The sequence below is a fragment of the Equus caballus genome, chromosome 20, assembly GCF_041296265.1.
Source record: "Equus caballus isolate H_3958 breed thoroughbred chromosome 20, TB-T2T, whole genome shotgun sequence".
NCBI classification, from domain to species: Eukaryota; Metazoa; Chordata; class Mammalia; order Perissodactyla; family Equidae; genus Equus; species Equus caballus.
In genome coordinates, this window is record NC_091703.1 from 46,650,567 (window position 1) to 46,722,655 (window position 72,089).

At 40.5% G+C, this 72,089-nt stretch overlaps 1 protein-coding gene across 1 annotated transcript; it reads left to right on the top strand.

The window, feature by feature from the left end:
* The first annotated feature begins 432 nt into the window (after window positions 1-432).
* On the top strand, window positions 433-50,591 carry CDC5L (cell division cycle 5 like). Its single transcript, NM_001301220.1, is given in 16 exon segments — window positions 433-618; window positions 2,955-3,058; window positions 4,478-4,639; window positions 5,229-5,356; window positions 6,738-6,837; window positions 11,793-12,011; window positions 13,455-13,599; window positions 15,023-15,211; window positions 26,625-26,773; window positions 28,415-28,577; window positions 30,210-30,374; window positions 31,902-31,982; window positions 32,280-32,522; window positions 35,277-35,474; window positions 47,183-47,395; window positions 48,354-50,591. Coding segments are annotated over 16 exon segments (2,409 nt in total). The 5' UTR covers window positions 433-573; the 3' UTR covers window positions 48,459-50,591.
* Window positions 50,592-72,089: the final 21,498 nt, after the last annotated feature.

The window sequence follows — 72,089 nt, forward strand, 5'->3', positions numbered from 1 at the left end:
ATTGTATTATTATCTATTTTACAGGGTAGGAAGATTAGGCTTAATAAGCTCTTGCCTTTTCCTGAGTATCCTATGAAGAAATTCCTATTAGTTAAATGCCTACTAAAGCGCTAAGTTAATAAACTAACAAAGCTCTTTTTAGATCAACTGGGCTGAAACTCTACCCGTGCGACGTTCCCATTCTCTGCCACGAGGTGACGTCACGACCAACTCCACCGCTACATTCTCCGCAGGGAGCCACGGTCGGTATCTCGCGAGAGCCGTGGTTTCCTCCAACCTCTTTTGGATATGCGCGGGGCGTAGGACGCTTCTATCAGGGTGGTCTGATGCCTTTTTGGCAGTCTTCCTAGACTAGCGCTTTAACAAGGCACTTACTGCCTTTCAGCCACCCGAGATCTCGCGAGACTTGCTACTCTGCTCCTCCCCCCTCCTCCCCCTTGCGCCTGCGCACATCCCTTCAAAGCAGAAGGTCGCGCCTGGAGGAAGTGGCCGCTTTGGGTTCCGCGGCCGCAGCGCCATTACTACTTCTCTGAAGCTCCCCTCGGCCGCTTGCCGTGACACCCCGCCGCCAAGATGCCTCGAATTATGATCAAGGGGGGCGTGTGGAGGAATACCGAGGTAAGTCCCCTTTTCCCGCCGTCCGCTGCCTTCCGCCCCTTCTGGCAGCTTGTGCGCAGGCGCGCGGAGGTCGGGGAGGCGTGGAGGATGTGCCCTTTGGGGGCTGCGTTGGGGGGCAGCGCGGGGCCGACCCTCTGGGCCCTTACCTTGTGCCAGGCCTGGCGTTATCTGATCGCCTCCAGGACCAGGACCGTGGTTTAACCCCTGACTACGTGCCAGGCACTTGTTAGTCACGCCGTGGACATTTGTTGAATTGGGGACGCGCCCCCCGCCCTGGAGGAACTCAGTGTGGAGGGGGAACTAGGACATCAGCGAGAGTTGGTCTTTTGGGACATCCGTGTCCCTCAGCCCGGGCGCCGTGCCAGTCTCTCATACTCAAAAATAAAGAAGTGCTGTGGCCACAACTTTGTTTCTTCATTGACTTTCTTGTAGAGGGGAAGCAGTTTCAGTTCCAGCTTCACCGAGCCCGTTTCTGCCCCCATCTCTCGGTTATCTGTTATCAAGGCATAATTTGTCTGCCTTCCTGACAGATCCCGGGGCCTGTCTCTTCCTGCCCCTCCGCCTCAGCCTGGTTAGAAGCCAGATAGGACAAACTGCTTACCGTAGTCTCTTTGCTTCCAGAAATGTAGTGGATAATGCCAGTCGTGAGCCAAAGGGCAGAAGAGAGGGGGCAAAATAGAAATAAGATTTTAGTGCCTTTTGTGTTCACAGTGTGCTGAATTTGTTGGTTTCCGGAGCACATCAGTATCTTTCCATGCTCTGTCTTTTTATATCTTGTGCTTTCTTGGAATATTCTCCTACTGCTTGGCATCTTTCTCACCATCCTTCAAAACCCAGTTCAGAAACACTATTTGGAATTTTTGCCCATTTGCCCTGTTGGAATTATTTGCACCCCCAGGGGTCCCATGGCACCTCTATCATCCATTTGTTATAGCTTACTTTGTCCTTTTGCAAGCATCACATCCTTCTCTGTGGTGCTGGTAAGTTTCTAATAACCTCTCAGAGCTTCAGTTTTCTTATTTTTCTAATGGGGATGATACTACCTACCTCTCTTGAGGATTAAATGAGTCAGTACATTTGGAACATTTAGAACAGAGTCTGGCATGTAGTAGTCTTTCAGTAAGTGCTAATTGCTGTTTCTTTCCCCCAGCAGACAGCATTGCAGTTGGTATCCTTAGAACCTAGGACAGTAACCAACATGAAGTAGGTTGCCTAGCAAATGTGTGCTGAATGAATCTAGCAGGGTAGATAACTGCTGTGTATGCTTAGTTGAAGACGTGTTTAAGTATAGCAGTACTGCCACAAAGTTACAAATAAAGTCCACGGCAGCCTTGCCTCGCAGTTTGCACAGAGGGAAACAGGCTATTTGAATTGGAGAAGAGATGACTTCTGGGGGAGAGACAGATGTACAAGAGCAAGTAACAGCAGGATTCCTATGCAGTGGCTGAAGCCTTGCAGTCTTTTTAAATCTCTGATGATGGGGACACGGGTGGTGGTGGAGTGGCCCATGTATGAATGAGCCATGTAGCACAAGTTCATTGTGGAAAAAAGCCTAAGAGTAAAATGCCCCCGGTGCATTCATCTATGGCTCTCTTATGCCTGGAGTCTGTTGCTTAGCTTGCCAGGCTTCCCTGGGAATGTTGAATTCTGTATCGGAATGGGTGCCCTGGTGAAATAGTATCTGGAGACTGGGGGAGACTGGAGGCAGAAGTGACTGGTGAGGTGGGGGAGACCTGAGATGCTGATTCTTGGGTCAGAGCAAGGGTTATAGGGCTAGAGAGAAAATGCCATTTGTAAACTGGAGACAGGAAACCTGGATTGGAGAATAGATTCACCATACTCTTGACTTGCTTCTTGAGGGCTGGCTGTGGCCTTTTCGATTCTCTTTCCCTAAGTACTCATGACCTGGTACAAGGTAGGTGTTTGGGAAATGTTTTCTGAATGAATGAGTAAATGAATGAGCTGTACCCTTTTCAAAAGAATGACGGCTATGCATTGGAGAATACTTTTTGTTAAGCCCTATCAAGTAGAGTTTCTCAGATTGGCCTGTACCCACTCCCAATTTATTGGGGGGGGGGTGTTGTGTGTAACGGAGGGTATGATGTCCTTCTAAGGGATTTCCTCTTAATTTCTTGTATTTTGCTGATTCTGGCTTGCTGTTTATTATTATAGTAAATGAAGTTTTTCTTCTTTTTTTTAACCTACAGTATGTGTGTGGGTGTTTATGTCTCTCTCTTTCTCCCTAGCAATCCTGTCAGAGTTAATTTAAATTTTGTCTTTTCTCAGTTGGAGTTTCGTGATTGAATATACTGTTTTTCTTTGACAATTTTTTTTAGGATGAAATTCTGAAAGCAGCGGTAATGAAATATGGGAAAAACCAGTGGTCTAGGATTGCCTCATTGCTGCATAGAAAATCAGCAAAGCAGTGCAAAGCCAGATGGTATGTACCAGTTAATGAGTGGAAAACAGTAAATGACCTTAATTATGATGAAGAAAATGTCAGTTCTTTGAACCTTAGCAAAGAAAGCAGGCGTTGTGATATAACAGAAAGTATGGAGTGGGAGGTGGGAATTTAGATTTAAGACTTAGCTGTCACTTGCTGCCTGTGTGATCTTAGGCAGGCCATTTTTCTATCCCCTCCATCCTGCCCCAGTTTTCTCCTAGTTAGAGATAATAGTGCTGGGTGCTGACTGATGGAGGTACGAGGCTCAAATGAGTTAATGTGTCTGAGAGTGCATTATCAAGCATAAAATAAATCTACTTTTAGGGATGGTGGGATCCCAGCTTATAAATGGATGTGTTCCAAAAGTTTATAAGTTGGTTGTTTTAGAATTTACTTTCCCAAAGAAATAGATGGTAAATAGTGGTTAATTTTCTAGGCCAGCTCCCAGTAGTTGAGTTTCCTCATTAATACAGTTGAAATATTTTATATTTGATACCTCACAATACAACGTAAGCCAACGCTACACCTGTTCTTTCCTCTTTTAAGTCACAGGATAGTGGACACGTTAAGCTCTTTACCTGTGTTTTTGCTGAGTGATCTGGCGCCAGCCCTGACCCATGTAGTACTAGAATCTTATTTTGGATTGAACAAGAGTGACCTAATTTCCTAGGCACCGGGGTAGGGGAGAGGATCGGAATGTAGGGATTGGACCCCAGAGAGGAAGATGGTCCTCGGCGTGAAGAAGTGGTTCTGATTTCTGCCTTTCTTAGTGGAGCTGAGCTCCTGCCCCAGTGTTCGGGAGTGCTTGAATCTTGTTTGCCAGCCTCATCCAGCTGAGTAGACTGGATGGAAAAGGTGGGTTGGGTGGGGCATTAGGAAAGACAGAGGATGACATAGTAGTTTTATTTAAATTTAAAAACACACCAAACAAAAGGATATGATACTGAAAAGCATTTAGTGAGTGTAAGTCGGATGCTTAAGGAAGTAAGCCAAGGTGTTGTGAGAATCAAATCAAAGTGGGAGAAAGTGCTGTGAAAACCAGAAACACTATAAAAATGTGAGGTGGTATTGTCTTATTTGCAGATAATTTCAAAACCTCCAGTAAAGTGTAAAATAAATGAAAACAACTGATATTTGGGAAAGAAGGCATATGATCATGTCTCAGTCAAGTTACCTTTTTAAGTATCACTAACCTTGCATGATTAAAATACATTAGAATTTGGTGGGATGGGGAATATTGAATGGGGTGAGTTTAACCAAGCAGTGAATATTCAGTTGTAAAAAATAGCAGCTTTTGTAATTGAAGGATGAGTTAGCTTGTATTTTTTAGACACTAGAAGTCAGTGTCTCTAATGTGTAAATGGGATATTCATGCTAGGTGATTGATTAATGTATAAAGTGGTATCTTTTTAATAGGTATGAGTGGCTGGATCCAAGCATTAAGAAAACAGAATGGTCCAGAGAAGAAGAGGAAAAACTATTGCACTTGGCCAAGTTGATGCCAACTCAGTGGAGGACCATTGCTCCAATCATTGGGAGAACAGCTGCTCAGTGCCTGGAACACTATGAATTTCTTCTGTAAGTGAATCTCCAAAAGCAGTATTAAAATGTGTGTATATCTTCTCAATGAGGCTGAATAAACTTTTAGCATTTTTTGTCTTTAAACATGTAGTTGCAGATCTGAGTAAAGCCAGAAGAGCCGAAGCTATTGGATTATATACTCCTAATTTCCTGTGGTTGATCAGAATTATGTCTTCTGTTATATACTTTTTAAGAGAATAATTTAGAAATGTTATAAAATTATACATGTCCATCATAGCACAGCTGAGAAAAAAATAATAAAAAAGCAAATAAAAATCACTCATAGTTGTCCTCCTGAAGTTGACCATCAGAAGATCTTGGTTCTTTACTAAAAGTTCTTTTATTTGTATGGCTCTACTGCATTTGTGATTAAGGAGCTGCTTGGATCCTGTTTCATGGTGAATGGAAACACTGAAATTAGAATTTTAATACCGTCTCTTTCAGGTGAAGCAGTAGTAGAAATGCAATATTTTGTTAATGCCCATCCATTGAGCTTGAAAGAAAAGAGTGCCAGCACTGGGAAACCTACTGTTTCTAAGACTAGCTGGTGTTTTTCTAAGACTAACTCCTCTGGGCTCTCCTCTAGAGATAAAGCTGCCCAAAGAGACAATGAAGAGGAAACAACGGATGATCCACGAAAACTAAAACCTGGAGAAATAGATCCAAATCCAGAAACAAAACCAGCACGGCCTGATCCAATTGATATGGACGAGGGTAGGTGTATGCTTGTGAGAAATTTATTTCTTTGGTAATCATAGACTCCTCAAGCCTCTTTGAACGCTTTCAGTTCCTTTCTCAACTCCTCTGGCTTTTTAGAACCCCAGTTCTGTCTGCAGTTGCTGTTCTTAGGCTCTTTCTAAACGTGTCCAGTCTTCTGTTATAGAGGAATTGGTCTTTTTGGACGGTGTCCCTTCATCTTCTGATTTTTCAATTCCTTTAATAAATTAAGCAGTGTAAAACTACCGGGTAGATTTCCTAGAGGCTAGAGGTAAACCCTTGAGGATTCTGTATTCTTGTTCCTGTTCTTCAGAGAGAGACAACAAGTCGGGATTTTGCGCTCCAGTCCTCCTGTTAACTACTACTTTGACTTTAGGCAGGTAATTTAATCTTTGTGAAGAGGCAGCACCACAGTACTGTGATGGAGACTTACGATGCCTCTTTGAGACGCTGAATCAGGAATCAGAGGAACTGGATTTTAGACCCTCTCTGCCACTTACTGGCTATCTCGCCTTAGGCAAGTCATATAAATCTCTCTGAGCTTTGATTCTCTTTCCTACCAGATGGAGAATAATAATATTTATCTTACCTCACGGGGTTGTTGTGAAGCATTCAGTGAATATTTTTTGAGTTTTTAAAATTTAAAAGTTTGAACATAGTGGTTCCCAAGGGTAGACTGTGGCTAGGCTGCATCATTGTCACATGGTAAACATTTGAAAATACAGGTACCAGAGCCTCCCTAGGAAATCTGAGTCCGTCAGTTGGGGAGTGGGGAGGTAATCCTGGAATCTGAGTTTTTTAGAAAGTTCCCTTTTGATTCCGTTGGACAGCCTTGTATAGGAACAGGCATCAGAGATGAAATTTATTCTACTCTGGCGAGTCATGGAAAATATATTAGAGGGAGAGAAATAGTTTTGAGGAAAAAAAGTGTATTTACTGAAGATTATCAATTCCCTTATAATTATATAGTAGTTTTTATATTATTTCACAATTTGTGCTGTGCCAGTTAGTTGATGAAAATGAAGGATATGGTGATTATAGCCACTGTTTAATGAATACCTGCTAGATGTTTTACTTATTTCGTTTTACTTAGCTCTTCTCAACATCCCTATAAAGTAGGAGTTGTTATTCCCATTTTATAGATGATGAAAAATACTCGGGGAGGGTAAAATAAGTTATCCAGGGTCACATAGCTAGCAAGTGGTGGACCTGGCTTTTACCTTAGGTTGCTCTGACTTCAAAATGCAAGCTGTTTCCTTTATGCTACACCATATAATTGTATTTATGGTTTTTCTCATCTTAAGCACTAGGGGATGTGTCTCATATACCTTGCTTCTGCTGGAGGAGAACTTAGTTTTTCTTCTCTTTATTTTTGCAGATGAACTTGAGATGCTTTCTGAAGCTAGAGCCCGCCTGGCTAATACTCAGGGAAAGAAAGCCAAGAGGAAAGCAAGAGAGAAACAGTTGGAAGAAGCAAGGTATGCTTGTTTCCGTCCATAGGTGAGTGATTAGTCTCTGCATCCTCAGGCCCAGTAGAACTGCATGATTTATCAACCCTGTTGGGTGAGTAATAATTAGAATTGCGTAACTCCAATTTTGCTGATATTCTTAATTTCTTTATTACTTTGGAAAAGTCTTAGATATTTTTCTCCCTAACCATTTCAGAATAGTTACGGAAAAAAAATATATATTTCAAAAAATTTTGTAAGACATGGCAGAAGTAATACCTAGATGTTTCACGTGGTATGTTGGATTTGTTCTGTTAGCATGAGAGCTTCATCTGTTTTAGCCGTCTTAGAGTCAGATGGCTACAGGACACACAAGGCCGTGTGACTTTTATGTGACTGCCGATTACTCACTCTCCTTGATTAGTCTTGGGCAGGCGCGGGCTGTGAAACAGGAAACTCAGCTGAACGTAGAGGGGGTTAATAATGAGCCTTGAACCAAATTTTAGGCTCTCATAGAAATTTTCATTTAAAAAGTGAGTGGACTTCAGTATTGCCTTCTGCTCAAGGTTTTCTTCACTTTCCTCTTCTTTTTCCCTTTTGGTTGGATTCATGATTGATGACATTCCTAATGGCCCAGAAACCAAGATGAAGCGGATAAAAGTGAAAACCTGAACTGTATAAGAGCTTATTAGCTTTTGGAATTCAGGCATTTTGGAATAACTTCTCTAGCCACGCAGCTGCCATTTCTGGTCCCAGAGTTGGGAAGTGCTTCCTGACCTGATGACTAGCATTGTGTTGATGGTTTCCCCAGTAATAGCTTTGGAGTGCCAGATCCTGGGACGGAGGATTCTTTCATGCCTGAGGATGCTTGTTGGCATAGCTGGCCAATCGCTAGCCCAGAATAGTTACTTATGATGGGAATATGACTGGCCTGAGACAGTAAACAAACCAAAAGGAGGTACTAAATTTTCTTTCCAGTCTCAGTCACCTTTCTATTCTCTACACTATTTATGGTTAAGTAATGTGAGTAAGGTTGAAAAAAATTCACTTTTCCATTTTCATCCGTGGTGGTTTCGGGACCAAATTTTTTTACCTTTTTAGCCATGTGGATTGGGCCATGGATGTAGCAAGTGTGTATATGAAAAATCTCCAAGTGTGGCTGATGTTGCTTGCTTTAAATAAATTTTTGCAGATTTAAATTTACCCTGCACTTTGTTTTAGATTTTCTTGTAGAATCTATACATCTCTATAACTTGTGTTGTACACGTGTCTTGTAATAGACTAGATTGGTCTGTATGTAAAATGCAATGCAGGCCTATTTACTTTGAATGCTAAATTACAGATCCGTTTTATAACAAAGCTAGTACACTTTTCCTTTGGTGGTGTACTATTTTTTTCTGGGAGCATGGTTGATATAATGCTATATGTAGCTTGGTTATACTCATTTAGCATTGTATTGTAAAGGTTTTCTAATGTCGTTTGAAGTCGTCATTTCCTTTATTTGAAGAATGAAATTACTTTACTTTTGAAATATCTTCCTAAACCTTCCTCTCTCTCAGTGTAGATGTACATTTTTGTGTGTGTACACACACAGTCACATTTGTCTAAAATTGGATCATACTGTATATACTGTTTTGATGAGAAGTTAGCTGTTAATCTTATTGGGGTTCCCTTGTAAGTGATGAGTCATTTTTCTCTTGCTGCTTTCAAGATTTTCTCCTTGTCTTTGGCTTTCAGCATCTTTAATATGATATTTCTGGTTGTCAACTTCTTTATGTTTATCTTACTTGGAGTTCGTTGAACTTCCTGGATGTGTAGGTTAATGGTTTTCGATAAATTTGAGAAATTTCAACCATTATTTCTTCAAATATTTTATTCTCCTTTGCTTTTGCTATTCCTGTTGTGCATATGTTCACTTAATGACATTCCACGTTCTGTGAGGCTATGTTCATATTCATTCTTTTTTTCTCTTTGGATTCCGTAATCTTTATCCATCTGTCCTCAACTTTGGTAATTCTTCTGTCAGTTTGAATCTCTTGTTGGGCCCCTCTAGTGAAGTTTTCGTTCCAGGTTTCTACTTTTCAACTCCAGAATTTCTATTTGGTTCTTTTTAATCATTTCCATCTCTTTATTGATTGTCTCTATTTGATGCACATTTCCATCATGATTTCTTTTGTTCTTTGAACATGTTTATAATGGCTCCTTTGAAGTCTGTTAAATCTGACATCTGGTTGCTCACAGGCATTTTCTGTTTTTTTTTTTTTCTGGTGTGTAGGTCCTGCTTTCTTGTTTGCTTGCATGTCTCAGAGTTTTTTTGGGAACTGGACACTTTAGGTGGTATATTCTAGCAGTTCTGGGTGTTATTGTTATTGTTACTTGCTTGTTTACTTGTTTAGTGACTGGCTGGATTATTTTAGTGGTCTATTCCCCCTTTCCCTCCCCCCCAGAAATGCGAAGCCTCTGATGTTGCTCCTCGTGGGGGCTCAGTCTTCGGTATGCCCAGTCACCCCGGGATGCTGTGGTTTTGACAGGACTTTTTTTGACATCTTTTTCCCTGGCTGCACCCAGCTGTTAAACTACTAATTGCCAGCTGATTGCTGTATTGTTTTCAACGCTGTCTTGGGGCGTAAATTGCTCCACAAGCTGATCCAGTCAAATTGGGGCTCCTTTGAAGGGGTAGTTCTGAGATCCGTGTTTGATACCCCAGGAGGGCTCCTCTCACTTTTCTCTTCATTTGTTTCTCTCTGGCAACAGTTTAGCCTATATCTCCAATGAATCTATCGGTTTCTTCCCATTTTCCTTTCACCACAACTTCCATTGTTTTTGAGAGTGCCCTTAGGCTTGAACTTCTCCATACTCTTTTGCAAATGAAGGCAGTTTCTTTGGGGCGAGATTTGGAGTTTTCTCTTGTACCCCTAGGCTCTGATGTGCTTGTCTCTAAGTGACACCCCTACTTTAGGAGCTGAGTGCTTGGTCGGGGAGGTGGTGGTGTGGGCAGCAGCCCCACGTCTCCTTGGCTTGCCTCACCTGCATGGAACCCTCATCCCACAAGCTGGGGCAAATGATTTTGGGGCTCCAGTATGCTCAGCAGCACTGTGCCCGAGACAGAGCCTCTGTCTGGGCAGAAGAAAGGCCCTCCTTGTGGGCCACTCTTCACCTGTGCAGCAGGTGTCTGGAGATAGGCTGAGAAATGCTGACGTCCTGCCTCTCCTGGCTGAAAGCCCTCCTGGGAGCTGGAGGCAGAGAGAGCCCTGTGTTCTTGGCTGCACCAGGGGGAGTGGAATTTCTGACTCTGAGCAGGGAGGGGGAAGAGGAGAGGGAATGGGTCTTGATTCAAATATCGCAGGCTATCACTTGTCTCACCGAATTTTAGTAGATTTTCTTGAATAAATGTTTCTTCATTTGCTGTATCTCCTTAGGGTCCTTTCTAGAGACTTAATTTTTTTAACTAATTTTCAGGAGTTTCATTGAGGAGTGGGTCTGCAGAGCCTCATGCTGGAAGTTGCTCCTTTATACTGTTTTTTAACTTGGTTTTCCCTCCTTTAATATTGTGAATAACTTTTCTCATCATTAAATCTTTAAGATTATGGCATCATGGGATGGTACAAAGAAAAAAGTAAAAACTAAATGAAATTCCCACCTCCAGTGATGATCCCTGTTCGTATTTTGGTGGTTGTCCTTTATGTCTCCCCATGCATGTCTTCACTGGTAGATATGCATGTAATTTTTACATGTTGCTCTGTAACATGTAAACTTTGTAATATTTTTTACGTAGCAGCATGTTTTGAGTATTTCTCCACATCAGAGCAGATTTACAGGTTTTTGAAGGTTACGTGGATGGCTGTATAGCGTCCTACCTTGTAGCTGTGTTGTAAATTCTCTTAACTGATTTCTTTTTGGATGGTTAGGTTGTGTTCAGTTATCCGCTCTTAGGACAGTGCTCCGTGAACAGTCTTGTAGCTAAGGCCTTATTCACGTTCCTTTTTATCTCCTCAGGCTGAGGGCTGAGGAGTGAAATCACTGGGTTAAAAATGTGAAAAACTTTATATTTTCAAATTCTCTTTGGGGAAAGCTGTAGTAGTTTACTTTCTCATTACTGTTGTGGGAGACTGTCCACTTTTTGTACCCTTGCCATTGAAACAAACTGAACACTGTTAATTAGATATGCAGAATTGTACCTGATTTAATTTGTGATTCTTTAGTTATTACGTCCACCTTTTGTTATTTTAGTTTTTTGCATTTTTTTTCCTTAGTGGATGTTTCTTTCCTTTTGTTCCTTTTTTTCCTTGGGATTCATTTTTTAAAAACTTGCATAGATTCTTTTTATCTAGCTGTTCCTAATATTAATTTCAATTGTTTTTTCTGTTACTTGCCTTTTAATTTTGTCTTATGATTCTTTAAAAAATAGTGCTACAGAGATATAAAATTTAAAATTCAAAGCTGTTGGGCTGGCCCTGTGGCTGAGTGGTTAAGTTCATGTGCTCCACTTCAGCAGCCTAGGGTTTTGCCAGTTTGGATCCTGGGTGTGGACCTAGCACCGCTCATCAAGTCATGCTGAGGCAGCGTCCTACATAGCACAACCAGAGGGACCTGCAACTAGAATATACAACTATGTACTGGGGGGCTTTGGGGAGAAGAAGAAGAAAAAAAAAAGATTGGCAACAGATGTTAGCTCAGGTGCCAATCTTGAAAAAAAATGCAAAGCTGTTTATCTTTTCCTTTGCCTTTAGTTTGTATTAAGTATGGTCCCATCCAGAGATAAGATACATAATTACTTAGAGCTCCTTCTAGTTTTTCTTTTTGCTTTATTGAGTGTGTATCTTTAAATCAAAACTAGAATTTATTTTAGTGAATGGTGTGAAGTGGGAATTTAAGTAAATATTTCTTCCCCAAATAACCACATAGTTTTCTTAACTCAGTTGGATGATCCATCCCTTCCCCATGGTGTGTGATTTTCAAGGTGACCCTGTGTTCTTTTTCTTTAGGCGTCTTGCTGCCCTCCAGAAGAGACGGGAACTGCGAGCAGCTGGCATAGAAATTCAGAAGAAGAGAAAAAAGAAGAGAGGAGTTGATTATAATGCTGAAATCCCATTTGAAAAAAAGCCTGCTCTTGGTTTCTATGATACTTCTGAGGAAAACTACCAGGCTCTTGATGCAGATTTCAGAAAACTAAGACAACAGGATCTTGATGGAGAGCTGAGATCGTAAGTTGCCTCTCTGATTTTGGAAATGGGAAAGTATAGTAGGAATTTTATGGAGGGCCAGGTATTATCCTTGTCCGAGCCAGATTTGTACGAAGCACAATGTGGCCTACATGACACTTGTTTTTATTTAATGGATTCACCTTTCTGAGAAAACTAGTGACCCTGGCTGTCATGTTGTTAGCACAGAATGCTCTTTGCATCTCTTGAAATGTTGGCACTTGGTTCTTAGTGAACTGCCTACTCACTTGAGTCACAGTTTAATATTTATGTACATTTGTGAATAGATTAGTTGTTTTACTAATGGCCTGAAGGAATTTGTCAAAATCTGGTTTGGTTTGTTTAGTCTTTTCTGGTGAAAATTTTATCTTGTTTTTCTTAAAATGAAATTCAAAGAAAAAAATTACTGATGCATTCTTAAATCTTTTTTACTTAATGGGGATAAGTAGGTATATTTATAAAATGTTTGTGTTAGGGTACAGAGGATTTTGCCTAATTTTAGGGATTTTTAGACTTTCTTTAGTTTTCATATTGGGATATTATGGGGAGAACCATTTATGATTGTCAGATTTTTAGTTTTCTTCTCCCTGATTGACCTTCCATTTCTGTTGACATGAATTGTCACTGAACAACAGATGTCAGCCTCTGAACAGGATTTTCTTGGATGTACTACATTGTATATATTTCTCAAATTAGGACTTTGCTTTAGGTAGCCTGTGCAAACAGAGATTGAAGATGAAGCCGAATCTTGTGGAAGGAGTCGGCTAGGTGGGGGAAGAGGATGACATGCGAGGGGGAGGAGGTGTTCCCGGAGCGTTAAAGGACAGCTTAGAGCTTGGCTTTAGACTTCCTAACAACTTTTTAGTGTCATTTGTCAGCACTTAAATATCCTTTTAAAAAAATTTGTGAATTAAAAACATAACAGATAGTGGAATAACAGCTTCCAAGGGAAATTAAAAAATTCGCAATGTTTTAATTCTGTCCCCTTCATGTATTTGTTTCCCATTTTGTATACTGTGTATTTGTATATTTGTTTTCCCTTTTGTATACTGGTCTTCATCATGTTCCTATGTGTGTACATATTTTTATATGAATATAAGCATGATATAGGAATAGTTTTTTGTTTTTATTTGACATTATATGTAACATTTTGCTTATCATCATACCCTTTATAGTTAGATAATCTTAACACTTAGTATTTCAATTGCTTAGTATATCCTATTTTCTTAATAATTCTATTGCTGTTCTGAGTCTGCGTTCCCCTTGAATATAGTGGGTAGGTAATGGCATAGGGAATAAGTTAATATATATAGTTGTTGTCTTTTTGTTAGTAATTTTATTAGGAATGGGATTATTTTGTTCAAGTGTATGAGTATGTATATTGCTTTTAATGTCATTGCTTGTATATAACTGCTAAAAATGTCTTCTCTACTTGACCCATGACAGTGAAAAAGAAGGAAGAGATAGAAAAAAAGACAAGCAGCATTTGAAAAGGAAAAAAGAATCTGATTTACCATCAGCTATTCTTCAAACTAGTGGTGTTTCTGAATTTACTAAAAAGAGAAGCAAACTAGTACTTCCTGCCCCTCAGGTAATCAGATAAAAGCAGTTTTTTCATTGTGTGAACTCATCTGCTTATCATTTATTTGGCAGTGTTTGCAGGCCTGCGTGCCAGGCTTTTGCTAGGTGCTGGGTGCCCTTAAGAAAGTAACAGCGTAATAGATGAGCCACATAAAAATAAGTCATGTGATGTAGTGTGATAAATAAGCAACAGCTTCTCTGTGTAAGTTATTATATCAGGCCTTAAACTGCTGATTGATGGTTTAGTGAGTGATTGTCAGCTCTTAGCAATTTGTCGGCAGGTTAGGGCTCGGGGCCACTTTTTTGTAGTGACCAGGAAAAAGGTGTTGTTTGGCTTGTGGACTTCAGGCTGCTTTCTTTTAGGGGATTCTTTGTTGTGGCATCCTTCTCTTTGAGACAATAGCTGTGAGAATCACCGTGGGAGTTGCAGAGAAGAGAGAGAGAAACATTCCCTCATTCAGCTTATCTTAGGCTCTGCTCCTTTGACTTAATTATAGTTGGTCAGAAACATGGAATTTTCGATAAGCTCTTGCTTTGTTTTGAGTAGTACGCTCTGTAGAACTAGACAGTTTAATGGAGCAGAAGGATGGGCTTAGGCCAGAGGAGCTTCTTTCCCCGTAGAGAACACTGGCTGTGTCAACTCTTGGGTACAACAAAATGATTGTGTCAGATGCTGCCATTCCTAGTAGTGATATTTCTTTTTTTTTTACGATTTTATTTTTCCTTTTTCTCCCAAAGCCCCCCAGTACATAGTTGTGTATTTTTAGTTGTGTGTCCTTTTAGTTGTGGCATGTGGGATGCTGCCTCAGCGTGGCTTGATGAGCGATGCCTTGTCTGTACCCAGGATTCCAACCAGCGAAACACTGGGCCTCTGAAGCAGAGCGCGAGAACTTAACCACTTGGCCACGGGGCCGGCCCCCAGTAGTGATATTTCTTAAATTGAGATTTTGCCTGTAATTTTTTTTCTTAGTACTCCTTAGGATATTTATTTTAGTAAAATTACTAAGACAACATCTTTTGGTTTTCTTCAGAATCTTGTGGCCTAGGAGACCCTCTCTGTGTGATATTTTAATTGGTTTTCAATCATCCCCTCTACCCCTCATTGATAGGTAGTTTTGTACAAACACTGTTATTTCATGTCTTGCTATATTGATATATTGGTTGATTTGAAAGAATTTCAGTATAGGAATACAAGACTTCACAGCTTGATACTATATCATATGTGGAATTTCCCCCTTACATTATATAGGGAAGACTTTTAAAAACTTTATTGTGGATATTTTCAAACCTGCAAGAAGTAAAGAGAGTAGTACAATGAACCCCTTTGTACTTATCATACAGCTCCAGTGGTTCATTTTCTGCAATATGGAAGTCTTAAGCTGTGTTGTTCTCTGGTTAAAATATTGCTTACTGAGATAATTGTGTCTTTCTAGATTTCAGATGCAGAACTTCAGGAAGTTGTAAAAGTAGGCCAAGCAAGTGAAATTGCACGTCAAACTGCCGAGGAATCTGGCATAACAAACTCTGCTTCGAGTACTCTTTTGTCTGAGTACAACGTCACCAACAACAGCATTGCTCTTAGAACGCCACGAACACCAGCTTCCCAGGACAGAATTCTGCAGGTAAGCTGTCATAGTGGAATGAGCCTTTCACTTTATTGTCCTTAAAAGTATTACGAAAGAGAGCACGAAGTGGTTTGGTTTTGTTTCTTTTAGTGTAGACAGTTTGAAACTGAGTCCCCAGCGCATAGGTCCTAGAGATTTCTGTAGTAGGGAAGCTAAATCAGCAGATTCAGTAATTAGGTGGTTTCTTTTCTACACTTATTAATTCATAGTTTTTTTTGAAGCCAGCCCTTCTGCTTTCATTAGTCTTTAGTACCTGTCAGTAAAGCATAGCGTTTAAAAATTTCACGTTGCCTAGCAATCCTGGAAAGAAATCAGACATGTAGTCAGTAATTTTTAAAACTTCCTTGCATTTCCGTACGTAGCTCGGCATAGGCTGTCATCAGTCCTGCTTCCCACCTTCTCCTTTACACTCGGGGGGTACACTCTGTTCCTAGTGTGTCTGCATGCCGGAGGATAGCCAAACCTAAGAAAATGCTGTTGAGTCCCTTAGCAGCCTCACGTCTCGTTTCCTCTTCTCTGATAGTTAGGATATAATTTTAAGGTCTTGATTCAGGAGTCAAATAATCCTGTAAGGTTTAGTAAGAAAAATAATCGTGCCCCTCATCACTTGCTCTCTAGAAGCACCACTTACAGCTCTTTGTTTTTATCCTTATTGCTAAGATACTTGTTGCATGTTTGTTGATTTTTTTCAGTTGTAGGCATTATTCCACCTAGAATTTGAATATTTGGCTCTCTCGCACACTCTGCCTCTATCATGCATTATGCTCTTTCCATTTCCCCATCTTCCATTATAGTATATATATCAAACTTCCATTATAGTTTGGTTAGCTCCATATTCATGATTTACTTTATGACTGTAAACCGTATTCATTGCTGAGCCACAAAGTACCTTATAATTACTTGATTCTACAGTATTTTGTTTGTCTTTGAGTTAATACTTGTTTTATCCAGTTGCTAAATTTTCTGATTACTTAGCACTAATTCAACTCTAGACTTAGACTCACTATGTAAATCTCCTGAAATCTGGTCAAATTTTAGGTATTCTCATCTTTTTGAAGAAGTCTTTCCCAGAACTTCTGAATGTTCTAGTCTGGACTGATTACTCTTTAGATCTTGTTTATAGCAAGAAACTTGTTTACAGCAAGTAGTTGTTTACGTCTTTTGGTGTCTCTTCACTGTCACCCTGGAAAGTCCCTTGGATCACCTCTTTCTTTGTTTACTTCCTTGTTAGTGAAGCGGGTCTTTCAGTAGCTTTCTAAGGAAGGGTTCATGGGAGATGGTATTTTTAAGACATTGTATATCTGTAAATTACTGTCTACCCTCTTATTTGATTAATAGTATAACTGGGTATAGAATTCCAAGTTGAAATTGTTTTTGTTCAGTTTTTTTTTTAATTTTTATTATTATTTTTTGTTAAGATTATGATAGATTACAACCTTGTGAGATTTCAGTTGTACATTATGTTATGGGTACACCACTTCACCCTTTGTGCCCTCCCCCCACTCCCCCTTTTCCGTGGTAACCACTGATCAGTTCTCCTTGTCTATATGTTAACTTCCACCTATAAGTGGAGTCATATAGAGTTCGTCTTTCTCTGTCTGGCTTATTTCGCTTAACATAATACCCTCAAGGTCCATCCATGTTGATGCGAATGGAACAATTTGGTCGTTTTTTATGGCTGAGTAGTATTTCCATTGTGTATATATACCATATCTTCTTTATCCAGTCATCAGTTTCTGGGCATTTAGGTTGGTTCCACGTCTTGGCTATTGTAAATAATGCTGCGATGAACATAGGGGTGCATGGGACTCTTGGGATTGCTGATTTCAGGTTCTTAGGATAGATAGCCAGGAGTGGGATGGCTGGGTCATAGGGTATTTCTATTTTTAACTTTTTGAGATATCTCGATACTGTTTTCCATAGTGGCACTAGTTTGCATTCCCACCAACAGTGTATGAGGGTTCTTTTTTCTCCACAACCTCTCCAACATTTGTCACTCTTGGTTTTGGATATTTTTGCCAATCTAATGGGTGTAAGGTGGTATCTTAGTGTAGTTTTGATTTGCATTTCCCTGATGATTAGTGATGATGAGCATCTTTCATGTGTCTATTGGCCATACTTATATCTTCTTTGGAGAAATGTCTGTTCATGTCCTCTGCCCATTTTTTGATCGGATTGTTTGTTTTTTTGTTGTTAAGCTGTGTGAGTTCTTTGTATATTATGGAGATTAATCCTTTGTTGGATAAGTAGCTTGTAAATATTTTTTCCCAATTAGTGGGCTGTTTTTTTGTTTCAATGCTGTTTTCCCTTGCCTTGAAGAAACTCTTTAGTCTGATGAAGTCCCATTTGTTTATTCTTTCTATTGTTTCCCTCATCTGAGGAGTTATGGTGTCCAAAAAGATTCTTTTGAAACTGATGTCAAAGAGTGTACTGCCTATATTCTCCTCTAGAAGACTTATTGTTTCAGGCCTAATCTTTAGGTCTTTGATCCATTTTGAGTTTATTTTTGTGAATGGTGAAAAAGAATGGTCAATTTTCATTCTTTTACATGTGGCTGCCCAGTTTTCCCAGCACCATTTGTTGAAGAGACTTTCTTTTCTCCATTGTAGGCCTTCAACTCCTTTGTCAAAGATTAGCTGTCCATAGATGTGTGGTTTTATCTCTAGGCTTTCAATTCTGTTCCATTGATCTGTGCCCCTGTTTTTGTACCAGTACCATGCTGTTTTGATCACTGTAGCTTTGTAGTATGTTTTGAAATCGGGGATTGTGATGCCTCCGGCTTTGTTTTTCTTACTCAGAATTGCTTTAGCAATTCGCGGTCTTTTGTTGCCCCATATGAATTTTAGGATTCTTTGTTCAATTTCTGTAAAGAATGTCTTTGGGATTCTGATTGGGATAGTGTTGAACCTGTAGATTGCTTTAGGTAGTATGGACATTTTAACTATGTTTATTCTTCCAATCCATGTGCATGGAATGTCTTTCCATCTCTTTATGTCATCGTCAGTTTCTTTCAAGAAAGTCTTGTAGTTTTCATTGTATAAATCTTTCACTTCCTTGGTTAAATTTATCCCAAGATATTTTATTCTTTTTGTGGCGATTGTGAATGGGATTGAGTTCTTGAGTTCTTTTTCTGTTAGTTCATTGTTAGTGTATAGAAATGCTACTGATTTATGTATGTTCATTTTATACCCTGAAACTTTGCTGTAGCTGTTGATTGTTTCTAATAGTTTTCCTAAGGATTCTTTGGGGTTTTCTATATATAAGATCATGTTGTCTGCAAACAGCGAGAGTTTTACTTCTTCATTGCCTATTTGGATTCCTTTTATTTCTTTTTCCTGCCTAATTGCTCTGGCCAACACCTCCAGTACTATGTTGAATAGGAGTGTTGAAAGTGGGCACCCTTGTCTTGTTCCTGTCCTCAGAGGGATGGCTTTCAGTTTTTGTCCATTGAGTATGATGTTGGCTGTGGGTTTGTCATATATGGCCTTTATTATGTTGAGGTACTTTCCTTCTATACCCATTTTATTGAGAGTTTTTATCATAAATGGGTGTTGGATCTTGTTGAATGCTTTCTCTGCATCTATTGAGATGATCATGTGGTTTTTGTTTCTCATTTTGTTAATGTAGTGTATCATGTTGATTGACTTGCGGATGTTGAGCCATCCCTGTGTCCCTGGTATAAATCACACTTGATCATGGTGTATAATCTTTTTGATGTATTCCTGTATTCAGTTTGCCAGAATTTTGTTGAGGATTTTTGCATCTATGTTCATCAGTGATATCGGCCTGTAGTTCTCCTTCTTTGCGTTGTCCTTGTCAGGTTTGGGGATCAGAGTGATGTTGGCTTCATAGAATGTGTTAGGGAGTACTCCATCTTCCTCAATTTTCTGGAATAGTTTGAGAAGGATAGGTATTAAATCTTCTTTGAATGTTTGGTAGAATTCTCCAGAGAAGCCGTCTGGTCCTGGACTCTTATTTTTGGGGAGGTTTTTGATTACTGTTTCTATTTCTTTACTTGTGATTGGCCTATTCAGATTCTCCATTTCTTCCTGGTTCAGTTTGGGAAGGTTGTAAGAGTCTAGGAATTTGTCCATTTCTTCTAGGTTGTTCACTTTGTTGGCATATAGTTTTTCATAGTATTCTCTTATGATCCCTTGTATTTCTTTGGTATCTGTTGTGATTTCTCCTCTCTTGTTCCTAATTTTATTTATTTGAGATTTCTCTCTTCTTTTCTTGGTGAGTCTGGCTAAGGGTTTGTTGATTTTGTTAATTTTTTCGAAGAACCAACTCTTTGTTTCATTGATCCTTTCTACTGTCTTTTTTGTTTCAATATCGTTTGTTTCTGCTCTTATTTTTATTATTTCCCTCCTTCTACTGAGTCTGGGCTTTGTTTGTTCTTCTTTTTCTAATTCTGTTAGGTGTTGTTTGAGGTTGCTTATGTGAGCTTTTTCTTGTTTAGTGAGGTGAGACTGTATTGCAATGAATTTCCCTCTTAGGACTGCCTTTGCTGCATCCCAAATGATTTGGTATGATGTGTTCTCATTTTCATTTGTCTCCAGATAATATTTGATTTATTCTTTAATTTCTTCAGTAATCCATTGTTTGTTCAGTAGTGTGTTGTTTAGTCTCCACATTTTCCCACCTTTCTCTGCTTTATTCTTGTAGTTGATTTCTAGTTTCATAGCATTATGATCAGAAAAGATGCTTGATATTATTTCAACTCTCTTGTATTTATTGATGCTTGCTTTGTTTCCCAAAATATGGTCTATCCTTGAGAATGTTCCATGCGCACTTGAGAAGAATGTGCAACCTGCTGTTTTTGGATGAAGTGTTCTATATATATCTATTAAGTCCATCTGGTCTAACTTTTCATTTAATTCTATAATTTCCTTGTTGATTTTCTGTCTGGATGTTCTATCTGTTGGTGTTAATGGGGTGTTGAGGTCCCCTAATATTATTGTATTGTTGTTGATGTCTTCTTTTAGTTCTGTTAAGAGTTGCTTTACAAATTTTGGTGCTCCTGTGTTGGGTGCGTATATATTTACAAGTGTTATGTCTTCTTGGTGGAGAGTCCCTTTTATCATTATGTACTGTTCCTCTTTGTCTTTCTTTATCTGTTTTGCTTTGAAGATGACTTTGTCTGATATTAGTATAGCGACACCTGCTTTCTTTTGTTCATTATAAGCTTGGAGTATTGTCTTCCATCCCTTCACTCTGAGTCTGTGTTTGTCTTTGGGGCTGAGGTGTGTTTCCTGGAGGCAGCATATTGTTGGGTCTTGTTCTTTGATCCATCCTGCCACTCTGTGTCTTTTGATTGGAGAGTTCAGTCCATTTTCATTTAGAGTGATTATTGAAATGTGGGGGCCTACCGCTGCCATTTTATATCTTGTTTTCCGGTTTTCTTAAATTTCCTTTGTTTCTCGTCCCATGGTTTAGTCTGTTCTGATGGAGAGCTGCTACTCTCTGTTGTTGTCCTTCTACTTATCTCCTTTGCCCTTGGTTTTGTAGCCCCTTTCCTTTTTTTGATTTTTCAGGAATGAGGGTTTTCCTGAGCATTTCTTGAAGAGGAGGTTTTGTGGCAATGAATTCCCTTAATTTTTGTTTATCTGGGAAAGTTTTTATTTCTCCATCGTATTTGAAGGACATTTTCGCTGGGTGGAGAATTCTCGGCTGCAGGTTTTTGTCCTTCAGATTTTTGAATATATCATTCCACTCTCTTCTAGCCTGTAAGGTTTCTGCTGAGAATCTGCTGGTAGCCTGATGGGGGTTCCTTTGTAGGTTATTTCCTTCTGCCTGGCTGCCCTTAGTATTCTCTCCTTGTCATTGACTTTTGCTAGCTTCACTACTATATGCCTCAGAGTTGGTCTTCTTGCATTGATAAAGTTTGGAGATCTATTGGCTTCTGTCACATGAAGTTCAATCTCTCTCCCCAGCTTTGGGAAGTTCTCAGCCATTATTTCTTTGAATAGGCTTTCTGCCCCCTTCTCCCTCGCTTCTTCCTCTGGTATACCTATAGTCCTTATGTTGCATCTCCTAATTGAGTCAGATAATTCTCGGAGAGTTTCTTCATTTCTTTTTAGTCTTAGTTCTCTCTCCTCCTCTGCCTGCAGCATTTCTATATTCCTATCTTCCAAATTGCTCATTCTTTCCTCCATATTATCGGCCCTACTGTTCAGTGCGTCTAGATTCTTCTTAATCTCCTCTATTGTGTTCTTCATTTCCAGTATTTCTGTTTGGTTCTTCTTTATAGTATCGAAGTCTTCTGTGACCTAGCTCCTGAACTCGTTGAGTTGTCTATCTGAATTCTCTTTTAACTCATTGAGTTTTTTAATGATGGCTGTTTTGAAGTCATTATCATTTAGGTGATAGGTTTCATTGTCTTTGGGATTTTTTCTGTGTATTTGTCATTTTCCTTCTGTTCTGGAGGTTTAATATATTTTTTCATACTGCTTGATGGTGTAGATTTGTGCCTCCGCATAGAGATAGAGTTTAGTTACTGCTTCCACTTGTTTCTACTGGTGTGGTGGGGGGACAGTTGTTTATACTGCTCCAACCAGGAACCCTATCAGCTGTTGCTAACGGCCTGGGCCCCTCCTCGTGGTCACAGTGGTCCTGTGGGGTCCCTCTTCAGCTGTGGGGGCCGTCACAAGGGGGCTTCAGGCTGCTGGTGCCTACTGTTGCAGACCACCTAGACATGCTCCCTCCTTAGGGTCTGCAGCGGTGTTATGGGCTTTCCCAGCGGCCAGGGGCAGGATCACTTATATTTGCAGCTCTGTCACTGTCGGCGCCCGCAAAAATCTCACTTGTCCACTATGGGTCACAGCAGAGCTACGGGCAGCTTCTGCAGTCTGTGGTTAGCTCACCTAGCTATGCTACCTTTGTCCCAGGGTCTTCCAGCCTTGTGGTTGCTGGGTGGGTGCTCTCTACTAGTGCTGTGCACAGGCTATCACTGAGGCTGCTGTGAGACTGTAGAGTTTCCCCCTGGGCCGCGGAGCCGGCCACTGGAGCTCCACCTAGCCCCAGTCCTCTCCCAGGAGATCTCCGGGAGCCCCGAGCCCCGCCCAGGTGAAAGCCCGGTCAGTGGGGCTGGTGGCGGCAGCTGGCGGGGTGCCACCCCATTTGGGATTCTCTCTGGGAGCCTCCCGGCATTGTGGATGCTGGGTGGGGCCTCTCCACTAATGGCAGGTAGAGACTTCGCCTGCTGCCCGGACGGAACTCTGGAGTTCCCCCACTGGGCTGCGGATCCGGCCGTTGGAGCTCCATCCAGCCCCAGTCTTCTCCAGGAGATCTCTGGTAGTCCTGAGCCCCTCCCGGGCGATAGCCCGGTCAGTGGGGCCAGTGGCAGCAGCTGGTGGGCCGCCGCCCCGTTTGGGATTCTCTCTGGGAGCCTCCTGGCATTGTGGATACTGGGCGGAGCCTGTCCGCTAATGGTGGGTAGGGGTTTTCCCTGCCGCCTCAGGTGTGTAACTCTGGAGCTTCCCTCTGGGCTTAGGTGTAATTGCAGGAGGCTTAGGTAGGGCTCTGGTCACCTTTTTCCACTGTCGCTCCTCTGGTGTGCACTCCCTCCTGCCCTTGGTGTGTGGTGATGTTCTGGGGGCGTCCGCTGGAAGAAAGCTGCTTGCAGGTACTAGGCTGTTCGGGGGTTGGGGTTGGAGAGTTTTCACTTATCTCGACCTCCTCCTGGAGGGAAGTCCATCCGCCTTCCGATGTATAGCAGCGTGGGTCTCTCCGGCATCCTGAGATGCTATATGGATATCCTTTGTTAAGCGATGAATGTCCAATTAGTTGTAGATTCAAAGGGGGAGAGACAAAGAAGACTACTCACGCCATCATCTTGGATCTTCTCCTTTGTTCAGTTTTGAAGGCAGCACTCCAGTGTCTTCTGGCTTCCACTGTTGCTGTTGAGACCTGTGCCCTTCATATTGTTAATAGGAAACCTGGTTTTTTCTTTCTCTGGAAGCTTGTACAGTCTTCTCTTTTTGTCATGTGTGTTTCTTGGTGTTGGTCTGTTTTCAACCACTGTGCTAGGTGCTTCGTGAATCTTTTCATTCTGGAGACTCATGGACTTCAGTTCTGCTAAGTTATTTTGAAATTTTTAAAAACTTTCTCCTTTTCATTGATCTGTTTTCTTTATGAACTTTGAATTTTCTTAGTTATTCCTCTCTGGTTTTTTTGGCCTTAATTTACTTTTTGATTTATTGCTGGGAGATTTTCTGAATTTTATCTTTATTAAGTTTTTAAATTTCTAGTATCATATTTTTAGTTTTTCAGAGCCCTTTGTTAAATGTGTTCAATTTTTTAACATCTCATTCTTAATTAATATCTTCTCTTTTTTCTCTGAGGCTGTTATGATGGTTTGGTTTTGTTTTTATGTGTTTTCTTTCAGCATAGTCTTCAAGTTTCTCTTGTTTTGTTCTCTTTCGTATTGGGTGTTTTCTCAAATATCTTTTGATCTTTGGCTTTTGACTTTTGGCTATCTAGGGCCGGGGTAGGGCAACTAAAGCTGGCTAGAAGCTCCTTGGGTGTGGTGAGTCTCCTCGACTCCAGACTTTCCTGTAGGCTGAACTGCCTGGGCTGTTTCATTGGGGAATTGTTGATGTCAGTATTTCTAGATCTTTTCTCTTGGGTTTGTTAGATCCTCCAGAGAAGTAGCTTCTCATCTCTTGCCTGGAGTGTGTAAAGCTGGGCAGCCTTTTGGGAACCTAGCTGGGAAAAAGTGGTTTTGTATTTGGAATAGCAAAAAGAACACACATAGGATTTTGATAATGTGAAATTCAGGGTTCTGTCCACAAATAAAGACATACAGAATAATGGAATAAACCTTGTTCTGGTTAACTTCCTTGTGTCCCAAAACTGAGTGGCTTCAAACGTATTATTGTGCTCATGGTTTCTGTGGGTCAGGAATTCAGACAGGACATTGAAGGAATGGCTTATCTCTGCCCCATGATATCTAGGGCCTCAGCTAGGAACACTCAGCACTTGGGGGTGACTTGACAGATAGAGGCTGCTGTCATCATCTTTCCATGTTTGCTGTTTGATGCTGGCTGTGGGTTGAGTCCCCACCTGGGAAGGTGGGGTAATCTGTATGTGGCTTCTCCACGTGGCTTGGGCTTTCTCACAGCGTGGTGGCTTCAGAAGTTGAACTTCTCCTGTGATGTCTCAGGGTTCCAACATGAGTGTTGTACTGAGTGTGGTGGGAAGCTACATTTTTTCTAACCTTGCCTGAAGGTCAAGCAGTGCTGCATTCTGCTGGTTACAGGCAAGTCACAAGCCCATGTAGATTCAAGACAAGGGGACAAATACCCCATCCCTTGATGGAAGAATGTCACAGTTGAATTATAAGACGAGCATTTGAGATGAGAGATATGTTTGTGACTATTTTTGGAAAATAATGGTGTTTCAAAGGCCGTGAGTTGGGGATTGAGGGATTGCAGGTGCAGTGATAGTAATGAGTGCAGGGTTATAGTGGAGGGACTAAAGGGAGCACAGTCCGTCCTTCCCGAAGAGGGCAGGCAAGTGTTCAGAAAGCAACCTTCTGTTATGAGTTTTCTTGGACGTGGATAGGCCCGTTGGTAGTGTCTTAACTTCCTAGTGGAAGAAACTGAGTCTCCGAGAGGCTAATGAAGATTAGATAAAGATTAGTGATAAAGCTAGACCAAAGCATGGGTGTTGTGACGTTTAGCCTAAGCTCACATTGAGAAATTTGAGTTCTTAGTTATTTATAGTTTTTAGTTACTATATATATAATATATATATTCTCTTTTTTTTTTACTGAGTTCATAGTAGTTTACATCAATGTGAGATTTCAGTTGTATGTTACTTCTTGACTGTCACCACATAAGTGCTCCCCTTCACCTCGTGTGCCCACCTCACATCCCCCTTCCCCTGCTAACCACTGAACTGTTCTCCTTGTCCATGTGCTTGTTTGTATTCCACATATGAGTGAAATCATCTGGTGTTTGTCTTTCTCAGTCTGGCTCACTTTGCTTAGCACAGTTCCCTCTAGGTCCTTCCATGTTGTTGCAAATGGGATGATTTTGTCTTTTCTTATGGCTGAGTAGTATTCCATTGTGTGTGTGTCTTCTTTATCCCATCATCAGTCGATGGGCACTTGGGTTGTTTCCATGTCTTGGCTATTGTGAATAGTGCTGCAATGAACATAGGGGTGCATATGCTACTTTGGATTGTTGATTTCAAGTTGTTTGGGTAGATACCCAGTAGTGGGATAGCTGGGTCATATGATACTTCTATTTTTAGCTTTTTGAGGAATCTCCCTACTGTTTTTCATAGTGGCTGAACCAGTTTGCACTCCCACCAGCAGTGTATGAGGGTTCCCTTTTTTCCACACCCTCTCCAGCATTTGTTATTTTTAGTCTTAGTGATTACAGCCATTATAAACGGGTGTAAGGTGGTATCCTAGTGTAGTTTTGATTGCATTTCCCTGATGATTAGTGATGTTGAACATCTTTTCATGTGTTTATTGGCCATCTGTATATCTTCTTTGGAAAAATGTCTGCTCATATCCTCTGCCCGTTTTTTGATCGGGCTGTTTGTTTCTTTATTGTTCAGTTGTGTGAGTTCCTTATACATTATGAAGATTAACCCCTTGTCAGATATATGTAATGTGCAAATATTTTCTCCCAATTAGTGGGTTGTCTCTTTGTTTTTTTTCTTCTTCTCCCCAAAGCCCCCCAGTACATAGTTGTATATTCTAGTGGTTGGTCCTTCTGGTTGTACTATGTTGGACGCCGCCTCAGTGTGGCTTGATGAGCAGTGCCATGTCTGCACCCAGGATCCGAACCGGCAAAACCCTGGGCTGCCGAAGCAGGGCATGCAAACTTAACCACTTGGCCACAGGGCCGGCCCCTGTCTCTTTGTTTTGATCCCAGTTTCTTGTGCCTTGCAGAAGCTCTTTAGTCAGATGAAGTCCCACCTGTTTATTTTTTCTTTTGTTTCCCTTGTCTGAGAAGACATGATATTCGAAAAGATCCTTTTAAGTTCGAAGTCAAAGAGTGTATTACCTGTATTATCTTCTGGGAGTTTTATGGTTTCAGGACTTATCTTCAAGTCTTTGATCCATTTTGAGTTATATATATATATTCTTAGTTAATTCTTAGTTATTATGGGAGAAGCTTTCCTTTGGGTAATGGTAATTTCATATGTGAGGGCACAAAAGCATTTCCTGATATATAAAACTGTATTCTAAAACTCCTGACGTGCTGTTAGGTTGACAGAAGGAATGGAAATATTGAATTTGGCCATGGCCTAGTCATTTTCTTTCTTGATTTTCATTGTTAAAATGTCTAAGAATTCTGCCTGCTTCAAGGTTTGTACAGCAGTACCAGAAGAGAGGATTCTGCTGTACTGTCTGAACCATTAAAACACGCCTCTTTCCCTTCTTGTTAATCAGGAAGCGCAGAACCTCATGGCTCTGACCAATGTGGACACCCCATTAAAAGGTGGACTGAATACCCCTCTGCACGAGAGTGACTTCTCAGGTGTGACTCCACAGCGGCAGGTTGTACAGACTCCAAATACAGTTCTTTCTACCCCATTCAGGTATTATTAATAAACAAATGTTTTCTGTTTTAGAAAAACTTGAATCCGAGGATTTGGACAACATCCTTGCTTTAGTAATGTTGACAGAGAATGGAAATAAGTGATCAACTTGCGTTTTTGATTTCTCCTCACTCGTAGTAGTAAATAACATAATAGTGTCCAGGAAATGGTTAAATACTCTATGGAGCTTTCTTCCTTTTTCAGTTTCTGATGCTTATCACCTTGTTTCTGGATACTTTTTATCTGATTTAAAAGAGCAGGTCAATCCATTGTTATTGATCCTTTGGTGAATTTTATAAAAATTGTAATCCTTTTTATGCATGTGTGACTGTTGCTTTTCCCCCAACATTTTATTATGGAAATTTCTAACATTCAGAGAGTTTGAAAGAATGGTAAAGCAAACATCCGTATAGCCACCACCTAAATTCTACAGTTGTTAACATATTACTGTGTTTGCTTTATCGTGTATCTATCTGTCAATCCATCTTATTTTTTAATGCGTTTCAAAGTAAGTTGCAGGTATCAGTCCATTTCATCAGTAAACACTTCCTTCTGCATATCGTTACCTAGAGTTCAGAGTTCATTATTTGTTTACAATTCTTTTGTTTTAAGCTATTGCTTTTTGAAGAAGAATTTTTAAGATACAAACATTATAGTGGCAAGTTGTATTAAAATTGAATTTGAGTTTTTAAGGGTTGGAAATATTTGGGCTTTACTTTTAATTTTAAACGTTAGGATATGTCCTCCTGCTGGTTGTGTAGTATAGGAAGCATCTCAGACTGTTACAGCTGTACATGACAGCAGGATCAAGAAGCCTTGGCAGCCAAATCCTTACATTTCACACTTCTTGCAAGGCTTGTAAGAAAGCCTAGTCCCTTTTTTCCTGTGTGTGTCTTATCTCTCAACTAGACTGTAAGCTCCTTGTGGGCAGGGACCGTGTCTTGTAGGACAAAACCTCACCTCTTTGGAACAGCTCTCTGGCAGCACCATCTGTCTGAACACAGCCAAGATACAGGAAGTAAGCAAACAAAGGCTTTGAACAATTAAAATGTAAGTTGCAAAGTCTATGGACTTTATTCCTGGGAGAGTCTCTTAGTCCTCACTCCTAACTATTCATATTTAGATGTGATTCTAAAAGCCTAGTGTTTAGTTTCCAAACAGAATGTAAAGAGAGAAACTACTTAGAATATGCACACTGATGATAACGTGATAATGACATGATAGCCAACAGCTAGAGGCAGGGAGGAAACAAATGATAAGATGAAGATGCTGAACTCAGAGTTATTTTGGGTCTTTGAGCTTGGTGGCTCACCTCTCTGCCCACTCTGTGTTCTTTTCCTCCTTAGTGTGTCACAAAAAGGTTGAAATGATGTTTGGTGGACTTAATTTAGAAAGGCAAGAAAATGTCAAATGTAGTGACTTTATTTGAAGTCATTAAAGTGAAAATACTGTGTGTAAATACTAAGCTAGCTGGTAAACCTTTATTTTAACCTTATTAAAACCAGGTAGGGAAACAGAATTTCTGGAGTCTTTATTTCTTTATTTTCTGCATTCCTTGTTAAATAATTTATGGGAAAAACATTTGAAAGCACAATCTAGATAAAAATGGCACTTTTATTAGTTGGAGTTTCTGTCTTCCAGGACTCCTTCTCATGGATCCGAAGGGCTGACTCCTCGGAGTGGAACGACTCCCAAACCAGTTATTAACTCCACCCCGGGTAGAACTCCTCTTCGAGACAAGTTGAACATTAATCCTGAGGATGGAATGGCAGACTACAGTGATCCCTCTTATGTGAAGCAGATGGTACACGTCACTTCTCTTCTAAAACTTAAAAAAAAAAAAGTTTTGTACCTCACGGGTGCTGAATTAAGATCTTCCATCTTGTCAGTGCATATTATATATACCTTGGGAATCTGTATACCTGTGGACACCAGAAAAGGAAAATGATTTGCAGGACTTGAGAAGGGGAACCTTTTGGTCTCATAAGCCTACTTTTTTCTGATTTTTAATATTTTTGTGAATATTGATTATGCTGATGGTAATGCACCTTGTATCTCTTGGGATTTTAATTTTATCGTTTACTAATTAATACTTTCTTGAATTTTTTTTTTCTATTTCTGTGAAATAAATTTTGGGTTTCGAATGCCTCGTAAATTAGATTTTGAGCCTTGATTCCTCTTTGCTCTGTACTTTCAGGACAGTCTAGATCTCAAAGCCAAGTTAATTTGATGTTTATTGCTGACCTTAACAAAATTTTCTTTTGTATGTTTTGCAAGGTGATGCAGAAAGCTAATTATAAAAGTTGAGTTTTGCTTCTGCCCATGTTATTGCTTTTATTATGTTACTATTGGGCTTTATTATCTGATGCCACAGGAAATCATTGTGGGATTTGTTTCTTTTTAATGAGTTCCAATGATGTTGGCCTGTTTTCAGTTTACAAATTAATTCTAACTTCACATATAGATTTGATTAGTTTAGAATGTTTTTTTAATGCCCAAATTGCTACCAACTAATGCCAGCTCTGCATGGCTACATAAGAATTAAACAAAAGATCAAATGTGTGCAAAGCATGAATCTGGACACTTTAGGGGATCTAAAGTTGAGTAAAGATGTCTTTTGTCTTGAAGAAGTTTATGTTCTAGAGAAATTGGCAGTACTAGACCAAGTCCAAAAATAATTGTAAGATAAGATCAAAATAAGTCATGTGAGTAAAATCAACATGCTTAGGGTGGCCAAAGAAAGAAAATCCCATTTGTTGGGTGGATACTGGGAAAGCCTTCATTGAGGAGATATGCTCAGAAGAGGGTCAGGCTATCCCAGGTGGAGGCCATAATGTGAATGAGTGTGAGGCATGTTTTGGAGGTAGCAACTCCTCACCCCTGGCATACATGTAATGGAGCAATGGGGAATAAGACTAGAAAGGTGAGCTGAGGATGTATTGGGGAAAACTTCGGGTACTGGGCAGTTTCCTTTGGGAACTATGGACTGTTTTCTTTGTCTTGCCTATCATCTAGTATTTCCATTAAAAATAAACACACACACACATTCAGGCATCTTTACAGTTTAGGTTTTGTTAGTCCAAGGACAAATTGACTTTTGAACTTGTTTTTTTCATTTGCTGTTAAATGTCAGTGTCAAAAATGTTTTCCTTAAATGGGGATCCTGAAGAACTTTTTTCTGCCCCTCAGAGGTAATGCCAAAGCTGTTTATTAGAATATCCAGAGTAACTTCATTGATCACAAAACAGAGTTTTTGTTTGGTCTTAATGTAGGGAAGAAATAGAGATAGAAATTAAACAAAAAACTTGTCTCAGCTCTGAAGTTAGAGATCATTTTTCTAGAATTAAAATTAGGCTAAGTGTTTTTTGGAAACTCCTGTAGAATATTGGTTGAACTTAGTGTGTGTGAATTGAGAAGGACCAATTCTTTTCCACAGGAAAGAGAGTCTCGTGAACACCTCCGTTTAGGGTTGTTGGGCCTTCCTGCTCCTAAGAATGACTTTGAAATTGTTCTACCAGAAAATGCTGAGAAGGAGCTGGAAGATCGTGAAATAGATGATACTTACATTGAAGATGCTGCTGATGTAGATGCACGAAAGCAGGTGGGTATTGTGCTAGAAAGGGAGTGCGGGTTTGCCAAATGTGTCAGTCAGCTGAAAGAATGAAGAATGGCTGTTAAATATCTCAAGATCACTACTTAGAAGTTTTTGATATTTAAAAAAATTACCCTAAAATAAACTACTTATGCTGTAATAAATACTCATGTATTTAAAAATATATTCGGGATATCTTGATAAGCTGTTTTTTTTTTTGGTGAGGAAGATTTACTCCAAGCTAACATTTATTGCCAATCGTCCTTTTTTTGCTTGAGGAAGATTAACCCTGAGCTAACATCCATGCCAGTCTTCCTCTATTTGGTATGTGGGTCGCTGCCACGACATGGCTTGATGAGTGGTATAGGTCCATGCCTGAGATCCAAACCCTTGAACCTGGGCCACTGAAGCAGAGTGTGCCGGACTTAACCACTATGCCATGGGGCCGGCCCTTGATAGGCATTCTTAAAATCTATATGTATAAAGCAATTTAAATACCCTCTGTCAAATTTATTAAGCTTCTTTGAAGTATACATAAGTAGTCTTTTAGACATTGTGTTTCACCCTAGCCAGGAAAAGATGTTATTGATGAGTCTTGAAAACACATACATCTTGGATTGGTTGAGTAAATGGTTTTGGCTTAGTGTAAAGTAATAAAAAATGTATATTTGTAGATTTAGAGAGAGTTCGTCATAGTATCAGTAACACCTTGTACTAATATATCTTATAGTTAATTACTTTCTCATTTGCACATAACAAATGGGTGATGTAAACAGTATAGGTATTAGCTTCATTTTAGAAATGAGGAAACAGGCTTAGGTGAATTAAGTTAATTTTCCCAGGTCTCATGGCTGGAAGGTGGTGAATCTTGAACTAGAACTGAGATAGTATGACCCCTTTCAGTAATTCTTGCTGCAGTCTGTTTCAGGATCATTTTAGAAATGGAATAATTTCATGGGATTGGAGTGAGAATGGCATCAACGGCCATCATATTTTAGAGGGAAATCATGTGAATGTGCTTTTTGGTGGGGAATATAGGATAATACTTTTTGTGTTCTCTTAGCTACTTTGAGTTACACTTACTCTCAGCAGTGGTGTGAAATTCTAATCTGTTACCCCACATTATTCATAATTTAAGAATCAAGAAACACATTCATTGGCTGGCTTTTTAAATTAAAAATCAGTAGCTTTTGGGGTGGTAAGGTTGGTATTGCAGGAGGAATAATTAAGCGTTCCCTCTAGGTTTAGGATTCTGATTGAGACAGGAAGAGAATGATGATCTGATGGGTGGAGCCATGTAAATTTGGAGAACGCGCTAGTCGACATTGAAAGTTCTTAGTTTGTATTGTAATGAGAGAATGAATATACACTGATGAGTTTCTGTTGCCTTCTATTGCCTTACTGCAACCTTACACAGAGTTCTACAGCTTTAGCTCCTGAACATAGATGTTCTTGTAGACTAAAGTGTTTTCAGCTTTATTGAAATGTGTCAAATACTGTATAGCTGCAGTAATGGATATAAAAATAATTTTTTAGGCCATACGAGAAGCAGAACGTGTAAAGGAAATGAAACGAATGCACAAAGCTGTCCAGAAAGATCTGCCAAGACCATCAGAAGTAAGTGTTAGAATTTCTGGTTTAGGATGTTTTAAGTTTCTTTTTCTGCGATTGATACTTTTTATAATATTCGTACTGTCTGTAAAACAAAATTTCATCTACTTTCTAGAATATAGTAAAGCAATTCCCAGATCTAATCTTTTAAATATTTCACTGGTACAAATGAGAATTTAGAAGGAAAAAAAAGAATTCATTTTGAAAGTGTAAAACTGCTATTTAATTCATGCCTAGCACAAGTAATCACATGAGTATGTTGCAGTGATATGTTTGGTAATTGTTTTTGTTTTAAACTTTTAGGTAAATGAAACTATTCTAAGACCCTTAAATGTAGAACCACCTCTAACAGATTTACAGAAAAGTGAAGAACTAATCAAAAAAGAAATGATTACAATGCTTCATTATGACCTTCTGCATCACCCTTATGAACCATCTGGAAATAAAAAAGGAAAAACTGTAGGATTTGGTACAAATAATTCGGAGCACATTGCTTATCTGGAACATAACCCTTATGAAAAGTTCTCCAAAGAAGAACTGAAAAAGGTATGATTGAGCGGGAATGTTTCTGTCTTGAGATTTAATATTTCCGTGTGTCATAGGCAAGTGTTAGCTTACTTTCCCATATTGATATTCATAGGCAAGTGAAATACACAGTTAGGAGATAAATGTTCATATGAAGTGTTAGGACTCCACCTCCGTGCCCACGTTCAGTGATAGAGCTTTATCAGGTAAACACTAATGTGGGTGGCAAGATATTTTTGTTTCATAGATGTGTGCCTGATGGACAGTTGCTACACTTGTCATTTTCTGTGTTTAACTTTTGTATTTAGACTAATATGAAAAAACAAGTGTATTAAAAATGTTTATAGATTAAACTTTTCACCTGTTTAAAGAAAGGAAATAGTTTTACTGAATTTATTTTCCTCATATGATTTCCCTCTATCCTTTTGGATAAGGAAATAAAGAAACTGTTTCTTATGTAAAGTCTGTTCTACCTTTTCCTTCATATGCAGTTTGTTCTTTCTGCTTTGACGGAACAAACAGCTGTGATTGTGAATAGAAATCTGCACGTTGGTGTGAGAAAATACAGTTGGTTTTGTGGTTGGAAACAGAGTGTTATTAGCTTAAAAGTCTTTTTTCTTTAGTCTTTAGTCCTGAAGGGCAATGATGGATCCATTGATTGGAATGGGTTAATGCACACTTGGGAGAAAGCAAATAAAATTCTTTTTTCTCTTTTCTCTTCTGCTCTTTCCCTCTCTCCCTCTCTTTCTTACTTTCTGTTTTCCTTATTGCATAAGTAATGCACGTTTAATATATTTTTAGAAAATAGAGAAAGGAAGGAAGATTTAGATTTATATTTCAATAATTTGCCTCTGATTTCTGAGTGGCTTGAGTTACTCTTTTTCAGTAAGTGCTGTGGGAAACTGACGTCTGTCAAGTGCCTGTGCTGTGGCAGGCACATTTAATCATTGATCTGGGGTTGAGAATTAAGGCTACGAACTCAATACTTGAACAGTTTCCTCTTTTTAGAGTGAAAATATGAGGGGAAGATGGAATTCAGGAAACATTTTCCTAAATTTATTGTATTATGGAAACCTGAAATAGAGATCACATTGTTGCTTATAGATGTTCTGTAGGGGATAGAGTCTAATAAAACTTTGAAAATAATAATTGTAAGTATTACTTTGGAATTATTTGAAACTGTTAGAAAGTAGTTTAAATATTCTACTGTATTTTATCTGTTTATACTCTTCTTTGTTCCAAAAAGATTTTGAAGCAGCTGTTTACTTAGCAGATTCTTTATGGACAGTTTAAAGGTAACTTAGCTGTACTCTCTCCTAATAATTACACGAGCTGAATTTGTAAATTTTTGCTATGTACAGTTTCAGAATGAAATTTTGAAGCTATTTCTCTTACAATAAAGTATCAGATTTTCATTAACTATGTTAAATTCGTTTGGTTCCATTACTTCCTCTAAGAGGTATTGTTTAAAAGTATCCAATTTTTGGGGGCTGGCCCCGTGGCGTAGTGGTTAAGTTTGGCATGCTCCGCTTCAGCAGCCTGGGTTTGCGGCTGCAGATCCTGAGCATGGACCTACACCACTTGTCAGCCGTGCTGTGGTGGTGACCCACATATAAAGTAGAGGGAGATTGGCACAGATGTTAGCTCAGGGCTAATCTATCTCAGCAAAAAAAAAAGTATTCAATTTTTGTCTTCTATAGACAAGATTTTCTGTTTTTTTGTTTAGAGTTTTTGTATGCTGGTCATTTGTCTTGATATTATATATTTGGGTCTGTTTATTTTCTGATATTACTAGAACAATTGAAAGCTTTTTATAAAGCACAAAAAGTGGTTGTCACTTTTTCATGATCTGTGAAGCAAAGTTCTGGAAAAAGTTCATGTGGTATGCTAACAGAGTCTGTGTGGTCTGATGTTGGGTTAGGCTGTTTATGTATATTGTATCACTTAATCCTAGTAACAAATGTGTCAGGTAGGTATTATCCCCATTTTACGAATGAGAAACGGGCTCAGAGAAGTTAAGCAAGTTCAGACAGCCACATAAGTGGTAAAGCTGTGATTTGAACCCAGGCTCGTCCCACTCCATTCCCCTCATTCTGTCATCTTAGACTGTTTCTTTAGTAGTGAATGAGACTTGGTCTATGATCCATCATTATTTGCTTCGTGCCCCAAGTCTCATTCTCTGGCAGTGTCAGGGGCATTCCTTCAGATGAGGAAAAAAGGCATGAATCAAAAAAAATGCCTTGTTCCCCTTCATGATCCTGTGAAGTCTGAAGTGTAGGAAGGGAGGGTGGAGTGGAAGGAGCACACACAAGCATTGGTACCGTCTGGCCTGGGCGTGATCCTGTCTTGTCTGCTTACTAGTGATGTGGTCTGGAACCAGTTTAATTTCTCTGAGCCTTAGTTCCATCGCCTTTAAAATGAGGTTAACATTAGCTCCTTTCTAAGATGGTTATGATGTTTGGAGATAATTTAGGTAAAACTTATAAATCCAGTTCCTGGCACATAGTAGATACCTGAGAAATGGTGGCTGCTATTATAATGAGTGAAGGCAAAAAAGACTTTTATATTACTGGGGGGATATGTGGATGCTTGGCTTTTCAGATCAGTCTGCATTGCCTACATTTGCTTAGGTATTCTTCCCCCCTTCCAGAAAACAACCAGTGAACCAAAACTTGCTTTTGCCAAAAGGAGGAGGAAAAACTAGTCTTTTAAAGCTCTCTGTCGATGGCAAGTATTTGTAGTACTCAAACTTCCTGAAATTATTATTGTAAACAGGCCCAGGACATTCTGGTGCAGGAGATGGAAGTGGTAAAACAAGGAATGAGCCACGGAGAACTCTCAAGTGAAGCCTATAACCAGGTGTGGGAAGAATGCTACAGTCAAGTTTTGTATCTCCCTGGGCAGAGCCGCTACACACGGGCCAACCTCGCTAGCAAAAAGGACAGAATTGAGTCACTTGAAAAGAGGCTTGAGGTTGGTATTCTTTTAAAATTCTAATTGAAATATACTTTGATTGAAATAATGAACTAGAGTATAATACCATTGAAGACAACTTCAGAAAAACAGACCTGAGGTGATTATTGCCTTTGCAGTTCTTGAGGGAAAACTACACTGAAGTGTTTGATCTTCCTTGGCCTCTTCATTGGTTTTTCAGAATTGCTTGCCTTCCTGATAAAGAGTGCCCTCCAGGTTGACGCCGGGTCAGTCAGAATGTGGGAGCGGGAGCCAAGAAGTTAACACTGGTCACTCAGAACAGTGTAGATCAGTGCGAGAATAGCCTCTTTTCTCTAGGGAGGGATCTCAGTAGTACCAAGGAGCTTTCTTTCTGTAGCTAAGAGAGCACATTTACAGAACTTTGGTACCGTCTTATTCATCCTGTGATTCCTGTGAGTTCAAGTTACAGAGAGAGTGCCAAGCTGGATTATCTAGACAATGGCTTCCAAGATTTTTCACGTTTATGAAAATGTTGAAATGTACTAAATGTGAGTTTCATGGCATGTGGTTTCTTAATAGAGTCTGCATTTTTTGAATTCCAGAATCTGTGTAGGCATTTTGCCAGTGGCATGTAAATTGTGGTTCATGGGCCACTAGGCTGCCTTGTGGATTCTTAATGGTGGTCTTCAGGGCTGTTTCTGAGGCCAAGATGGGATGGGAAGGAGGAAGGGGTGCTTCAGGCAATCACATGCAGAAAGTGGCCTTAGTTTCCTCTTCTGTGATTACCGGTTTCTCTTTACAAAAAGCAGATTTGAAAATATTTCTATTTAGGGGAAAAAAAATAGTAAAATAACTTGGGATGATTGGGGCTGTGTGGAGCTAGGGAAATGAGCAGGAAAAAGCAGTATCTTTTAATTTAAAATTATTGTAAGTCTTAATTTTACCTTTAAGATTACATATATAGGCACCTAGTGGTTAATCTTTTGTCATTTAGGGGGAAATGAGCGTTTCTTTCTGAAGTAATTCTCATCTTGGGTGAAATCTCAGCAGTCCCGTGCTGCTGGTCACTCCAGTTGTATGACTCATCTCCAGCAGGGTGTGCTGTTGCTCTGTGTTTTAAATCACAGTTAGAGAAGGTAGGACATCAGTGGTTAAATTTTAAGTTACATTTTCTGTCGTGTAGGCTTCCTTTCTTATAACTGTAGTTAGCAGTGTGGTTCTGATCTAAGGTCAGCGCTGTAATTGATTGGAAAGCCATTTGGAAAGTTTCCTTGTAACATTTATATAGAAATACTTAGGTCTCTCACTTAGTTTGAAAATCTTCTCATTTGAGGTGAGTAAACTCTTTCTGCCTCAAATGGGAAGGACATTTTGTGCTGTTTGAAATATAAAAAAAAGTTTTTCCCTAAATCTCATTTACTTTGTCGAGGCACTAACTTTCATGACAGCAAATAAATGTGTCACAAAGTGAGTGGTGCCGTAAAGTACAGTAATTTTTATTTCTACGTTGAATTGGTCTTGTGAGTTTTGAAGGGAAAAATACAGAAAGAACCACTGCTGTTCTTTTGGAGATTTATTTGGGTCGTTTATGAGCAACCATTAAAAACATGTGGTTCTCTTTGTTCAGTTCAGTACCAGGAACTGAAATCTTCCGTTGAACTATTTTTGTTGAAGGATTGGTGATTTTGGAAGAATATTCATAAAACAGTCTGAAGTAATTTTTCTTTTCTTGACTCCTGGATAACTTACTTTTTTGTTTACCCAACTAGTTACTTTTAAAGAATACGTAATCAAATCCTTTAATTTAGTAAACTATGCTTATTTCAAATGAAAGTTCATTAAATCTTTAAAAAGAAGAAAAGAGACTCAAAAAACCAAATAAACAAATCCCTCATTTTATTTGTATTCATCCCTAATTCAGAACTAGGTTTGTCTTAGCTTATTTTAGTTTTTGAAGATACAATTCTACTGGTTTGAAATACATAAATATTTTATTTCAATTGTGGTAATTCTTTCATCATTTCAGTTGATTGCTAAATTATAAACATTATTCAAAGTTTGTTGTGGGGAAGGAACTCCAGTTGAATTATATAAACTAAATGCTGTACTTGAATTATCCTTTCCACTCTTAGTTTCAGGGAGATAGGCCTTTCTGTGCAAGCACAGTACACCACGGCTGCCAGTGTGTTTGATTTTTGCTGCCGTGAACTTGGGAACAGTGAATCTAAGTTATGGCCCTATCACAGTGTATCAAGCAAGATGAAATCCAGCTTTGTCGTGGTTGGTGTCTCCTAAATGGATTAAAAAAATGTGCCCTGAGGTTTATATTGGAGCTAGTCTTTGAGCCGGTACTCATGATTAATATTTGAAACTTAGAACTTAAATGAAAATCCTTAAGATACTCATTTAAAACTAATAGAACCATCTCAGATTTTATGTGGAATGTGGTAGGTGGTACAAGCAGTCTGTTAAATAAATAGAATCAGAACGTAGTCGCAGGTCGAAAGTAAGCGGGAAAGACTTGTGAATTATAACCAAGTCCATGTATTTTATTCTGCTTTGGAGGCAGAATTAATTTTAGAACCTTGCCAGACATTTGTGTGTAAAATAAGGCGGCAGCAGCAATCAGAAATGACAGCTAATATCAGAAAAGGAAAAGTTAGAAAGCGTAACATGTTGAGTCCATTTAAATACGGTGGCAGAAAGCCTTGTGCGTTTTAAGAGCTTCTGAGGGCATTATGGGTGTGTAGTAGGAGCTAGAGTGATCGCTGTTTATAGTGATCCCCAAATTAATAAGAAAAGCTTAATTTCTTAGTGTCATGTGTGGTTTTTTTTTTAAAGAGAGATGGCTATAATTGTAGAAAAATTTTCATCAAATGGTTAAAAGTAAAAGAGCTTTAGTACTTATTTAATCCCATGTTCAGTGAGTGTTGCTGAGCATCTGCTGCGTGCCAGCCCCTGCTCTAGGCCCGGGGGATGCAGCGGGGACGGGGCAGGCCAGCTCTGCTCCTGTGCCCGGGGGATGCAGCAGGAACGGGGCAGGCCAGCTCTGCTCTAGGCCCGGGGGATGCAGCGGGAACGGGGCAGACCAGCTCTGCTCCTGTGGACTTCACTTATCTGGAGAATGCTCAGTGTGGAGAACCTCATTTTCTGACGATGCCAGATAAATGAGTCATTACTGTATTTGGGAAGTGCAAATAGAATTTGAAGTGTTCTAATTTGTTTCCACTTTAAGTGGAAATAGGAAATCGTCTGAAGACATAATTATTTTGAGTGAAATAATTTCCAGTAGGTGCAAAAGTGAAATGAGAAGTCTGAATTTAGGCCTGCTATTAAATTTAATAGTATTTGAAATAGTATCTAAACTGCTGTGTTGAGGAAGTTTGGCTGAAAAGTAGATTTTGTCATGTTAGCTATAAAAATGGAAAGGCTTTCCTTAGAGGTGGAAACTAGGTCCAGAAGTAATACTTCTCCCTGTATTTTACTGGCACAGTCAACTTACTCAAGAAATATTATGTAACATTGACTTCTTGGAAATAAAGTAACTTAAAGAACACAGATAACACATTTAAAATCCTTCTCAGTGTATTTGTAGAACTCTTATGAGGACCCCTGCCTTTACTGAATGGTTATATTTCAGCAAAATTGGCTGCACAATGGATCCCATTTTCTCAGTGATTTTCATTACAAAGTCATATATTTTCACACAGGAAAACATTCCCTTAATGCTTTAAAGAGTGAAAACTTAGGGTAAGGATTAGATTGGTGGGCAGTTCTGGGTGGAGGACTGTATGTGGTAGTGTCTCAGCAAGTTCACGCTTATGTTCCCTTGTGGGCGTGTGTACGGAGAGAGGGTGGCACGGGGTGCAGGAGGGAAGTTGCTCCCAGTACTTTGGAATGCCGTCTTTCTCACATCCTGCTCTCTGCCATGGCCCTTAACGGCACTGACAGGTTTCTTGGTTCTTTCTAGCAAGAACTCTAGAGCTGGACCAGAGATCTCCTCGGTACCACCGTTGTGCTTCTGTCATGCCTCAGCATACTGTTGACTGTTTTCGTGCAGTTTCTGTGTTTCATTTCCTAACTTATGCCAATGTAAAGTGCTCTCGGTATGGCTTTATTGGTACGTTACTTTTCTGGGAGAGGTTTGTAGTAAGGTTTTGCCTTACTGCTTAGCTTCCTTTGCAGGGATGCAGTCTGATGTTTGCTAAGTCTGGTTAGATGCTGACAGTAATCACCTACTTCTACCTGCATCTCATCAGTATAGAGAAGGTTCACCAATAAAACTGAATGCTAGTGAGGAGTGTGGAGAGTACAGGAGAGTCACTCGTGGACTCTTGTTTGCAAACATTTTGGTGGTTGAACCACATCTGTACTAATATAGGATCTTATTGCTGAATGGTGGCCTAGGAAGTGGAGCTGCTGTCAACTCTCTGTTTATTTTGGGTGTCCTTAAACCTGTTTTTCCAGTGGTATAAGGTTATGTTCTGGGCCCCCAAGCAAGAGTTTCAGTGAGGGATGCTCTTAATGTTTCTGAACCTCACTGTAACAGACTTTAACTGAAGACAGTATTGGAGACCCAAGGATAATGTGTTTATTTTGGAATTACTTAAGCTTAGTAACCTTAACAAACTTAGTGAGTTTGAAAGTAACAATTACACTTTTATAAGTCCCATACAGCCCCCTTTTGTAATGACCCGAGGAAACACTTATGGTTCCACTGATTCATCTCCTGGGAACCATCAGTTTTCCATTGGTCTCTGGCCAGTCTTTTTTAGACAGTTTCTCTTCTATGCGTTTAAAAAATAACATTTGTAGGCGTTTTTCTAAAAATAATACCTGTACTTTGTAGAAAATTTTAAAAGAAATTAAAAAAATGAAGAAAAAAAGCCTACCCATCCAGACATAATCACCTAAAAATTTGGGGGGAGTGTGTGTGTGTGTGTGTGTGTGTGTGTGTGTGTGTGTGTGTATGTATGTATATATATATATATATATATAAAAATAAGATTAAATATAATAGAAAAAGATTAATGTATATATAAACATACATACCTCTGTGAATGAAAGGAGGAAGGTATTTAAAACTAAATTGGGATCATCATATACTACTTTGTTCATTTAATAGTATAAGAAGTATTATTTAAAAAAAAAGAAACTTGATCACTTGCTCTCGTTCAAAGTCTGTGGCAAAGATTAGCTTTGGTGAAATCTCCAAATAATTGCACTAGTTATATTCTGCTCAGCTTCTTTTTTTTTTTTTTAAAGGTTTTATTTTTCCTTTTTCTCCCAAAGCCCCCCAGTACAGAGTTGTGTATTTTTAGTTGTGGGTCCTTCTAGTTGTGGCATGTGGGACGCCGCCTCAGCATGCCCTGATGAGCGGTGCCATGTCCGTGTCCAGGATCCAAACCATCGAAACCCTGGGCCGCCGAAGTGGAGTGCACGAACTTAACCACTCGGCCACGGGGCCGGCCCCTGCTCAGCTTCTTAAAAAGTTGTTAAATAATCTTTTTTCCCTGTAAAATTTTTCTGAGATGTTTGTTTTCCCATAGTTTTATAGCTGGTTAAGAATAAAAGAATTAGGAATTTAAAATTAAAAGCTGGAGAAAGTAAAAGTTTTTCTTAAGTGTCAAATAAAATTCTTATAAGTGGGTACTTACAGGTTAATGTCCAAATCAGGGAAAGAATGATGGGCCCATCTGTTAATTAAGATCTTGTGTTTGCATGTGTCTGGAGTAATTTGTTTTTCAGGAAACTGTCTGGTGGCATTAAGCCATTTAGTGCCTCAGCTTGAATGTCTTCAGGCATGTTTGCGTTTCAGGGGCTGAGGCAGGCAGGACATTTGCTTTATTAGTGGTGTGGCCTAATGTTTTGGACTTTCACGTAGGACACAACTGCGTAGCCTCATCACTTAGTGGCTGGGTTGCCTAGGGCAAATTACTCAACTTCTTTGGGTCTCAAATTCCTTTACCTGTAAAATTTGGGTGGATGATACTTTTTATCTCATGGAAGTGAGAGTTTGACATAATGTAAGATTAAATGAGAGTACTGTGTGTCTAGAAAATACAGTCATGTACCACATAACAGCGTTTTGTCAGTGGTGAACCGGACTCCATAATAGGCAGTGGTCCCATAAGATTAGTACCATATAGTGTAGATGCGTAGTAGGCTGTACTATATGATGTTTGCACAACGACAGAATCGCTTAATGACGCCTTTCTCAGCATGTGTCCCCATCATTAAGGGACGCATGACTGTAGCAAGTTTTAGTGAAAGGGAATTCTCTCCCATGTGTCTTAGGTATCTATCACCCTTAGTGTTATCTAAATTGGATTAAACTTGGTTTGATACTAGGAGGTATCAAAAGTAACTTCACCTTAAACAACGAGGTGGCTAAACTTTTATTCTATAAATTTTGATGAATGTCTGAAATTTGAGACATGGATCTATTTTAGGAGAAGGAGTGAAACTTAAAGCTCAGATTTTGGTTAGTGTAAATGGATTTTATGTAATTGTGGATTTTAACTTAACATTTCTTATATATGTTTTGGTATATTTAAATAGTTGACATACTTGTAAATTATATTAAAATTTTAATGTCTCCATTATATTTCATTTTATTGATGTTTCATGGTTTGTGGTGTATGGTCTTAAAGTAATTAACCTGTAGAGTAGATACTAAATTTAAATTTTAGAAAATCTTTTATTATGGGAATTTTCAGATATACCCGAAAGCAGACTGGTGTAATGAGTTCTCATGTATCACCCAGCTATGACAGTCATCAACTCATAGCCACTCTTGTTTCATCTGTTATTCTCCTTTCCCCATTATTTTGAAGCAAATTCCAGACATCATAAAACAGAATTACGATGCATGAAATTTGTCACTTGCTCTCCCTACACATTTATATGTAGATGTATTCTCATTTATCTCCTCTTTTGAATTGAATTTTACTCTTTCATTTTGGATGTAGTCAGCTTTAATTATATCAAATATTGTCCTACTCTAAATACCTAATACTTAGGGTGAACTTTATTTAAGAATATTAGAAATTTTGTGCTGATGTGTAGTTGAAGCACAAACTTCCACTAGAACCACATTTGGGGGGCTTGTCTGCTGACAAGTGAGTGAGGTATTTAATTCCAGCTCTACTGCTGACTTTGTTAGGTGTTTTAAGATGACTTTCAGGTGTATCTCTAAGTGCAGGTAAGGATTTGAAAAAACATTTTTGAGAACTTTTGGTAAATCAGCTATGAATGCAAAGACTTGGAAAGCAGCTTTTGGGACAACTCTTGGTAAGTCAGCTATAAGATGCAGTGCAAGCTCTGTAAGCCAATACTGTTTAAAATAAGTTGTCCTTCAGGGCAGTTGCTAATGCTTAATTGTGTGTGTGTTTTTTAAGGGCTTAGGAATATGAGTCTGGTTAAATCAGAGTCTTCCTGATTCTTTGTATTTTAAACAATAAGGTTTTGTACTCTGTTGGACTTTAATGTTGTTTCCGTGTGTATATGAGTGTGGAGAAGGGTTGTTGGGGCTGATTTAAGATAATCCTGTCCCCTGTATGCATGTGTATTTCGTGCTTGAGATTTATTGGCTAGAAAAAGGCCAGACATTATGGGTTAGTTTTTTTCCTCCTAAAGTATATTCTGCAGTCATAGGTTGAGCATTTACAGCATATGCAGGTATCTTCCTTTCCATTTTAATGATCAGATGGCACATGGAAGATAACTAAGCTAAAATTGAATATTAAAAGCTGTATTCCATTTCTGCTCTATACTTTTATACTATCTTTATATATTTATTTGAATAATTTTTTCCTGGACTTAAATTTTTTTGTATAATTATCTCCATATTTGCTTGGAATTTTAGCACAATATTTGAGCCAGAAAACTTTTCTTTCTTTTTTTTGGTGAAAAAGATTAGCCGTGAGCTAACATCCATACCAGTCTTCCTCTATTTTGTATGTGGGATGCCTTCACAGCATGGCTAATGAGTGGAGTAGGTCCGCACCTGGGATCCGAACCAGCAAACCCCTGGCTGCTGAACTGCGGTGGAACTGTAACCACTTGGCCATGAGGCTGGCCCTGAGCCAGGAAACTTTTATAAAGCTTGAGCTAAATTAAATAAATTTGTTGACATTAAATGGAAGCTAGCAACTTTGCAGTTTTAAAATCTTTGGTGGTTTGGGAATAATAAATGACTCAACTGTGTGAGGTGAGGTAATTTCCAGATACAAGGTACTGGTCGTACTAAATGTACCTTGATGACTAATTAAACACTTACTGAGTGTAAGTACTATGGTGATGCACCAGAGTGGAAATTGAATATCCATGGAGTGCAGTGTATAGCTAATTGAATTATCTTAACCAATGCAAATGATAATTTGTATGACTAATTTAAAAAAAGCACTCTGTGTATTAATTTGAATTTCTGTGCTGTTAAGGTTTTTGGAATGTATATTTGAATTCACATGTGATTAAAGTATTTAATCTTGATATTCTTAGAACATGCTGAATTATAGTAAGGGAACTTGATGCAATTCATGGATTTAGTTGTTCACTTATTGGGAATGAAGGCTTTTGGTATTGGTCTAGTTAAGAGAGAACACCTGACATCTAGCTTCTGTAACAAGGGTGGCTGAAGCAGGATTCTCTATCCTGATTGCCTGTTAGAATCATCTGGAGGCTTTAAAATAAAAAGATCTGAGACCATTTAAATAAGGGTCTCTGCGGCTGGCCCCAAGGCTGAGTGGTTCAAGTTCCATGCGCTCTGTTTCCGTGGCTTGGGGTTCCTGGGTTCGGATCCCGGGTATGGACCTGCTCCACTCATGAGCCATGCTGTGGAGGCATCCCACAAACAAAGTAGAGGAAGACTGGCACAGATATTAGCTCAGGGCCAATCTTCCTCACAAGTAAGTAAATAAATAAATAAATAAATAAGAGTCTCTGGGTTTAGGGTGCTGGCACTGGTAGATTTTAAAAACTCTACAGGGGGGCTGGCCCCGTGGCCGAGTGGTTAAGTTCGCGCGCTCCGCTGCAGGCGGCCCAGTGTTTCGTCGGTTCGAATCCTGGGCGCGGACATGGCACTGCTCATCAAACCACGCTGAGGCAGCGTCCCACATGCCACAACTAGGACCCACAACGAAGAATATACAACTATGTACTGGGGGGCTTTGGGGAGAAAAAGGAAAAATAAAATCTTTTAAAAAAAAAAAACTCTACAGGTAATCCTAAAGTTTAGCTGAGGTTGAAAACCACTGGCTTGAAAGACATGCTCCAGGACATGTTACTTGATGTGGTGACTGTCAGGGGTGACCGCTTGCTTCAAAGAAGGGACAGCAACTTTTCCTTGCTTTATTTCCAGGGAGGGGGTCTGCACCATTTTTTATTAAAGTTGGGATTTTTTTTTTCCTTTTCTAAAGATTGTCACCTGAGCTAACAACTGTTGCCAATCTTTTTTTTTTTCCCTTCTTCTCCCCAAAGCCCCCCAGTGCATAGTTGTATATTCTAGTTGTAGGTCCTTCTGGTTGTGCTTTGTGGGACACTGCCTCAGCATGGCCTTATGAGCGGCACTATGTCCATGCCTGGGATCTGAACCGGTGAAACCCTGGGACACCCAAACAGAGTGCATGAACTTAACCACTCCGCCATGGGTCCGGCCCCATGAAGTTGGGATTTTAAAGAAGGTTTTAAAGCCTTGTCCTTAGTGTCTTGGCCTATTAGGAGAGCAAAATGGTTAAACTCTTACTACCTATAAAATAATTGTAGTCAGAGCTAACATTTGTCGACTGCTTACTCTATGCCAGTCACTGGGCAGCTAAGGGTTTTACGTACATTATCTTATTTGAGCTTCATAATGACTTTTTGCAGTGACTGCCATTTTATTGATGGAGAAATGGAGACACAGAGGTTAAATAACTTGTGTCAACTCAGAACACCTGGGTGGCAGAGCTGGGTAGAAAGAGTGACTCACTCCGCACTATACTGTGCGGACTTCCCCCTCGTACTTCCTGACGGTTAGAGGAAATATGGCTGCCATGGAACTTACCTTGATTTGTTATCTGTTAGAGGAAAAGGGCTCCTTTATAAAGGACATTATTTATTCATACATTTATTTAAATGAATTGGAGAGGAATAAGAAAACTTTTACAAAATGCTGAAGATATGAATGGTTTTAAAAGAGCTTTATTTAAATTAATTTTAGATCTGTGTCACTTTTAATAAACTAAGCTGGAGATGGATAGGTATGAAGTACTACTTTTCCGGTAGAAGTATACTTTATATTTTGAGGAGCACTTTCTTTTTTGAGGAACACCTTCTTTTTTGATGTTCTTATATATTCCAGTCATAAAATATTGAGATTGACATGTTTGTTTTTGAATCAGATGTTATATATTGAAGTGGATGTTTGAAAGTTATATATTTGTTTTGGTGATTATATGCTTCTAAGTATTTTAAAACACTCTATGTACAGTTTTTATATCACTATTTCGTATTTGACAATGTTTTCCTGTGGTACTGTTTCTGCTTATTTATCCCCACTCCTACATTTAGTATCTGAGAAAAAAAGTATTTACCTATTGTCATACTGTCTCCCTTGTTACACAGTGTCCTCAGTTGCATTATTCTGAATTAGAGAGTATCCTTTGGGCATACATTATCATGAAACTACTTAGTTTTGATTGCTTATAGAAGTCACTTGATAGAATCCATTTGGGGGAGGGAAGGAGGAAGAGAGAAGGAGTTGAAGGAAGGCAGAAAGGAAGAACAGACAGACGCAAAGAAATTAACACAGATGTACTAATTATTCCTAAGGCTTTGACCTCACAATTGTAGTGTTGTATGTTGAAAACAAGCATTTGCAGATCACTGTGAAGTGATTATATTGTAGGCTGTAGGATGTACACCTGCAGAAGGTGTTATGCTAATAGGGTTCTGCATTACACACCTGCTTCCTTCTCATCTGCCTCTCTTTGGACCCTCTAAGCTGGGGCTTTCTCTGCCTTGCCACATCAGAATTTTGTTGAAATCTTTCTTCTGTTAATTGTCCCTCTCCTGTTCTTTTGTGAGTTTATGCATTTTTAATTATTTTCCCTGATTGTAGAATGATCTGAGAAGGCAGCCCAGCTGTGCTCTATATATGTATTTAATAGGAAAACTGTCATTTCCTTTAATTTTATATTGTCTCTTTACTCCTCAAAATTAAAAATTTTTTTTGTTGCCAAATGTGATCTTCTCTTTTCTTTATGGGATTTATGCCAAATTTTGGATTATAACGTTATAAAAATAATCTCGTAATTTTATAGTTTGAGGGGGGTTATGTTTTGTACACAACTGTGGTACATTAATTGGATATTATTCAGTTATTAAAAATGTGCTAGATGTATGACATAGAAGTGCATTTTTGAAATATAGATGGTGAAGATGAGTCGCCGCCAGTCCCACAGTCAGTGAAGATTAGTGACAGCAGTTATTTTCAGAAGTAGAGAATTTCATACGTGAAATTCAAGCCTGCTTTGAGATTGACTCATGGGTGATGTTATAACTAGATTATTTAGGACTAACCTGTAAAACCCTTCAGGTGCAGGACAAACCCTTCTTAAGCCTCATTTTGTGTTACGGTAGCTGAAGTCTAAGGAATGTGAATGTACTTGGCTTTGAGGCAGTGGATGAACCAGTAGAAGCTTTTTAGTCTTGTTTCTTAGCCTGCTTTTCTCATGTGTGCTTATGTGATCTCTCCTGTCCCCTAGATAAACAGGGGTCACATGACGACAGAAGCCAAGAGAGCTGCAAAGATGGAAAAGAAGATGAAAATTTTGCTTGGGGGTTACCAGTCTCGTGCTATGGGGCTCATGAAACAGTTGAATGACTTGTGGGACCAAATTGAGCAGGCTTACCTGGAGTTACGCACTTTTGAAGAACTCAAGAAACATGAAGACTCTGCTATTCCCCGGAGGCTAGAGGTAACAATTCTTGCCTGGCAGCGTTGCTTAGAAAGAGAGCTGCAAAGAATTATCAGGACTTTCCTTTTTTTTTCCTTTCTGCGCAGGCTGTCTTCTGAAGTTGATACTTTCTGGCTTTTTTCAGTGAGACCCAAAAGTCTTTGGCTTTCTCATCTAGAATGGCCTTTGTGTAGATGGGTGGACCAGGCCAGTTGTGGATGCAAAGGCTTTTCCTTTACTGATTTTCTGTCTTTACTGTGAAATAGAATAAATAACCCTTGTGATTTGTCCCCCTGAAACTTAATTGCATCCCATTCATATAGCTCTTAGAGATACATTAAACTAATGTCTTTTTGTTTTGTAACTTAGGATGCTGGGAATATAGCTAGTCATTCAAAAGCATCAAATTCCTGTGGCTAGATTTGGTGTAACTTTATTTGCTGAGTGTACGTGATGCAGATAAAGAGCAGCCATGGCTTATTTAAGTGCATTCATGGGCATTGACAGGACAATAATGGCTTGTTTATTTGAGATAGCATCAGAGATTACAATCAGATGGTAGTCATGACCAAATCAGAGAATGGCTGCAATGCAGTCATGCACTACACAACGACGTTTTGGTCAACGACAGACCGAATATATGACGGTGGTCCCATAAGGTTAGTACCATGTAGCCTGGGTTTGTAGCTGGCTGTCCCATATAGGTTTGTGTTAAGTACACTCTATGATGTTTGCACAATGACAAAATCCCCCTAACCACCCATTTCTTAGAATGTATCCTGTTGTTAAGTGATGCATGACTGTGCTGGTTTTATAGCAGAAGTAGTTGCTATTTTTGTTGCTCTTTGGGAATACTTACCTCTTAAGAGTCATGACTTAACTCAAGCTGTTTGTAACATGATAAAGTACCATAAGATATTTTTAATTTTCAGTGTGCTTACGTATGAAATAATTATTTAATATTTTTTGTTTTTTCAAGTGTCTAAAAGAAGATGTTCAGCGACAACAGGAAAGAGAAAAGGAACTTCAGCATAGATATGCTGATTTACTGCTGGAGAAAGAGACTTTAAAGTCCAAATTCTGAAACATAGATTATATTCTGTCACAAGATGAATTAATTGCTGGTTTTCATACTCTGGAAGGCTGAAACTGATGTTTATCTTCATTGACAAATTTGCCCACGATCTGTGGTTTTTCAGTTGTTTATTTTAAGTGATATCGATCTCACACATTCTGTGTATAAAGACTTTAACTCCATAGGGCATTTTAGGGTTTAAATTATTAAGGTGATCATTCTTTTAGCAGTGTCATATTTGCAAAATTTTTTCAGTTTGACCTTTAATTTTAAAAGCCTGATTTTAAAATGCTGCCTGTGAGTAAACTCTTGAATAAAAACAAAATATAAAAAATTGAGAATGTAGCCCTTTGTTTGAAGTAATTAGATACTTAGAGTGCCCACAAACCAGCAAATATGTACTCTGGGTCATATTTAATGAGTAACTCTCGGGTAATCAAAATGGCAATCCAGAATCTTAACTTAAATCCTTAAGAGGCAATCCTTTTGTGGCTTTGTTAGTTTTGACCGTTTTAGCATAGAACGGTCATTTCTCTGTACACTGACAAGATAGATTAAGTTTTTCATAGCTCATTTTTCTTTTTCAGTATAACTTTAGGGAAGGTTTCTTCTCTGCGCAGCTACTTAGACAGTTTGTGGATTAGGACTCAAAAGATTTAATTTTTCTTGCCCTGTTATTTTCTTGTAAATATTTTTTTGACAGGCATTTTAAAGATAAATTTCAACAAGGCTGTCAAACTTTATTAAAACTCTGTGTTTATCTGAAGTCAATCACACGAGTGTAGAATTTGGGGAATGGGTAAAGGTGGGAAGATCTAACTTTATAGCAATTCGTATGAGGTCATGTAGGACAGTATTGATTGGCTACAGGTTCAGTATGGGCCAACAGTGTGTTGGACCCACCAAAAGATTGCTCAGTCTTAGACTACTGGAGACTAAGGAAGGAAAGAAGAGGTTTTCTTCCTTCATTGGTTCATTTATCAGATTTTATTGACTATATACCCAGTGTTGGAGTCCTGGAGATAGAACAATCAATAAAATAGGTATGGTTCCTGTTTTGTGGAGCTTACCAGTCTATTGAGAATGCTAGACAAGTAAAATTCACATGTTTATTGGGTGACTCTTCTTATGTGTTAGGCACTTATTTAAGTCTTGGTGATTAACAGTTATTAAGACAAAGTTCCTGCTCTCATGGAGGTGACGGTAGTGGGAGGAGATACTAAACATACAGGGAAAAGTATTAGATCATGAACTTTAGATTCTATGGAAGGAAGTAAAATATGGTGATGAGAGAGAGTGGCTGGGTGGCTTCTTTAGGTTGGATGATCAAAGAGCTCTCTGAGGAGGTAGCATTTAGGATAAGATGTGATTGGCGTCTTGGAAGGAGCCATCCTTGGGAGATTCAAGGGAAGAGCCATGTCGGCAGAGTGAGTAACTAGCACAAAGCCCCTTTGGTGTGTTTGAGAAACAGAAAGGAAGACAGTGTGGCTAGAGTGTCAAGAATGGCATTTGTATAAGGCCTGGTTGTACAGGGCCATGTAAGGCTGTGGTAAGGAATTTGAATCTTATCCTATGATGGGAGGCTGTGAAAAGATTGTAAGCAAAGGAATGACATGATCAGAGTTGTTTTAGAAACATCCTGTGGCCATCCTGTATGATGTCTCACCAGGCTGAGTTAATTTGGGAGCCTGATTCAGTAATCTAGGCAAAAATAAAATCGAGTCAAACTAGGATAGAGGCAGTCTTGATGGAGACAGGTGGAAAGATTGGAGCTGCAATAATTCTGTAGTCTCACCAGATCATAAATGTCTACTTTCCTAGTATCTAGTCACTTAATTCTAGTACTTTTTTCAGTAATTTCGTATGGGTTTTCTAGGAAATACTTTATCATCTATGAATAATGATAATGTTTCTTGTAATTATTTTTGCTGCATGTTTTGTTGGCGGAAATGTTGAGGACAATGGTAAATGGTGATGATAGTGGACACTCATGTTTTGTTTCCGATTGTAACGTGAATATCCAGTGTTTACCTTTAGGTTGGCTGTTTTGAGTCAGATATTCTTTATTTAGAAAGGATATCTAGAAATACCTATTTTTAGTTTTTCAAGAATTTGAATTGGGAATGGCTCTGAAATTTTGTCACATATACTTTTTGGATATCTGTGAAGATGATCATTTAGTTTTTTTCTTTTTCATTTGATTCCTTGATGACATGTTAATAGGTTTTCCAGCATTAAACCATCTTTGAACTCCTGGGATCATAGATTAACTAAAAAATTTTTTTTTAAAGAGATTTACAGTTTTCTTGCATCCTATGTAGACTTGAATTATATGGATTTAAAATAGTTGATCTAATAATATTAATAAAGACTCACATGGTTTTCAAAATTTGAAGTAATGTACATACTTAGAGCTTAAAAAATGGCCAACAATGGCATCATTTCACAACTGACAGTCTCAGTGCATTTGTAAACTGCTGGTGATTCTGCCACACAGCAGTGCGGCTTTAACCGGTAAACAGACATGCCGTCCTCCTTCCTCAGCGCCCGGTGAAGCCCAGGGCTCTTCCCCAGCACCAGTCTGACAGCGATTTTGGTGCCTCTGAACAGTCACGTTGATCATGTTCTCTCACAGGCTTCATTGAGTGGTAATGGAACAGCCAGTGTTGGAAAGTATGTTCAAGTCTCAGTAACTTTGGGACAGAAATTAAAGTTGATAAAGAGCCAAAAGAAACCACCACCATGAGCGAGAGTCCTGTTTGAAATATTAGAAATAATTAGAAACATTCTCTGGCCATCCTGTATAAATGTCTCACCAGGCCGAGATAAGAAAAAGCGGTGTCGAAAGAAAGGAATACACTACGGTGATTGTGGACTTAGGCTGTCCAGCCATGCGGCCCGTGTTTTTACATTTATTTTTCTCGGAAAATTAGTTTTGAAATACGTGATGTCCTCTGGAATGCTTTTCTTCTAAAATGGGACTGCCCTGTTGGTACTATAGAATTTGATTTGCTAATATTTTATTTAGGGAAATGGCATTATTACATGAGTGAGTTTGGTCTTTTGGGCTGTCATCACCCAGGTTTTGACATGCGGATTCTGCCAGCTCTCTAAAGTGAATAGGATAACTGTATAAATTTTCGTGTGATTAAGCAGTTACGTTACAGTATGGGAGTGATTTGTTCCATGGAAGATGGAAGGACTGTACTTAGAAAACTTTGAAGTTCAGAGCCCTGTTTGGAGATAATTTCGGGATATAACTGTCAGTTTCTTCTGTAACTATTAGTAGCTTATCTGTTTTTAAATTTAAATTTTCTGTTTTAAAATGTATTTCTCCTTTTGTGTTTATTATCTACTAAATTTAAGTAATTCATACTTTTCCATAAAACTTCTCATTTTGTTGAAATTTAACATGTTTGTTAGAGAATTTTAGTAGAGAATAAAAAATCTCATTTCTATTAAATTGCTACTTTTAAGTTATAAGAAATTTACCTTTTCTTAATTCTACCATGTTTTATTTTTTCTTCATTACGCTTGCTAAAGGTATCTTTTTTCCCTTCAAAAAAAGCTAGTGTTTGGATTTATCAATTGTGATTTTGTTTTAAAATGTATTACTTTCTTATTTTATGTTTATTTCCTTTGTTTTCTCTAGATTTTTTTCTCTGTAACTTTTTGCGTCTGATGCTTATTTTTTATTTTTGTTTGTGTACAGATGAATACGTTGAGGACTTTTGGTTATGTCTCATTTCAAAGACGCTCACTTCCCAGCTGTGCTGATGTGTCTTGTTTTGTAAATAGTTTATCATTCTGTTTTAAGTTTTAGGTTCAATAATTAAGAATATTTAAAAATTTCAGTGTGGTTCTTTTTTTTTAAATCATTTTTAGATTGTTGCCTTGTGGAAAGCAAATATGGCTTACGTAGTTTCTCCTTTTTAGAATTTATTGAGGTTTTGGGGCCTGGCATTTTAAGAAAGTGTTCTATGGGTGTTCTAAATGAACGTTTATTCACTTTATATAGGACAGAGGTGAATGTGTAGTATTTAACCACTTTCGTTATATTATTAAAATCTTATTTTCTTATTTTTGGTAATAAACTATCTAGACTAACAGTATTATCTTAAAGTCTCATTATAGTTATTTTTCTCAATTTCATCTTGTTTGTCTAGAACTTTTGCTTTGTATATTTTGATACTGTTCTTTAGTATATAAATACCTGTGTCTGTTAGGGTACAATTCATAAAGAAGACTTAGTAGTCTAAAGTTACTCTTTTTGTCCTGTTCATGCTTTTTCCCTTGAATTTTACTTTCTTTGATATTAGAATATTTCTCTTCCTTTTTTGTTTATATTTGCTTGATAAATTGTTGTATTTTTAACTTTCGTGTAATCTTTAGTTGTCTCTTAAACAGTTTGTCTTGTTGGATTTTATATTTCAACCAATTTGGAGAGTCTTTGCATTTTAATAGGGAGTCTAATCCATTTGCTTTTATGTTAATTACTGACTTTGGTCTTCTGTGATCACGTTTTATGCTTTCTCACTGATTCCTCTTATTTTCTAAATGGACTGTAATTTCCTGGCTTTAATTTTCTTAGTGATTTAGAAAATATACATCCTCTTTTAAATTTTACAAAGGATTATGGTATCATTTAGGGTTCAGGATCCATTCAGGAGAAAGAAACCGTACCAGTAATTGCAACAGGGAGAATTCAATATGAAGAATTATTAATTAGTAACAGATTAGCCACTAAGAGGGGCAAAGACATCCCTAAAGAATACAGGAATAGCAGATGGAGGAGCTGTCACATCTTGTAGATTGAGAGAGTAGACCCTAGGAAGGACAAACTTGGAGGACCCCTTCCCACCCTGCCAGGCGGAGATGCAGATCTCACTGAAGAGGCTGTGTGTGGCTTGCTGGATGGAGAAGTTTGCTGAGGTGCCACAGTTTGAGGTGGCGGGGAAACTTGCCAGGAAGTCACTTGCTGGGGTGCTGGTGACACTTGGAGGAAAGCTGCCTGCTGGGGTGCCAGCAAACCTCTGGAGAGTGTGTGCCATGCTCTTTCACACATCGCGGGCAGGGAAGCCTCCCACTGGCAAGAAAGCCACATGCTGACAGTGACATGGTGGGAGCACCAGAACCAGAAGTGAAGCCCCTTCCACGTGCAGTGGCGCCCCAGGCCTTCTACTTACAGCGCCTGATACTGTGTCCTCTGGCACTGGAGAAATGTTTATAGGTTACAACTCCAGTATCACAAACCAGGGCAAGAGGATTAATTTGGAGCTGACACAATAACCATTGTTTTCCAAAGTCCCGCTTGAGCTTGTAATTTTCTTAGTGGCTGGATAAAGAATGAAGCTGTTGTCTGACCCAGTTTTAATTCCATTATCAGCTCTTTACACCACGGTCAGGGGACTGTTTATGTGTGTCTCCAGGGAATCTCTAGGGTACGCCTCCTATTTCGCTTTTCAAAGCTGTTTATTTCATCTGCTTGTTGCCCCTGGTGGCCAGTCTTTGGGTTTGGATCCAAGTTTTTCATCTCTGCCTGGTCTCATGCTTAGAGCATTTGTTGGAGTGTTTCCTTGGTTCTTTATCCTTCCTGCAAGCCTACGTTATTTCTTTAGGGCCCCTTTATTCCACACTTGCAGCCAGAAATAAAGGCAAGGAGGGGAGTTCAGACAATATTATCTCTTAAGAAAAGGTTTATTTTTATGAGTCATATGTGCATATGTTTATAAAAGCAAATCCTGAGATGATAGTGATGGTTGGAATATCTTGGATTTTTGGATTTTCTTACTCTCCACATAAAAACATAGCAACCCCAAACCCCTGGACAACATTTACAACATAACTAGATGGCAAGATATTCCTGCGGGCTCCAACATATGAGTGGGTGGGGGTGAACCACCACCAGGGGCAGGCCCTGTGTGCTGTCCTGTCTGTGCAGGGAAAACTAAAGGTGGGCCATGGGGCATCTGACACAGGGAACTGGAGAACCCTGACATGGCCAACAGGTATTCATGGAATGAGTGGTGGACCAGTTTGAGACCAGTGGCTAAAATTGGCAAAGCTTTGCCCACTGCAGTTGTGGGCGAGTGAATGGGAGTACAAGTTGGAAGACAGATTAGCAATCTTGATGGTTAATATGTTAACACTTTTTAGACATGCCTAAAGATTTCGAAAGTCTTCTGTCTCAAAGCAAGATTTTTTCCTTTGGAAAAAAAGTACAACAATGTAGTAATAGATGGGTATTAAAATAACCAGCTGTAACATATTTGTTAACTACTGTGGAAGAGTTGCATTGTCCAGTATGTGACCTGTGTGACTTGAGCCACGTGTATTAAGCACTTGAAATGTGGCTAGTTCACGTCAAGATGTGCTGTAAGTAGCTTACTGGATTTTGAAGACTGAGTATAAAAGAAAGTGTAAAAAATTGGGGCTGGCCCCGTGGCCAAGTGGTTAAGTTCACGCGCTCCGCTGCAGGCGGTCCAGTGTTTTGTTGGTTCGAATCCTGGGCGTGGACATGGCACTGCTCATCAAACCACGCTGAGGCAGCGTCCCACATGCCACAACTAGAGGGATCCACAACGAAGAATATACAACTATGTACTGGGGGGCTTTGGGGAGAAAAAGGAAAAAAATAAAATCTTAAAAAAAAAAAGGTAAGTGTAAAATATATAAATTTTTTATAATGCCTACATGTTGAGAATATTTTTGATATAGTGGGTTAAATAAAACAATGTTATTAAAATTAAGTTCACTTTCTTTTTTTAAAAATGGCTAGTAGAAAATTTGAAATTATATATGTGACTTGCATTATATTTCTGCTGCACAGCACTGTTCTAATTTTTTGTTACTGATTTCTAATTTAATTCCATTGTGGTTTGAGAACACACACTGCATGATTTTTTTATATTTATTGGAACTTGTTTTATGGCCCTGCATATGGCCTGTTTTGATGAATGTTTCATGTTCACTTGAAAATAATGTGTACTCTGCAGGCTGTAATCTTCTGTAAATACCAGTTAGGTCACATTGATCAGTTGAGTTCAAGTTTTCTATATCCTTAATGGCTTTTTTCTCCAGTTCTGTAAGTTGGTGAGAGAGGTATGTTGAAATCAGCAGCTGTAATTGTGGATTTGCATATGTCTCCTTTCTATCATTTTTTGCTGCTTCTGTTTAGAAGTTGCGTTATTGTCTGCATACCCGTTTAGGATTATTCTGTCTTCTTGTTGAATTGCCCTTTTTGTCATTATGAAATGTCCTCCTTTATGTCTGGCAACTTTCTTTGTCCTGGAGCTTACTTTGTCTGATATTAATACCGCTACTCAGTTATCTCCTAATCAGTGTTCTCATGCTGTATCTTCTTCCATCTTTTTACTTTAACCTCCCTCTCTCTAGAGTGGGTTTTTATGGGTATCATTTGTTGGTTGTGGTGGGCATTTATCTTAGACTGCCTGATATCCCACAGGTCACTGAGGCACTGTTCTTTTTAAAAATTATTTCTTTTCTGTTCTTCATTTCGCGTAAATACTATTGCTGCTTTTCAACTTCCTTGATTTTTTTCCTGCAGTGTCTAATTTGTTATTATTCTGTTCTGGTGAAATTTTCATTTCAGATGTTGTGTTTGTCTTTAGCAGTTCCATCTTGTTCTTTTTTTACATCATTTGTCTCCTCATTATTTCATATTTTCTTTACATTCTTGAGCATAAACAGCATGTTTATAATAGCTTTTTTAACATCCTTATCTGCTAATTCCATAACCTGTCATTTCTGGGTCTGTTTCTATGGACTGATTTTTCTCTTGGTTCCTGGTTATTCTCCAGTTCTTTGCAGGTCTAGGACCTACAGAGGATGGTACACATTGTTATATCGCTGGCTTTTGTTTTTCTAAAAATCTCATTGGACTTTACTCTAGCATATGGTTAATTTACTTGCAGATCACTTTAGTCCTTTTGAGGCTATTTTCAAGCAAACTATGGCCCACGCCTGTTTTTGTAAATAAAATTTTAGTGGAACACAGCTACCCTCCTTTGTTGTCTGTTGTCTGTGGCTGTTTTTATGCTACAACAGTAGAATTCACAGTGGCCTGCAGAGCCTACAGTATTTACTGTGTGATCCTTACAGAAGAACTTTGCCCACCACTGCTCTAGTAAAGTATTTGTTATTATTTTAAAGTGAATTTGTAGATAAATATCTAAAAGCGTTCTCAGTTTTAATTTCTAATAGTCAATATCAATAGATATGGCCCACATAAAAGATTTTTGGCATCCTCAGTTTTTAAAAGTGTAAAAGGATACTGAGATCCTTAAAATAGAGAACTGCCAATTTAGACTAAACTTGCTGGTTGTAAGGAACGTCTTCTACTCAGAGACTCCTCAGCTCTCTGTGGTCTCTGGTCAGATGTGCAGTGTGCCCTGCTTTCCGGGGGCCTTCCAGCCGCACCCCCGCGCCTCAGAAAGGCTGTGGGGCCGTGTCTTGTGCCTGCAATGAGTCGCTGTCCCTTCCTTACTCTCTCATTCTTGGATTCGGAGGCTTTTCAGCTTAAATAAGCAGCGGAAGTGACTAGTTAGATTTTGTTGTTTTGTTTTTTATTTCTATCCTGATCCTAGAGAGGTGTGCAAAATACAGTCATGAGGGAACCCTAAGCAATTAATGCAATAAAATCTTACTTGTGGATGAGCTGACTGAAACCTCATGAGGGGAAGGGATTTGCCCAAGTGATGGAACTGATGTTCAAGCCAAGCCCAGGGCCTGGGCTTTGTTCTTCTCCTTAGGCCACCACGGGATCTGAAATCTCAGACCAGACTAAGCAGTCCCGGGACACTGATTGGTTTGCAAATAAAACAGCCCTTTATATATTACTGGACCTAGTAAACCTGAGGGACTCATCAAACTGAAAACTGGACTAAACTGAAGGTTTAAAGAAATCCACCTTTTTGATTTATGAATAATTATGGAGGTTTTTTTCTGTATCTTGGGCTGATAACCTTTGAAACTGAATTAGCAGAAAAGCAATTATCATCCTTTCCCACCAAGCATCACATGATGTTCTGCCCCTGCTCTCCTCCTGCTGAGAACATTGGGCTGAATCGAAGATTGTCCTGGTATCATGAGGTGGCTAAAAAGCAGAACTTGGACCAGATTTTAAAAGCGATGTATATGGCCTGCATCTAGAGGTGTATCATGGATTAATTGGAAGATTAAGCATATAATTTGCTCTCTTTTCCCAGAGTATCCCTTAAGGGAAACTTTTTTTTTTTGATGAGGAAATTGGCCCTGAGCTAACATCTGGGCCAATCTTCTTTCTCTTTTCTATGTGGGACACCACCACAGCGTGGTGTGATGAACAGTGTATAGGTCTGTTCCTGGTATCCAAACCCGTGAACCCTGGGCTGCTAAAGCAGAGTGCAAACTTAACCACTATGCCATCTGGCTGGGCTCGCAGGAGACTTAGTATCTGACTGAGAGTAGAAATGTTCAAAGTATGTGGGTGATGGTTATTTGATTACTCCAAGGAGAACTTGCTCCCTGACAAAAGAGATCAGAGCTCCCAACTATAGTGCAGTCTTTGAAGCTCTTTACCTGAGGGAGGAGAAGTCAAGAAAACCTGTCCAGATTTAGGATTTGCTTGCTTGAGAAATCTGGAGTGGAAATTTTTAACCTCCATAGAATTGCCCAGTGTCTGCCCCCAGAGTTCAGGATTGGTTCATGAAATCTGCTGGAAGAAGGAGGAGGACGGCAGCCGGGTTTTAATCTGGAGTTGGCTGGCAGGAAGCTGAGGCTGCTTGTCAGTGAGCCACCTCTTCTCTGATGAGTCAGGAGGAGCCCATGTGAGTGAACGGCTTCTGAATACTTAGGGGATTGCTCCTGGCAGCATTGAGTTTGGAGGGAGGGTGGGGATCTCAGCAAGGAGGAGCCTGCAGATGGAACAGGCACTGAACCAGAGGGATTGGGGCAGTTAACCTGCAGAATTTTCATTTTCAGGGGAAGGACGCTGGAACTAGAGAGTGGGACTAGGGAGAATCATGACATACACTCTCTTGTGTGACAGTATTTTCCAAGTCGCCTGTTTGGTTTTATTTTCCGCTGTTGCTTTGGTGGTAATCAAGTATTTTGTTCTTGCCTTTAATAAGAATCGACTCTGAAGTGACATGCCTGCTGTGGTTGGTTGAGGAAGTGAGGGCACACCTATTCCAAGTTCTGTCTCCTCTCTGCCGGGGACCCATGGGGTGTGGTCCTAAACTTGAGCCAGCTGGCTCAGTGTTCCACAGCTCCAGCGCTGTCTAGTGGTTAAATGGAGAAATTGCTTTTAAGTCAACAAGTGAGTTAAGACTCTTCACCTTCACATCCGAGAAATAGAACATGTTCATTCTCAAATGTCATCCCTGTTTTCAGGCGAACTTGCTTCTTTGGAAATGTTTTTTTGATCTAGATGAATTTCAAAATAACACTAGGTCCTAAACCCCTAGCAGATAATGAAGAAATAGAAGGAATATTTTGCTTGATGATAAAACCACAGCAAATACGTAGAGGGAAGAACCTAAACAAAACCAGTGCTCTCTGAGAAACCGGATCACCCAACCTGAGACTGCAGTCTCCCTCAATAGACTGAGCTGTTAGGGCCTCAGCATCCAGCCCCAGCAGAAGCTCCCTGCGTGTGGCCCAGACACTGAGGGTCTGCATCTCTAACAGGACCTGTGATGAGGCTCAGAAGTACCATGACTGACTATGGAGCAATTTCATAAGCATCAGGGTGCATGTGTGTGGCCTTTTCCCAAGTAGTCCCCTAGGAAGCCATGCACTATTCCAACAATGCTACCACTTAAAAAAAAAAAGGTCTTTGGAACTGCTTATTGGGATTGTTTTGAATACCTCCAGTGGTGCTCAGGAAAGACAGACATGGAAGTAGTTCTTTTAATGGAATTGGAAAGGAGAAAGATGGAGGCAGGAAGACTGACGAGAAGTCGTTGCAGGAGTCCAAGAGCAGGTGATGAGGGTGGGGGCAGTGGAGACAGAAGAGAGCCGATTCAAGAGGCTTTGTGAAGGCAGAATTGAAAAGTGTCGGTACGTGGATACGGAGGCAAAAAATGGCTCTGGGTTAGTCGTCTCTGACAGGGACAATGATGATACCATCTGACAAGATGGCAAGGGGAACTGATTTTGGAGAGAAGATGAAATGTTTGCTTCTAGTGGAAATCCCAAGCAGGCATTGGGTCTGGAGGTCAAAAGGGAGGTTGTTAGTGGAGACTGACCTGTGCTTATTTATGGAACAAACATCATAAAGTACAGGCATGCCTCGTTTTATTGTGCTTTGCTTTATTGCACCTTGCAGATACTGCATTTTTTACAAGACCGTCTACCAGTAAAAGGATGATGGCTTGCTGAAGGCTCAGATGATGGTTAGCGTTTTTTAGCAATGAAGTATTTTTTAATTACATTGTTATTTTAGACACAATGCTATTGCACACTTAGTAGACTACAGTATAGTGTAAACATAACTTTTATATACACTGGGAAACCAAAAAATTTGTGTGACTCAGTTCATTGTGATATTTGCTTTATTGTGATGGTCTGGAACCTTCCCACGACGTCTCTGAAGTACGCGTGTACCTGTAATCCTGACAGCTCGCATTTAGTAAGCCTCTGTCACAGCAGGGACAATGCTGAACTCCTCTGTGCACTAATGTAATCCTCACAAAGCTGAGAGCTGCAGGTGCTCCATTATCCTCACTTTATAGATGGAGAGAAAGTGGTTTGAAAGGACAAATTATTACTCATTTCATCCCCAATTAAGGCTGAATTAAGTGAGAGCAGGAAACAAGAAGAAACAAATGAAAACACCATCAGTGTTATTACTGATGAAACCATACTGGAGGCTGGGGCTTGGATTTGTGCTAACAGTGGCTTCCTAGTGCTCCCACCTCCCCCAGGCCCAAGAGCAGCCCCTTTCTGGGCCAGTGTGAGTTTATGGATCAGATGCTTTCGCCCATACCGCTGCCTCCCACTGGTCTGTCAGAGCTGTGGTCCTATATATTTTGATGGGTTCTGGCAACTTTGCAAAGGTCTGTTGGTTGCTCGTTGCAGCGAGCAAGTTTATAAAGCAGGGCTGAATTCCTGGGAGACAGGCTCCAAGATGATCATTTCAAGAGAACCTAGCCCTTGGCAGGCTGGGGTAGGCTGGGAGTCGGCACTGGCGGCCAACTGTCCGATGCTCTGAGTGGACTGTCTTTGTGGACTTCAGGAGCGCTGAGGCCTGGAGCCTCACTACACTAAATGTGGTCTCTGCACCAGCAGCTGCAGCATCACCTTGCCCCACTGAACGGGAACCTGCATTTTAACATGATCCCTCAAGGGCCGTGCACGCGCAGTCGAGTGGGAACCACTGCTGGGCCAGTACCCAGGGGCTGCCTTGTCCGTGAAGGAGAAGCTTGTTTTTCTCCTGGTTGCCTCTTGCTCTCGGGAAGGCTTGATTAATATTCTCTTCCCTGCCGAGCCTTCCTGCTCCAAAGGCTGCCAGCCGGTCCTTCCTTCGATCGCTCATTATAGCCACAATTTGTCCGTTATTTGGGAGCAGTGAAAAAGCCTTCTCAAAACATGCCCTGAAGCTCCTGGGGCATATGTGATAACTTACTCAAACCAACCTGATACTTATTTCATTTCCCTGCATGGTCCACTCCAAAGAGTTTTTAAAAAGTCATTTTCTGAAACCTTTGGATAGGCCATTTGTTTCACTATAAGACTTTCTCCCCAGAGGGACTTGTGATTATAACTGGAGTAAGAAAGCTCTGTTATTAGAAATAATATTTGGTCCTAGAAAGCTCTGGAGAACTCTGGTGGAAGGGGGAATGGTGGGAAGGGCAGGGGGAGTTGGGGGTGAGGATGGGGAGAACGGGGCCCTTGCTGTATCCACAGTTCCCATTTTTACACTTTGACAAAGAGGCAGAGAAAGCCACAGAAAAAGGTTCAGAAAGGGGCTGGTTGTAGAACTGTGCTGTCCTATATGGACATTAGCTACATACAGCTATTACCTTCAGTCACCCTGGCCACATTTTGAGTGCTCAGTAGCCACATTTCCACCATCGAGAAAATTCTACTGGGTAATGCTATTCTAGAAGGTCATATAGGGGTGTTAGCTGCTAAGCTGAGTAATTTATTTCTAATTCAAAACTGAACTGGGCAAGAGGGGGCCTGGAATTCTGTGTGGCCTTCCCCTGGCCTGGGTGGGTGAGTGTGCCTTTCGACTCCGTGATGCTTTGAAGACAGATGGTAAAATGGGCATCTGTGCCCATTTCCTCTGTTGAAGTGACAAGGTGCTGTGGGCCATGTACTGAGCCCAAAGCCAGCAGACCTGGTTTCATTCTCTGCCTTGTGTCACACTGGACAGTTGGTACTGCTAATGTCTGTTTATACAAGGATGGTGTCTGTTACTGGCTGGCAGTGTGCTTGTGCACCAGAGAGAGAGAGAGGGCGTGATCCTGAATTGCACATGGTCTTAGAAGATAAAAACCTTCATGAATCCTCATTTAGTTAAACAGGATCCACAAAATTCAACAACAAGAAAGCATTGTTCCATCCCCCTTCCTTTCCGATAACGTGTGTGTTCTCTCTATAGAAGAAAACTTGGGCGAACATGGCAGAAGGAAGCTTCTTTTTTAGCTGCATCAGAATGTGAAGTTGTACAAATTTAGTATTGCTTTTGAGGTTTAATTTTAACAGGTTTGAGACTAACCTGATACAGGCTGTTTTGTATAACAAAACCTTAGCTTGGCAGCTCAGCAAAATGGTATTTTAAAACACAGAGGTATTTGCATTCTTGTTTAGCTCAACATTTTTTGTAAAGGTTTGCACGTACAAAATATGTCTGTACTTTTCCTGCCTAAAATTCAAAGCACCTTGTCCTGCAGTTTTTTCTCTGTCGGTAAGAAGCTTTTCTTCTTTTGAGTCAGGCGGCGCTGTTGATCGGTTCTCCTCGTACACAAGTGAAACAGCGTCTAGGCATTAGCTGTGTGTCTGTGCGTTGGTCTTTGATGGCATATTTCAGTAGATTTCTAAGTCAGCTGAGATCACATCTTACAGATACTATGTGAACACAGGTACAAACTTCTAAGCAATACTGAAGTGGATGAGAGAGAGAAGGAATGCCTAAGACAGGGTCGACGATTTAAGACAAGGTTGGGATGGCAACAGAGTAGGAGGCCTTCGTGTTTCCGCCCAGATCCGTAACCGCCCAGTGCTCAGTCTTGCACCTGCTTGACCATCTGGGGCCTGAGGATGTGGAGGTCACTCCAAAGGACAGTGTCCTCCCCACACCCTTCTAAACCAGCCTTGCAAACGCCGATCCATCTGAACAGCTGGACATTTTCCCACAGCACGTAAAAGAGAGAGTGGTGGTTCCCTGTATTCAGGAGTCAATGTGGAGTTTATGGACCTGCTTAGGCTCCCTAGAACATTTGAAAGGTTAGAAAAAGCCTTATAAACCTTAATTTCTCTATGTTTACTCAAGTACGCAGTAAGGGCACAAATTACCACGTCGCTGAGCTGGAAGAAGCAGGAGAACCCCTCTGGGGCTGTCTGAGCACAGTGAAGACAGTAGGGAGCCTGGTAGAAAGAACTCAAACCCTGTAATACAGAATCTAGCAATCCACATCTATGGATTTATGCTATAGATAAACCAGCCACACAAGGGAAATCCAGCACTGCAAGATTGTGTGTGTGAAAGACTGGGAACAACCTAAATGTCCATCCATGGATTAGATTCATTGTGGCAACACCCACATGGTGGAGTACTACACAGCCCTGCACCCTGGGGCTGGGACCTCCCCCTGCTCACCTCTGCTCCGAGCTGGTCTTCCCTCCATCCTTCCCCGGGCCCTCTCCGTTCTCTCTCCTGTCCAAGTCCAGCCAGGCCAGCTTCAGCCCATCCTCCCTGACTCAGCCCTCCTCTGTCACCCATGGTGCTGACGTGTATTTGGTCTGGTATTTTAGACCTTGTTTGTGGTTTCTTCCTGTGTCACGTCTTAGCTCCTTAGCCAAATCATAAGCTTTTTGGAACCGTGTCTAATAAGTATCTGCCTAGAAAGAAGACTCTCGCTCTGTCTTTCTCTGCGTCTGTCTTCTGTTTTTCTCTCTGTCTTTCTGTGTGTGTGTCTTTCTTTTCCCCCTTTTCTTTGGGCACCTGTGGCCCACAAATATCAGATCCCCTTGTCGGTCCCTACCCCTGGCCCCCATACCAGCAAATGAGCCTTAAGTCTGGAACTTACTGAACGATTACTTTTGCTGCGTCAAACAGCAGGGAGCAGGAAGAGGGGCTCTTAGGGGAGGAACTTCCTGCAATGAGAACAAGCTCTGTTCTCAGAGTTAGAAGTCCTGGGTTTGAGTTCTGCCTCTGTTATTTTTAGGCTGTGCGACTTGGAGCAAATGACTCGATGTCTCTGAACTTCACTTCTCTGTGAAATGTAGCTGTTGTGCTCTCGTGAGCGTCAGGTCAGTGTGGTCTCTGAGCTGCCGAGCACCCACACCTGCAGAGCTTTCTTACCACCTGTATTCTTGACGACTTCTGGGCTGTAGCTCATGGAGAAAGATAACAGAGAGCCTCACACCAGGTTCAAAGCCAAACGCTGGTGCTGTGGCGGAGGAGGGGGCACGGCTGGGGAGGCGGGGGGTGCCCGGAGACTCATCATTCAGTGGTGTCGTGACTCACATGTCCTTGGCATTGGTTTCTATCTGAGTGAGTGGATGTGCCAGTTATTTGTACTTGGTGAACCAGAAGCACAACCAAAATATGTTCCTCTGTGGGAGTTAAAAAAATTAACAGGAAGAGCAGTGTGGGGTGACGAGTGTGGAAACACATTTCGGTTTTAGTTTTCAACCATTAACACGTATGTTCTGGAAGCCAGCTGAGGAAACATGCTTCTGGCAACTGTACAGTTAGCTGGGTGATGTCCCTCCTCCCTTAGTGCCAACAGGGACAAGTGATGGTGGCACTTGTCCCCTGAGCGGCAGGTGGCAGGGTGGAAAGGGTTTTGGATTCATGCAGGCTCTACCATGAAGAAGCTGTGTGACCTTGGGCAAGTTACATACCCTCTCTGAACTTTAGTGTCTTCACCTGTAAAGTGGGGACCTCCTTTATAGGGTCTCCTGAAGACTGAATGCAGTGTCTAGGACCGCGCCTGGCATATAGCAGGCCGTTGGTCAATGGTAGGTATTACTATCACTTCATGCATTCCGAAATAGGAAACAACGAAAGCACTGTTACTTTAGGGTTTTCTGTTACAGCTGAATTTAATCCCAACTAATACACTTACTTTACAAATAGATTCCTCACATCTCTTAGGAAAGGAAGCCAAAGTTACAGGCCCCAAACTTCCTACACATGGCCTAGCGTTTAAGCCTGTTATGTATTTTTCCAAAATAACTCCCACCCTCTCAATTAACATTCTCAGCAGTCTTTAACAGTCAGTTTTCAAGGCCCGTATAAGAAGCCTGTGTCTAAATTCTGGCCAGTGGGATGGAAGCAGAAATGTATGTGAGAGATGTGTTCTTGAAAAGCGGGGGGTCCCCTTCTCCCCTCTTTCCGCGCTGTTTTCACTCACAACACTTAGGGCACGAAATGCACGGGGTTTTGTTTCCCCACACCAACCAGTTCTCTGGACCCCGACCGGGTGTCGGGCAGCCCAGCTCAGTTCTGATGCTGTCTACCTGGAGCTAGCGCAGGACCCGCAGGCTAAGGGCTGAGTCCTGCCAGACTGCCCCTGCTTCAGACGCCAGTCACAAGTCCCCTGTTGCCACCTGTACTTCCGACCGACCGGCTATAAATGGGGGGTTCCCATGACACCCTTCTCAGATTCAACAGGTTCTTAGAATGGCTCACAGAACTCAGGACGGCGCTTTACTTACTAGTACCAGTTTATTGTGAAGGAAACAGCCAGATGAAGAGGTGCCTGTGGTGAGGTCTGGAAGGGTCCCAAGGACAGGTGCTTCTGTCCTCCTGGAGTTGGGGTACACCACGCTTCTGGCACACGGATGCGTTCACAATCTGGAAACTCTCTAAACCCCATCGTCGAGGGGTTTTTATGAAGGTCCCATTATGTCAGCACGATTGATTAAGCCCTTGGCTATTGGTGACTGCATTCAACCTTCAGCCCCTCTCCTCTCCCCGGAGGGTGGGGGATGGGCTGAAGGTTCAATCCTCTAACCGCAGGGTTGGCTCCTCCGGCAACCAGCCCCCATCCTGAAGCTATCCAGGGGACCACCAAGGGTCACCTAATTAGCGTAGAGTCAGGTATGGTTGAAAGGGGCTTGTTATGAAGAACAAAAGACACTCCTGGGACCCCCGTCACTCAGGAAATTCTAAGAGGTTTAGGAGTTCTGTGCCAGGAACTGGGGACATGGCGCGGTAGCCGCTGTACCACAGGGAGATGCTGAGAAGGGAAGCAGAGCATGAAGGAACAAAATAGAAGGTGCCTGGGTCCCTGACACCAGGGAGGGCCACGACAGCCCCAGCTTGACTATCTTTGAACTTTCTGAGTATGCAAAGAGACTATTTCTCCCAATGCACTGCTTAAAATTTCAGCAGGCATCATCAGGCCTGTAGTAACCCCGGGGGAGGTTGGGCCAGCTGTGAATAATTGAGAGACACGGGCAGAGTAAGTCCTCCAGCCAATGCTGGGAAGAGTGTTATCCTCGACGGTGGGATCTGGTGATGTGCCCTGGGCTCCGACCTTGACCCTGCTTAACACAATAACTTGTATGAAGACCTGGAAAGCATACTTAAGTGCATTTGGGGGTGATTTGAAACCAATTAGGAGAGCTGCTATTTTGAAAAATATTACAAAGATGCAAAAAATATTTTGACCAAACAGAATGCTGAGGTGAATGTAACAGTTTGAAAAATGAGATGAAGATGAATGGAAGAATCTGGCTAGTTTGGGCCTAAACATCAATGGCCTCAGTATAAGACTACTGGGGGAGTTGTGCTCAGTGGTGAGTCTCATGGGAAATATGGCCATCAGAGTGAAGAGATGCAAACAGGTGACATGGGAGTACTGGTTGAGGAAAGAGCTCATGGCGAAATGACATAAGAGCTCTCTAGCAGTCTCCTAGGGCCGCCATAACAAAGGGTCACAAACTGGGTGCCTTAAACAATGGAAACTGATTGTCTCACAGTTCCGGAAGCTGGAAGGCCCAGACCAAGGTGTCAGCGGCATTGGTTCCTTCTTAGGGCCGCGATGGAGAGTCCAGGCCATGCCTCTGTCCCAGCTCCTCGTGATTTGCTGGTACTCTTTGGCGTTCCTTGGCTTGTAGACGCATCAGCCCATCTCTACTTTCATCTTTGTGTGCTGTTCTCCCTGTGTGCATGTCTCTGGGTCCAAATTTCCCCCTTTTAATAAAGACACAGTCATATTAAATTAGGGCCCACTCTAATGACCTCACTTTGGCTTGCTCTCTGCTAAGACCCCATTTCCAAATAAGGCATTCACAGGTCCTAGGGTTAGGACTGCAACGTCTTTTTTTGGGAATATAATTCAACCTGTAACAAGCCCTCTTCTAATATTTGGAGGGTTGTCATGTGAAAGAGGCTGAATTTTCTTCGATGTGACCTCAAGGGAGAGACGAGCGCCAAAGAGGCAGTCCTGCAGAGACAGAGCACAGCCCGGTGAGAAAGTGCAGGGCTCTCTCTCCAGGTTCTCATCTTGTTCCTCTGTAGCTCCAGGCGTCTCTCCTCTCTCACTTGTACCCAAGGGCCATCTTCCATCCCCCAGTCCCTATGGAAGCAAAAACAAAGATGCAAAGAAACAATTGACCAAATAATTTATCGTCTAAGCTGGGACACTTCTGAGAGCGATAACGTGCAGGAGGTGGGAGCAGTCTGGCGAGGGGGTACATTGACTAAAGAATGAAAAGGACAGCAAAAAAACTGGCCCGAATAAAAATCAGCTTTTCATCAGCAGTCAGCAATTCCGCACATCAGTGATAACACTTTTTCCTCCTTGAAAAAATGTTTCATTGGTTTAAGTCCTAAACAATGGCTGTGGTTACTGTTGTTTTATATACACATAAGCTTCAAACTGGCTTGTTTCAACTTCTTGCCCTTTAATAAATAAATATTATATTCTACATGGAAGTTAATTTGGAGAACCCCCAGTCATACAGTTTGCCCCCAACACATGGGAACTCGCTATGTGTACATTTGTTTGGAGAAGTTCGTAACTATTCAAAATCGTTCGGGCTCAGTGAGCGGTTCATGTCTCCAACCCCTGGTAGAGTACTCCTGGGTTCAAACAATAGATTTGAAATAAACAATGACAGCACGATGATTATAAAGATGAAGAAACAGAACTTGAGTTACTTTAATTCTCTCATTCCATGGGGCCACTTGGAGTTTTTATTGTATTCAAAATTTAAACAGTGAAACAATGCAAATGGTGAGTTGTAATATTTTTGTTTGGTAAGTGCAAATTTTAGCTCAATCAATGATTTTTTTAATATGTAAGAAGTAGGAGGTGTTAAAGTATGATTCACTCTGGGCATCAAATATGCTGGGTGAGGAGGGGTGCTAGTAACAATTGAGAAATCAGGGAAAACTGGGCTGTTCCAGGCAAACTGCGCTCTTCCCTTCCCAGAGACTAGAAAAGACTAGTCCTGGGAGAAGGTCGGGGGGGAGGAGACACTGATGGGAGATGGAGGCCCAAGGATGACTTGGATATAGCCTTCACAAATATGCATGTATGTTTAATAAAAGTGAAAGAATAATGTAAATGCAGTTTTGTAATTGGCTTTTAAAAAATATAGTATTATATGGCAAATCTTTTCATGTCATTAATTTTCTTCTTTAGCACTACTTTTAGTGGCCGCCATCTTGCCTCCTGAATTCCCTCTGTGTCTCCTTGCCTTATCTCCCTACCTCACACCATATACAGAAATAAACTCCAGATGCTGGAAGAAGTTAACATTAAAAATAAGTCCTGAAATTATTAGGAAAAAAATAAGAAACTATCTTTAAGATCTCAGGTAGAGAAGGTGCTCTCAAATACGATTCACACCCCGCTCCCCAACCATGAAGGGAAAGAACGATCAGTTTGATTTCATTTTCAGGGTGGCGGTAGATATCATATAAAAGTGAAAAGATGAGGAACAGATTTGTAATGTATGTAGAAGACAAAAGATTGGTACCATACGTGATAAAGAGCTCTTCCAATTAAATTACAGAAAAAGACAAATGGCTTAATAGAAAAAATCTGAATAGGCAATATAGAGAAGAGGAAATCTCAATGGTTAATTCACTTATGGAAAGATGCCCAACCACGCCAGTCATCAGGGAAATAAAAATTAAAACAGCGTTGAGATGCCATTTCACTTATCAGACTGAAAAAGATAAAGTATAACAATATCAAGAATTGATGAGAATACAAAGAAAAATGGTAAGCTCATACACCGATGGTGGGAGAGAGTAATTCTGCAGAACCCAGTAAAGTGGAAAACGTGTTTCCTGTAGCCCAACAATTCCTGCTCAGCATTTATAACCAAGAGAAGCTCTTCAACAAGTGCACAAGGAGAAGTGTGCGCGGTGGGGAACAACCTGAACGGCCGTGAGTGGAAGGAAGGAGAAATGGAATGTGGGAGGGTCTCAGGGTGTGCTGTGCAACAACTGAAAAGAATGATCTAGAAAAACGAGATTCAGAATGATGCACTTCGCAAGATAGCATTTATGAAAATCTAACCCACTTATTTATAGGGTAGGGAGAGGAGTTGATACTCAAATATTTAACTGGAATGATAATGTAAACCGCACAATTCAATACATACATCAAAAATTAAAAATATATTCTCTTTTACTGTCTAAGTTGTAGCACAAATGGTTCATCAAATCTAGTACTTTGTAACTTATTTGTTCATGATTAGGAATTGCTGGTGTGAGCTTTTGTTTGATGTGGCTGATCCTACTGAAATGATGCACCTGTCCCGCCATGAGTTGATATGGGAAATGGTATCAAACTCTTCCAACAATTTCCCTGTTAAATTATGGTCATTAGGTAACTTGTAGCCTTAATAAGTGGAAGGTCTTTCTGAATATCAGTGATATTACAAATGGTGTTGATCTCTCTCAGATTCTGCTAAACTGACAGCAATAAAATGAAACAGTGTCTAGGCCTTATAAAATTGCCTGAGTTTTCCATATTATTCCATATCTCTATTATTGACTAAATTATTGAAAACTGTTCCTTGAAATGTCATATTTAGTTAGGTCAAGTCTAATCTTTCAGGCAGATGAGAGGTGGGGCAGCACGGAGGCTAAATGCATGGGCTCTGTTGTCCAATTGCCTGGGTTTGAATCCTGGGCTCTGCCACTTAAGTTTTAAATTCCTCTGTCCACAGATTCCTCCACTGTGAAAATGGGGATGATGACAATGATGATGATGTCGATGGTTCTCAGTGAGGTATAATACATTTAAAATGATGTCTGGCAGTGAGCAAACACTGTGTGAGTGTCAGCTCTCATTTTTATTAATTAAATTGATTGTTCATGCCAGTGATGGACAGGTACTTAATGAGTTTTACTAGGTGTTCCATTAATAGGAGGTGAAATTCAACAGGGACTATGGAAAGAAGGACCTACACCCCAGGTGACTTCTGGCCCCAAACTGCCCCTACAGATCGGAGCCATCCTGTATCACCTCCTCCTGTCACATGGGTGCCCCATTCCAGAACTGGCAGCATTTGGCCAGGGATTCCCGTTGCTGCCTGCCCACCTGTTCTCCCACCTCTCCTGTTGTCAGCTTTGCAGAGACTGCAGTTGCTACATGTGGCCATGTGAGGGGGACTCCAGAGGAGGGGCCGTGGGCAGGGGCAGCTACAGCCTTTGGGAGTGGGGGATGGGGAGACGGTTGTTTCCATGCAGGATGCCAACACCACTGCCAAGGAGTCCAGGCTACTGTCGCCAAGGAGGCATGTAGGGATGGAGTCTTGTGCTCAAGAGCTTCAGAGGGCTGGTGGGGCAGTAAACTAGGTCCTGGGGCCGCCGGGCTGTGCCAGGTGCTAACTCTTTAGGTGCTGGGCGTACACAGGTGCAGGAGTCCCAGGCGAGGGCCCAGGGTGAGGGCTATTTGCCAAACAGTATGTAAGAACTTCAACTCTTTGCCAATCAATAAAGCTGGGCACTACCCAAATACAGATCCCTTGTCATGGATCTATGATAGAAGCGGAATAGCATGATCACAGCAGCTCATACCTCATAGTTATGTTCCCCATGAAAACAAACAACTCCAATTCAGGGTGGTGTGAATATGAGTGATTGTTATTATTCCTTATGCTCTTTTGTACTGAGTTAAAAAAAATTCTCAGAAAGAGAAAACTTGGATTATCCAAAACATTTTTGAAAGGCTCAAGTGTGCAACATCTTTTAAAAAAATCAGCATAAATAGATAAATCTACTAAGGTGTCATTTGGCACCAATGGCACTCTTTAGCAAAATTGTGAATCAGGTAAATTTTACCTTTAAAATTCTTCACTCCAGTTTCTGTGCCCTGCACGTCCCCCAACCCCCTTGTTACCAATGTCCCCAAGGCCACCTCTGCTCCCCCTTTTCTGCACGCGACACCTTGACTTTCTGTACAACAAAATAGGTGATTGACGGGTGTGGTGTCTCTTCCTCTTTCACCCCACACTCAGCTATTTTTAGTTTTCTTTGGGGCTCAGAATTGTTTCTTCCTTGAAGATGTCTGCAGGCCATGAATATCCAAAGTTTTGCTCTGTGATAGCAAAGATTTCTTCCTTCCTTATGATTTTAACTGCTTTAAATGTAATACATCCAAGTTGATATTAAATAACTAGTTTTTACGTTGCCCCAGGCCAAAAAGGATCAGAGATAATGATACCAAATGAGGTGATTCAATGAGCAAAAATGAAACGCAAGGCAGAGTCATAAAATAAGTCATTTATTTCATCCCTGTCTCCATCCCCGTAAAACAACAGGGAGGCTCCCGATTTCCCACTTCTTTTTCCTTTTGCTCTTCATCTTGTCTCCTCCATGGTTTGAATGTTTTCAGACTTGTACATTCTCTGCTTCCAGAGATAAACAGCTAGCCATGGACCCTGCAGCTGGACAGATCATTTGGGGCAGGGGTTCGTCCCGAAGCGGGTCAGGCTGCACTGGGTGGACAAAGGCCTGCCTCGTGGAAATGAGAGGCCCAGCACCCGTAACCCAGTGTCGGGTGGTTGGAGACCAGTAGAGGGGCTGGTCTGGGAGGGAGGGCAGTGGGCATGTGTGCAGGTCCTGGAGGTACACCCAGGGCAGGCTGAAGCTGGAGGGACATGCCCGGCACACCAGTTTCCCTTCTGGCCCCCGTCGGTGGTGAAACTCCGATGGCGTGTGTAGATAACCTGGCCGGGGCACAGGAAGTGGCTCTTGTAGCCCTTGCACCAAAGGGGCATTTTTCTCTGTGTCTAGGGGCTCAGATGCCCCAAAGCGTGCCTGGGGGGCTCTCTGCTATTGGCCCTGATGCGGGAGATCAGCTGCATTGCAGCTTCATTTTTCTGACATGTCTCCTGTGGCCCCCTTGGCCTGGCACCTCCTTTCCTCTTCCTGGAAACCCTCCAAGGTTGTTCCCTCCTGGAGCGTTTATATTTGAAAAGGAGACAGTGGGG